Source organism: Magnolia sinica, chromosome 2 (genome assembly GCF_029962835.1).
Source record: "Magnolia sinica isolate HGM2019 chromosome 2, MsV1, whole genome shotgun sequence".
NCBI lineage: Eukaryota > Viridiplantae > Streptophyta > Magnoliopsida > Magnoliales > Magnoliaceae > Magnolia > Magnolia sinica.
Window position 1 is genome coordinate 6891740 of NC_080574.1, and position 72089 is coordinate 6963828.

General features: G+C 41.8%; 2 protein-coding genes across 2 annotated transcripts in view; both read left to right on the plus strand.

Moving 5' to 3' along the window:
- Window positions 1-43149: 43149 nt before the first annotated feature.
- Window positions 43150-50941, plus strand: LOC131233199 (uncharacterized). Its single transcript, XM_058229833.1, has 3 exons — window positions 43150-43510; window positions 45563-46314; window positions 50097-50941. Exons 1-3 carry the CDS (start codon window positions 43223-43225, stop codon window positions 50584-50586), a joined length of 1530 nt encoding a protein of 509 aa, XP_058085816.1. The 5' UTR covers window positions 43150-43222; the 3' UTR covers window positions 50587-50941.
- Window positions 50942-61944: 11003 nt separating this feature from the next.
- Window positions 61945-72089, plus strand: part of LOC131233190 (uncharacterized) — a 13915-nt gene continuing 3770 nt past the window's right edge. The window contains exons 1-2 of the mRNA XM_058229820.1: window positions 61945-62631; window positions 64391-65142. Of these exons, the coding sequence (XP_058085803.1) occupies window positions 62344-62631; window positions 64391-65142 (1040 nt within the window). The 5' untranslated portion in view covers window positions 61945-62343. The remainder of the gene's footprint in view (window positions 62632-64390; window positions 65143-72089) is intronic.

Here is a 72089-nt window from a genome sequence, read left to right on the forward strand (position 1 = left end):
ACTTGCGTTTAGCTTGAGATTTTAGGATGGTTGTACAGGCTTGGTTTAGAACTTTCCTCATGGCTGGGGTCTCGGCTAGCGTGGGCTCCACATGAATGGTTCAGATCGTTCATCCAATCAAGGATGATGGGCCACAGCTGTCCGGAATTTTTGGATTCCTCCGGACTGCGTAAACAGGACGCGTAACGTACCTGCGTTGTTCGGATGGTGGGGCCCCTGATCATAGTTATTTGAGAAATCCAACTCGTCCATTAGCTTAGTCACGAAAAATTGGTCGGACATGACCATTTTTGGATCAGCTTATTCGTGGCCATGAACGATTTCATTCCACCGTCCGTCTGCCGTTTTGACGATCAACAGCCGGTCTCCGATGTTTCTTGAAATTCTGCCATCTAGGCGAGGATGATAGGGGGCAAGGGCTTCTGATGGACGGTCCGGATCAATCCATTGCATCACGGTGGTGGCCCACAAATGCCAGCCGCGAGCTCTGTTTGTGCGCTGGGGAGAATTTGAATTGGAGAGGGAGATGTCGGTCAGCGTGCGCTGACCGACTTTGAGGAATACAGTGCATGGCTGGTGCACTTGTGTACCGTGCACACGTGATGCACATCCGTCCTACGGAGATGTTCGTGAAAATTTCGCTCCGTCCATCCGTATTGTCAGCTCATTTAACACATTGAGACCAATTTTCAAGCACATCTGGATAGCAGGCGGGCCCAAAATCAATGGTTTTATGGGATGATATGTCCGTTGGGCCCCTTCCACAGCGATCCAATGGATGAAAATTTACGTGTACGGTTAATTTAGGACCCTCAGGCCATGTATAAAGTTTTGAGCTGATCGGATGGCGAGAACCCTGTGATCTTGCATTTTGGACGTCTTTTGGGCCACTTAAGCTCCAATTTTTTGATTTTCTTGAATCCCTGGCATGCACATCCGTCAATTTTGGTCTCCTGGGGTCCGTCGCTTGCCTTGGTGATTTTAGATCGCTAAATCCATGCTTTTAGTACCTTTTTCCCAGTCCAGGCTCGTAAACACGCCCTGTAACACAAACACGTTTTAAATCGGGCCGTTAAACAGTATCATGTTTGAAAACTCAGGTAATAATAGGGTCTGATATGCAATATTTGACCCTCAACAGAATACAAGGTCAGAGTAATGCAGAATCATGGTGATGAGTACAAGAATGCGATCAGTCGTACCAAGGCTATGCGGTGCAAGATATGAATGCTATCGGCCATAATACGGCCATGCGATATGAGATGCAACTCAAGCATGCCAATATTCATCATGTATCAGTACAGTTCTCATTCTGGATAATCACCGGGGTTCAATACACTCCAAATGGCACTGTCGCTCTCCTAGCCGCACAGTCCAAGTGAGCGTAAGAAACCTCACTATCCATCTGGCAAATAGTCTGTCAATACCTATCCGGCACGTCGATGGTGGACCCATTCGCGAGCTGGTCAAACTCAGCCTAGTATTGCCCCCTACCCTCGGGCGAGTAAGGCCACACTCCTTTCCAACCAACCACGACATAGTGAGAGACGCGGCCTCCTGGTATTCGACCCTCATGCGCTCATATATCCACTTGGTCTCGATGTTGGAGTCATCCTCTGGTACCATCGGGTTTAGGAATTTTCATCCAGGGACATCTATGGCGCCCGTATGCTAGAACCAAATATTTTCGGTATCCAACCCAGCCACCCACGATGTGTCTGTAGAGGCTATGGCCCTGATGTTACTAGGACATATAATAATTATGATCACACAAATGCAAGTGCATGAATCACCCTACCAAACATGCAACAATTCTGCGGGTACCGAGCGCTCATGTGGGGCGACTCCGCCTATCAGGGAGCCCATAACGATCTGCCCGAAGGCATATGCTATGATCAGTCACTTCTCATATCAGGCATACATATGATGCGTATAATCATGAATCATGGATTTATGTTATACATGTTATGTGGTGATGGGCTCTGATCAACATGAAGATAGGCCTAGACGGCCTATATACTACAGATATGGGCCTTAGGGAGAGTCGTAATGCGGACATTTAACCAACATTAACCTTACAATGTGGACATCAAACCATCATTGCTCCCAAGGCACTGCCGCTATAAGGGTCAACACATAAATCATGGTATGGGCCTCATGTACATCCCATTGGGCCTCCAATACATCAAATGGGCCTCATGCATAGGTCTCGTATACATATATCAAGGTGGGCCTCAATGACGGGCCACAAATGCATCAACATGGGCCTAGTCACATGGGCCTTGCATACATCACAATGGGCCTCATAATATGGGCCTTATACAAATCAAGGTGGGCCTTGTATGTATCAAGGTGGGCCTTAATGGATGACCCACAAACATACCAAGATGGGCCTTATCACATGGCATAAAATATTTTTCAAATGATTGGACGGTTTGGATGAAACACATGCATCATGGTGAGGCCCACCCTAACGGAGGGTGTGGATTACAATACATACTTAAGTGGGTCCCAAGTGGGCCTACCATAATGTTTATTTTTCGTCCATCCCATTAACAAGGTCACTCAGACCTGGGGCCCAACCTGGGCCATTGAAATGTTTATTTTCCACTCAACTTGAGCCACTGTAATGTTTATTTTCCATACAACCTGTTGATAGGGTCACGTGGACCAGGGGGCCCACCATACTATTTATTTTCCATCCAACCTGTTGATAGGGTCGCGTGGACCAGGGGCCCACTGGAATGTTTATTTGCACCCAGCCGGTTCACAGGGCCACGCGGTCAGGGAGGGGCCCACCGTAATGTTTAGTTTCCACCCAACCTGTTGATGAGGTCACGTGGGAGTCACGTGGACCAGGGCCCACGGTAATGTTTATTTGCCATTCAAACTGTTGATGAGGCCACCCAAATCTGGGGCCCACCGTGATGTGGTCCACAGATCCAGCCCGCCCATTATGCGTGTCCCACTTGGTAGACCGTTCAGACCAAGTTTCAACTGCATCCAAATTTCAGGTAGGCCCCACCAACTGATTTTATATGTTTAAGCATGTCTTCACATGATTTTAAATGGTGTGGTCCACCGGAGTTCCGTATACAGTTGATATTTGGGGTGGTCATATGGTCCGAGGGGACCCATCAAATGCATGGTGTTGATGGCAGAAAGGCATCAAGGTGGGGCCCACGACTGGGCCGTGAGGCCTGCCTCGTCCGCCCATCTGCCAGCGCCTGCGCGTTGCCTGCGACGCCTGACAGCAGCAGCGCTGCTGCTGTTGCCTTATTATTTTAAAAAAAAAAACCAGTTTTTCCATGATTTTTCTGGGGTAGGGCCCACATCAGATCGATCCGATCCCGCCACTGGTCCCTGTAGATCGATACAATCCCATAGAGTCCAATATTGGGATGTTTCAGATATACAGGAGCATCAGGGAGTAAATCAAAGGTAGGAACACTGTTTCCTATACCATGGCCCGCCAGGAAACCAGGTCAACCTCATTTTTCGGTTCAACGCCTAAAATGACCTGAGGAAGAGGATGGTCGGCTTGGATTGTGTATATACATCAAGGTAGGGCCTGCATGAATGGCCCACCTCTCCCTTCTCTCTGGCTAGGTTGGTAGTACACTCCCATGCCAGTTAACACTTCACTGTTTGCCAACGTCCAGCGTCCAGGGACACTGGACGACTTCCATAAACACATCATTATGGTGGGTCCCACGTGGACGTGGCCCACCAACATATATACATATACATATAATATATATCTTATATTATATATATATAATACATATTATATTATATATATTATATAAAATATAACATATAGAAGGAAGGAGGTATTGGGCCCATCCAAACGATGGATGGTGTGGATCATCACCTGCAATAGGGTGGGCCACACCGTCTAATGTAGATGGATGGGTAGATATAACACATATTGGTGGGATCCACACCAACACAAAGAGAGAGAGAGAAAATATATATATATATATATATATATATATATATATATATATTATATATACGGTGAGATAGAGGGACCCCGCCACTATGGGTCCCTCTTGATTAAATCACATACATCCAAATGGGTCCCACCAACAAGTGGGCCCTAAAATTGAAAGTAACAGTAAATCACCAACCTTATCTTCCTTTTTCTTAGTTCCTTAGACTCCAATGCTCCCTAGCTTGCCTTTTGATGGAGGTTGATGGGAGATTGATGGTGTGGATGAGAGATGAGAGGGTGTAGATGGAAGATGAGAAGGTGGACCACACTTGTGGTTTGGGAGAGAGGGGTTGGACATGTGAGGCTTGAGTTGCTTGGGAGATTTGAGAAATGAGAGAGAGAGAGAGATGATATGGATGGGTGAGGTGTAATGGGTGATGGGTTGGGTTGAAAATTTGTAAAAGTGGTATGGTGGTGGTTGAAATTTGGAAAAAGAGGAGTGGTGAGGTGGAAAGAGAGTAGACTTTTGAAAAAGTAAGGATGGGTTGTTGTACTTGAGGTATGGTTGTACTTGATATTGATTGATGGGACATATCGTAGAGATTCCCTCGAGATTCGTAACGCGCGGTGTTTCTTCGGAATAAACGCAGGTCCATATCTCCTGGTCTGGGTATCAGTTCGGTGCGCAAGTCACGACGTTGGAACCGCCGCGACGACGCGGTCGCTATGATACAAGTTTCGGATCAAGCCGACGTCGGTGTGCCAGACCTAAATTAGGATCGCGCACAAACGTCGGATACGGTGCAAAGGTTGCCGGAATTCGACCGAAAGGACCGCGGAAGCTAACGAAACGGTACGGACTGGGACACGGATCTTACACGCATCTGGTGCGATCAAGTCTAATATATAGGAAATCATCTTTAAGAAGTTTTTAATGGTGGGCATTCAATCCCCACTGTTTCCTAGGGTGTAGTCCATTTGAACTTTGGAGTTAACTCGTGTTTGAGCTCATGCTCTAAAATGAGCAAGCTGTGGTGTAGTCCATTTGAGCTTTGGATTTCACCCATGTTTGAGCTCATGCCCTAAAATGAGCGAGCAAGACAGATTGAAGTTGATATAACACATCATGGTGGACCCCACACAACTTATTCACATATTACCACATTACACCTAGGTGTAATCCAAAGCTGTGTGGAGTTCACCTCAATGTCTATGTGGACATTCATTCTGTCTATCAGTTTTGCCAGATCATTTAGGCTATCATCCTAAAATTAAGTAAATCCAAAACTGAAGTAATCCACACCACAAAAATAGTGATAATTGAAGGCCCACCATTGAAACTCCATTGCAGCCACAAATGTTTCGCATCAGGATAATATTCATTTTTGATCTAGCTACATTCTTGTGGTGATAACATTATGAGGATTGAATGGCATATAAAGATCAAAGTGGGCCCTAATTAGGTTTTAAGGGTCTCGGTTTCCATCCATTGTTTCATATAATGAGTTTTGAATCTGCTTATTTTAAAATCATATGGCAAAATGATGTGACAAAACTAAAAAATTAACGGAGTGAGTGTAAGGTGAATATCACGGTGGCCCCACAGAGCTTTAGGTTAGATGGTTGTACATGCTCTTCTTGAATGAATTTCGGAGGCCAGAGCCCTCGTTTTGAACAAAAAAACAAAAGGTTAGATGGGCTGGGTGCAACATGGGTTACACACAACTCACATCCGTGAGAAAAGGGAGGTTGTGGAAAGATTAATGCGAGAGCATGCATCTTGACTCAAATGTTAGAGTATTTTGAACGCTATCAATGAATCATATATTTTTGCTGAGCTGTTCAATTAGTGGACACATATTTACTAAATTCAAACCACTTGATTGATATTTTTTATTTGAACCCTTTATTAAATGTACACCAATCAGACCATTAGATACCGAATTCACATGATTTCTGGTCTCTGCTCACCCCTTGAATTTCAAGGGCTCGTATTAAATTACCCGAGTCAAATGTCAAGATCGTCAATGAATAATGATGGTAAGACTATAACTTTTTATATGGTAGTGATGAGAAAATGAATGAGTTGGGTGAATCCAAGATACAGGAAAGGACGTGATGAGGTCCACCGTGTATTTCAGGAATAACTACTCCAAATCCATAAATCTCTCCTTTTTTCTTAAAGAGTTTCTTTGAATCCATGAGTGATAAAATATAAATAAATTCTAATAAATTGATTGATGATTAAGAAAAACAAAAATTTACAATCTTTCAAATAGTGAACTCAAGCTTAGGACACTTTTAGACTCAAAACTTAACTCAAACTCACTAAAAACATGACTTACGATAAATAGTAAACTTACTATTAAACTATAAATAGTAGACTTCATATTTACAGGCAGTCATGATTCATGCTACACTTTATCATTTTCGGCTAAAAACTGTAAGTGTCCAATTTAACCTAACCATGTTATTCTCCTAATTTTTCTAATTCATTTTCATGTTGGGCAGACTAAAACTCAGAGGATCAAAAGTTATAATCGAGTTAAAACTTACTAATAAAAAGGACTTTCGACTGTTGATATGATGGAATCTCATAAATTTGGTGTGTGCAACCCGGCATAGCATGGTTGGTTGGCTTAAGCAGCTTCTCCTAATCCAAAATCATATATGATATGTTGAAAAACTCATTTCAGGTTGTGAGATAGAACTATTTTAAGGTTCTGATAGTCCTCATCACCTCCACCTCCTATTTGGCCTTCTCTGGTCTATCTTGGCCATGAAAGGATTAGTAACCAGCTCTACATCAATCTAAGAATGTAATAATCCAACCGTACAACCCTAACAAAACCCCATTGTATAGAGTAGGGATGTTTACTTGTATATACAACAGGTGTAATACACAAGGAGAGAGGAAGCTGATCCCAACATGGAGGCAACTGATTGAAAACATTGGGCTATTATGTGAAGGTACACCATCATTTTGAAACCACAAGCGGCACTCATAGGAAGTGATTAGAAATCTTAACCACCCAATTCATGGTGAGAAAATGGACTGTTTAAAGTAAAACAGGAAGTTGACGCAGGGATGAACGTGATAAGGTTGATCACCATCTTCCTCAAGGATAACTTCTCCGAATCCACAGCGCTTCTCTGGACTCGTCATAGAGACTTCTTGAATCCACGATGAAAGAAAGCAAGAAAATAGAAATAAATTTTAATAAATTCGAAATGGATTAATTGATAAATGAAATAAATGAGTTCACAACCCTTTAAATAGGGATACCAAGTAATGCGAGAGAAATCAGAAGCAAACTATAACTAAAACTCCCTAAAATTTGTAACTTACTATAAATAGTAAATTTACTTTTTATAGTAAGTTTCCTATATGGCTTAACCACGTTATTCTCCTAATTATTTCAAGCACTTTTCATGTTAGACATAACTACTAAAGCCCAACGGATGAAGATTTATAATCAAACAAAACTTACTATTTATAGTAAAAATGAAATTAAATATGGAATTTGACCGTCGATATGATGGAATTTTGCCAATCCTGCATGTGGGCAAGCCGGCTTATGTCATATTGGTTAGGTAAAGTAGCTCGTTCTACCCCAAAATCATATATTTTACGCCTAATAACACATTTCGGATTATAAGATACACCTGATCTAAGGTCCGACGGTCCAAATCACTTCTGTTGTCGACCGAGCATTTTCTTATCCATCTTGGCCATAAAACTGTCTGTGACCCACTCTACATCGGAAGTTGTCAAAATTCCATGGGAAAAATATATTATTGTTGTTGAGGGCAAATATTGTATATTAGACCTCAATTATCACGTGATTTTACATACATGATAATGCTTAATGGCCTGTTTTAATCGTGTTTGTGTTGCAAAGTGAATTTAGGAGTTTAGACTGACAAAGAGTGTTAAATGCATGGATTTGACGCTCCAGAATCACCAAAGCAAGGGATGGACCCCAAGGGACCGAGTCGATGGATTTATACACCAGGCATCCAAGAAAATTGAGAAACTAAAGCTCAAGTGGCGTGAAAGTCATCCAGAATGTAAGATCACAGGGTTCCCACTATTTGTTCGGCTCAAAACTTTATATATGGCCTGAGGACCATAAATTAACCATAAAAATCAAATTTCAGCCATTGGATCCTTGTGAAAGTATCCCAACGGACAGATTAGCCCCTAAGATCCTGATTTGGGGCACGCCTAATATCTAGATATGCTTCAAATTTTGTGTCAACCCCTTAATTGAGGTGGTAAGACGGATGGTAGGAACGGATTTCTCACAAACATCACAGTGGACCTCACATGTATATCGCACGTAATGGGGTACACATGCGCTGGACCCACACCAGAACACAAGAGGTCGGTCAGCGCCTGCTGACCGACTCTCTGTTTCAAAAATTCAAAAACGGACAGCGTCCTCACGTTGTCTCCGGTTCTTGGTTGTGGGCCCCACCCATCACTTATATATTAGATCCGAACCGTCCATAAGACTCACACGGCCCCTCTCACTCAGTCCTAGGTGGTGGAATTTCAAAAGACAGCATATATCGCATCTCAACCGTCCAAACATAGGACAAACGATAGAAGCACAAGTCCCGTGGGCCATACCTAATTCAATTCAAAACCGTCCATTATCGACTGGTTTTTCGAGGGTATTTTAATGAACGGCGCTAATTCTTCGAACACCATGTTATGTTGGTCTAACAGTTAATGCAGAATCAGAGTTTCCGCATCTGTTACGCACGTAACAGAGTCCGGAAAGAATCGGACGTTCCAATCTGTTGTATGATCTCAGTGTTGATCAAAACGCTAATCCAGACCGTCCATCAGGAATTTCTTTCAAAAACATCCCAGGTGACGTTATCTTTTTTCGACAGAAAGTGAGAAAAACAGGGGCTACAGGTCTGATTTCTCGGTGCGGAATCCTTTCGCCCGCAACTGGAAGTTCCGCACGGCCCTGCTGCATACGTATGGAGTCGGTTCTCCACCGACAACCCTCCACCGACAGTCCCCAGCTATAAAAAGAAAGAGAAGAAAGAGTGAGAAGGAGGCAATCTTAAGCTAGACATGAAGCAAACGAGGGAGAGAGAGTAGGGTTGTTTTTCTTTTTCTTTTTATTTTTCTTTTTGTTTATTTTATTTTTGTTTAAGGGATTTAGCCTAATCATGTTGCTAGGCTAAACCTCTTAGCTAGAGCTAAGAGGTGAAGCTTGTAGCGTGATGGGGAGACTTTTTGCTTGTGCCTTTTGTTTAGACTGAACTGGTCTTGAATTTAGTTTAATTATGGGGAATGTTTTCAGTTTTTAATGGTTTGTTGTGACTGAAATTACAATGGGTCTGTGATAGCTTTGAGCATGTTCCTTCTCTTATATTGATTATAACGTCAGGAAGCCCTGTTGTTCACTATCGTCTCCTGGGCATGGTTGAATGACTGAACCTTTCCTAACCTTCATACATCTTATGATTGGTTGTTAATTAGTTTAATTCTGTTATTTGCTTTGTCTCCTAGGCATGGTTTGGTGATGGAATCAATTCTAATTCATATACCTTTCATCTCTTGAAAACTATATTAAAGAAAGTTCAGTTCGATTTTCATGGTTACACCCTTCAACTGGATGAAGATGAGACTCTAAGTCCAGTTGAGTTCTTGAAGCAGGCAAAAGATCTCCCTGATCTCTACAAGTGGATCCTTAGAATCCCCAGTTTCCTACCTCTGATTTCTCCAAGTTTTAGATTAATATTTCACCTTTATTCCCTCAATTTCATTTGATTTAGATTTCATCTTAGTCTAGTTCTAGTTCTACTTAATTTCAGATTACATACAAGCTTCAGTCCCTTGGGATTCAACCTCGGTCTTACCAAGTTTATTACTACATCACAACCCTATACTTGGGGAGTGATCATTTTCTTAAGGGTTTCAGAGTTTTAAACAATCTGATTGCCTTCAAAGTATGTCATGTTTAAAGTCAAATGATGGTTGTGAAAGTGTGGAGTTTGGGTCGCATCCTACGGTAACCCTGCATCGGAAGATTGGGCTCGAGTCTAGTCCATTTTCAAGTACCATTTAAGCAATTTTAATACACTTCAATGTCTTACATGCTTGAATATCCCCAAATTAAAGAAAATAAAATAGATTTTCCATTGTTTGTGCAATAGCTTGAGATGTTTGGATAACAAAGAAAATAGGATATTCATGAATCAATCATTGTATTATTTGTAGTTATATTCTTTAGCATAAGAAATTTGGTGACCATTGTCTCATAAATATAAAAATTTACCTGTAATTTGATATCCAACAGATTCTAAAAAATCCTATGTAATTTGTGAGTATAAATTCATCTTGACATTATATATATTAGAGATACATCAGTTCAGATCTTTATTGAATTGAACCAAGGTAGATCCAATTATAAAGCATCTTCTTTTCATGGCCCAATTTCACTTGGAAAGATTTATTATTGAACTGAATTTTATTTAATTAGACCAAATTTAATTTGGATTTAGATCAAGATTCAATTCATTTCTAGCACTAAATAAGACTGCTAAAGAGGAACATATTTTAAAAGTACTCATGAAAATTATCATTACCTTTTCTCTTCTTTTCTTTTATTTTGAAATATATGTATCTAAACATGACTAAGGATGTCTAATTCTTGAAGACCCTATATTTTGGATCCAGTTTCAAGTTAAAAGAGAGCATTTACATCTTTGGGGTCATCCAATGAATGAAACCCCCATTAATGAATGGACTATATTGCAAACATATTTACCACTTCTACACATGCATTAATTTGTAAGGCGCTCTCTTACCTGCTTGTGGCAAAGAAAATAAAATTCCTTCACTAAAATTGTCTGTAGGTTTTCTAACTGCCCTATCCTAAACTTTTTTAAATGGCATAGAGGGTGACTTATTATCAATTTATACCATTCATTTTTTAATATAAGTAGAAGCAAGCCATGGTGTAAAAGCAGATTATTCTAATCCTTTGAATGTGGTTAATATGTTACAATTATCATCTTTTACAATCCGCAAATCCCATGGTTAGAATTATTAAATCAAACTATTACTTTCTTATAATCATAAAAAATACAAAGTGGGATCTATCTAATAAATGTTTCAAAACTACCGATCGGACCTATTTGATCTATCCAGTCAATTTTAACTATCCATTTTCATGTTATTGATCAAAATCTTATATACACCCTGTTGGGGGCAGAAAATACAAGTCTGAAGACTCGGACTTAATGCCTCGGGTCACCGAAGGATGTGTCAAATCCGAGGCATGATTCGCTAAACCGAGACAAAGGTTGAGTCGGTTCGGACGACTCATCAGCGTTCCGGGCATGCGTCGGGCGGACCACCTTGCCAGATCGACCGTCGCTAGGTCGGGCCTCATCCCGGATATCTTGGGATAAGATCTCCGACCCCGAAGCTCACGGGATCGGATGAAGGCTCAAGATGGGCACGATCCTATCTCCGTGATACCAGGAGAAGATCCCGCGCTCAATATCAGGAGGAAAATCCTTGTGCGACTAAGGCCCCAGCAGCTATAAAAGAAGGATCCCTGACACCTTGAGAGGTACGAAAAAATTCCTTCCAAAAACCTTTCAATACATTTAGACCCCGAGTCCAGGCCTGACTTTGGCATCGGAGGGTCCCCTCCTCGAGCCAGGGTCTCCTTTGTCCTCTTTCTGTGCAGGCATACAAGGATCTATGAGGACGAACCAGACATTTGCATCAACAGTTTGGCGCCGTCTGTGGGAACCGTACAAAAAGCCATCTCGTATCTCTATACTGATTTCAATGGTGATGACTAGAAGGACGGTCCCAGAAGAAGATTTGAATGAGAATGCGATTACAGGGCCAGCGGGTCCAATCACGGTTCCCGCAGCCCAGAACCCACCTAACAACCGCCGACGAGAGGCGACCGGAACAAGCAACAATCAGCGGGGTCGCGACGAGGGGCGGTTGGACAAGGAGGTTCAAGAAATCCGCTCTGATATGAATACGATGAAGCAGATGCTGGAACGAATGTATCAGCAGCAAATGCAGCCACTCCCGCATCCTCAAGGGGAGACAGCGCACGAACCGACGGCTGCGGTTGATTCCCAATCTTCCGCGCCGCAGTCTTTCCGGCCGAGCCAACCCCAAGGCGGATCAGAACCATCTCCAGCGCAGTCAGCCAACGCTTCCCTCCCCCCGACTGATCTTCGGCACGAGATAGAACGAAGAAGGCGCAATCGCCCATCCATGGAAGGCACGATAGAGAGCAGTGAACCTTGGAAAGCCGATATTCAAAAATTTAAAAGAGAAGTGCGGGAAGAAATGGCGAAAGAGATGGCGGACATAAAGCACGGCCGGAATGCATATCCAACCGGGTCCGAAGCGAAGGCGTCCCCCTTTGTGGACTCAGTACTGAAGGCCCGGTTGCCCGAGAGGTTTCGATTGCCTCAAGTCACTCCTTTCACCGGCAAGACCGACCCAACGGAGCACATCGAATGCTTCAGAACCTATATGGAGCTCCACGATGCCTCGGACGCAGTAATGTGTCGGGCCTTTTCTCTTACATTGACCGATGTAGCTCGACTGTGGTTCAAACAGTTGAAACCAAAGTCCGTCAGTTCATTCGCTGAGCTGAGCGACGCCTTCCTCACCAACTTCATCGGCGGAAAGAAGAAATTGAAGCCCCCTGCACATTTGAACAACGTAGTTCAAAAGCAGGGAGAGCTATTGAAAGATTATATCAAGCGTTTTAATTTCGAATCCCTTCAGGTTCGAAAACATTCGGAAGAAACGGCCCTCAATGCGCTCATGCAAGGAGTTAGGGATAAGCCATTCCTGGCATCTCTAGACAAAACTCCGCCTGATACTCTGGCAGAGTTTATGGCACGATCCGATAAATATGCCAACGCCGAGGAAGCGCGAATCCTGCGTGAAACTAAAACCTCGGCCAAAGAGTCGGCCAAAAAAGAAGCCGACTCGGCCGGAGGAAGGAAACGTAAAGAGGATCAAGCGCGTGACGAGCGAAGGTCAGGAAAACGGCCGGATCGAAAATTTTCCACATATACTCCCCTGAATAAGACTCGGGAAGAGGTACTGATGGAAATAAAAAACGAAGGCTTTGTTAGCTGGCCCAGTAAGCTCAGGAGTAATCCTAATCGGCGGGACAAGGATAAGTACTGCCATTATCACCGCGATCACGGACATAACACAAGTGATTGCCGTCACTTAAAAGAAGAGATCGAACGACTCATAAAAGACGGCCGACTCAGAGAACATATGGTCAAAGCTGGGGCAGCTGAGGCGCGCCCGACCGAGAGTCAGCCTATGGAAGAAATCCGGACGATTATCGGCGGTCCACAATGTGGGGGCGACTCAAACAACGCGCGAAGGAATCACGCACGAAAACTTAGTCAGCCTCAGTCCGAGCTCATGATTATAGATCGGCCATCAAAGGAAAAGAAAAGAGAAAGATATTGCATATCGTTCACTGAGGAAGACGCCCGAGGTATCCATCACCCCCACGATGATGCGTTGATCGTCTCCTTGACGATCGCTAACCGAAAGGTGTTCTGAATACTCGTCGATACGGGATCATCTGCAGACGTGTTGTTCACTCAGACATTCGACAAAATGGGGATCGAACGATCCACGTTACGCCCAGTTCGGACCCCTTTGATCGGTTTTTCCGGAGGACAAGTACTGCCCGAAGGGACTGTCTCATTACCACTCACTGCTGGTAGTGCCCCACATCAGACGACGATGATGGTTGGCTTCCTGGTCATCGATCAACCTTCAGTATACAACGCAATACTTGGCCGACCTTCATTGAGTCTCCTCCAGGCCGTGGTATCCACATACCACCTTTCAATGAAATTCTCGACCGAGGGAGTCGGTATTGTCAAAGGAGACCAGCAAGATGCGAGGCGATGCTACATGATGGCTGTAAAAGGAGCCGCCGACAAAAGTCCGACCAACATATTAACAATCGAATCGTTGGACCCTCGGGGCGAGAATTATGAACGAGGACAGCCGGTCGAGGATCTTGTCTCGGTCCCCTTGGTCGAGACAGATGGATCCAAAACGGTACGAATTGGCTCGTCTCTGCAGTCCCCTTTGAAAGAAAAGCTGATAGCCCTGCTCCGTAGGTACGCCGACGTCTTTGCCTGGGGTCATGAAGATATGCCCGGGATCGACCCCTCTGTGGTGACTCACCGACTCAACATCGATCCGTCGTATCGACCGATCCGACAGCGGCGACCGCTCGGCCCTGAACGATACGCTATCATCGAAGAAGAAGTCAACAAACTCCTCCAGGCTAATTTCATAGAAGAAATATACTATCCAGAGTGGGTCGCGAATGTCGTGCTTGTAAAGAAATCCAACGGGAAGTGGCGAGTCTGTATTGACTATACCGACTTAAATAAAGCCTGCCCCAAGGATAGCTTTCCGCTTCCGAGGATAGACCAGCTAGTAGATAGTACAGCCGGACATGAGCTCCTTAGCTTCATGGATGCATATTCAGGATATAATCAAATTGTAATGCATCAAACAGATAAATCAAAAACGACCTTTGTCACCGACAAAGGCCTTTATTGTTACCGAGTGATGCCATTTGGTCTGAAGAATGCCGGCGCAACTTATCAAAGGTTAGTTAACAAAATCTTTGCTCGGCTTATAGGCCGAACCATGGAAGTATACATCGACGACATGCTCGTCAAAAGCATACACGCGGCAGATCATGTGAATAATTTGGAAGAAATGTTTCTAATCCTACGGAAGTTCCGGATGAAGCTAAATCCAAGTAAATGTGCTTTTGGAGTAGGCTCCGGAAAATTCCTCGGTTTCTTGGTCAGTCAACGAGGGATAGAGGCAAACCCTGAGAAGATAAAGGCTCTGATTGATATGGAATCCCCCAAAACCATTAAGGACGTCCAAAGGTTGACCGGACGAGTCGCAGCACTTAATCGATTCCTGTCCAGAGCAACGGATAAATGTCTCCCTTTCTTCAAACAATTGAAAGGAAGACAAGCGATGGGTTGGACGGAAGAGTGTGAAGCAGCATTTCAGCAATTAAAATCATATCTCGGTTCTGCACCACTCTTATCAAAACCCGAACCGGGGGAGTCGTTGCTCCTCTACCTAGCTGTGTCCGAGGCAGCGGTTAGCTCGGCTTTGATACGAGAATCTGAAGGAAAACAACTGCCGGTGTACTACGTCAGCAAAGCGTTATTGCCAGCAGAAACGAGATACCCAAGCTTGGAAAAAGTGGCCTTGGCTTTAATAACTTCCTCTCGGCGACTTAGGCCGTATTTCCATGCCCACACCATCATTGTAATGACCGACCTTCCGCTTCGCCAGGTACTGCCGAAAAGAAGCTTCCGGCCGACTCACCAAATGGGCTATCGAGCTGAGTGAGTTTGATATTCAATACCGACCAAAGGCAGCAATCAAAGGGCAAGCCGTAGCTGATTTTATCGCCGAGGGAACGTCTTCAACCGAACTTTCAGTAAATGATACTCCGAAGGACGGTGTAGTTCCGACCTCAACCGCTCCCCCTTGCCCTATCCCGTGGAATCTGTATGTCGACGGTTCTTCCAACTCGAAGGCCAGTGGGGCTGGGGTTGTGCTGGAAACCCCCGATCATACCTATATAAAGTATGCCTTACGACTTGGATTCCAAGCGTCGAACAATACGGCGGAATATGAAGCGTTGTTACTCGGCCTCCGACTCGCCGCTAGCATGGAGGTCACGCACCTAAGTGTTTTCAGCGACTCTCAGTTGGTTGTTAACCAAGTTACCGGTGTATACCAGACACGAAAAGACCAGTTAAGGGCATACATGCAGAAAGCGAAGGAACTTATCAACGGATTTCAACTCGGATCCCTCGTACTGAAAACAGCAAAGCCGATTTGTTAGCAAAGCTCGCCTCAACCGATGAAGATGAGATACCCAGGTCCGTCCCTGTCGAATACGTTGACAAGCCAAGCATAGATGAACCAATTAGCGAGGCCGTTAATACAATCGACTCGGAACCTTCCTGGATTGATCCAATCCGCCAATACCTTGACGAAGGAAAGTTGCCCGAGGATCGTGCCGAGGCTCGACGAATTAAGATTCGAGCCTCCCGTTATACCATATTCAACGGAACCCTCTACAAGAAAGGTTACTACGCCCCGTTGCTGCGGTGCCTCAAACCCAGCGAGGCAAACTATGTGTTACAGGAAATTCATGAAGGAATCTGCGGAAACCACTCTGGAGGGCGATCCCTCGCCTACAAGGTCCTACGACAGGGATACTACTGGCCCACTATCCAACACGACGCTCGCGAGCTCGTTCAAAAATGCGACAGATGCCAACGGTTCGCGGCAATTCCGAGGCAAGCACCCGAAGCACTAACGCCGATGACTGGTCCCTGGCCTTTCGCACAGTGGGGCGTCGACATCATAGGACCGCTCCCTATGGGAAAAGGTCAGACCAAGTTTGCTGTGGTAGCGGTTGACTATTTCACGAAGTGGGCCGAGGCAGAACCATTAGCCAAAATAACCGAGCAGAAGATCACCGAATTTGTATGGAAAAACATTATCTGCCGATTCGAGGTACCCCGTACCATCGTTACAGACAATGGAAGGTAATTTGATAATAGAAGCTTTCACGGGATGTGTGATAACCTCGGAATCAGAAACGTTTACTCTTCGCCTCATCATCCTCAAACCAACGGACAAGTTGAAGCGGTTAATAAGATTATCAAGCAACATCTTCAGACCAAGCTTGGCCGGGCCAAAGGAGCATGGGCCGAAGAGCTCCCGAAAATTCTTTGGGCCTACCGAACCACCCCTCGAACAGCCACAGGGGAGACTCCGTTTTCACTAGCTTATAGCTCGAAAGTCGTCACTCCCGTTGAAATCGGATTACCTTCGGCTCGAATCACCACATTCAATGCAGAAGCAAACGAAGAACTCCTTGCACTCGGACTCGACCTTCTGGACGAACAAAGAGAAGTGGCACGGTTGCGCACGGAGGCGCGGCAGCGACAAGTGGCTCGGTTCTACAATACCCGAGTTAGGATTAGAAGATTTCGAATGGGAGATATGGTTCTTCGGAAAGTGTTTTCTAACACCAAGGAATTTGGGTCGGGCACACTGGGACCCAATTGGGAAGGACCCTACATCGTCTCGGGCACCATTAGACCGGGAACGTATCAGCTGGAAGACCTAAACGGACAGCCGTTGCCTCACCCTTGGAACGCTGAACACCTCAAAGTCTACTATCCCTAGTTCTATATTCAACGATTAAAGACTCTGAACTAAGAAAGGATAAAGCCAAGTCAAATAAGTAAAGATAGGCATTTCTCTTTCATTCATCAAAACATATGTAAGTACAAAGCAAGCGAATACATCAAAGCAATATATATATATATATATATGTCCAAGGGCCCCGGTAACGGTCCTCATGCACCGGCCTCGTCCCCAGCAGTATCTTCAGCAGTGGCGTCCGGGTTCTCGGATCCCGAGGCTGCTCCACCCTCGATTTCTGAAAGGTCAAGGTCAGGGAAGGATTTCTTTATGTCCTTGACGCATTCCAGATATCCGCATTGGAACAAGCGGTCCCTTTCATCCTCGAACTCCGCCGACTCGAGGAATGCTTGAACGGCTTGGTCCCTAGCCTTCTCGGCCTCTCGAGTCTTCTCGACGGCCTGCTGAATGTGCTCCGCCGCCTCAAGCTTAGCCCGAGCTAAGTCATCCGCGCACGAAGCATGCACTGCCAGAACTCGCTGATTCTCTTCTTCAGCTTCGGAGAGCAGAGCTCTGAGCGACCTCTGCCTTCGCTTCGTCCAGGGCTCTTCTGGAAGAAGCCGCCTCCGCCCTCGCGTCTTCGGCAGCCTTCCGGGCAAGGGCCGCCCCTGTCAGGACGCCGACCCGGATCTCGGCCTCCTCGCGTCGACCTACGGCCTCAGAGAGCCTGCAGCCGATGAGTTGAGGATAGCTCCTGGGCCTTGATCAAGCAAAGAGCGATCGTTTCAAATTTAGCATCCCGGGGCCTGGGCCCAGGAACCTCCCGCCATGGCGCAGACGACGGCCGTCCGAGTAGTCTCTCACGGAGACTCCTCTCTCTCACACCCGGGGCCGGGCCCAAGGAACCATCCCCCGACACCATCTGGCCGCAGATCGACGGCCCCTCCGGTTCGCCTCCCCTGGGAGGACCGGCGATCCTCGTCTCTTCCCTCTTCCCGTCGGAGAGGAGGCGAGGCCCCGGCTCTTCCTCCTCGACTCAACATCCTTGCCTCAACGCTGCCGTCGGCCGCAGGCTCCGAAGCAAGAATCGCCGACTCTTCCCACTTTCGTCCGTCGGGAATCACGACACGAAGGGGCGTAAGAGCTCGCCGCTCTTTCTCCTTCCGCAGCACCCCTCTTTGGCGGCCGAGGCTCCGAAAAAAAAAAAAAGAAGAATCGTACTGCGAAGAGCGGACTTCGAAACTTCAGTTGATTCGCCATTACCAATTCCGGCGACTGAAGATGAAGCGCCATCCTCGGCCTTCCAGACTGCGAACCAAACTCACTCTTGACGGTCGGGACCGAGCTTCGGCAGATCTTGTAAAAAAAAAAAAAAACGCAGAATAAGTTAATGGCAAAAATAAAAAGGTCGGGGAAATTCGGAAAATCCAAGATTCATTCCCAATTACCCGTAACTCCGAGGTCCGAGCCTGCAAGATGAAGGCGCCTCGTGAAGCACCTTCCCAAGACCTCCTGCCAAATCCAACGACCTCAACTCTTTGATCCGAAGCCGAGGGCGTACGTGCCATTTTTTAAGATTTATTTAATTTCAAATGCTGCAGCACTATTACAAATTACAAAAACTAAAAATAAAAAAAGGAGGGGGCAAGTGTTCGAAGCTCACTAGAGATGGGACAGACGCTCGTACGTCGGTGGATACAATCATTGACTCATCCGTTTCCCGGCCAACATGCCCAAAACCAACGCTCTCTCCAGAGTTGTTGGAAGTGGGAGGGTCGGTTATCAGGGAATCGCCTCCGCCTCGCCAAGCGAAGACGTAGGCCGGATAGTTCGGATTTGACTCGGCACTGTGATACCGATGGAGAAATTGACCCGACTCGGTGTGCTCCAATCCTCCCCAAACCGCAGCATCCGACGTAAAGTTCCTCCACCTCTATTCGGGACTATCCGTCCCCGGCAATCGCTATGCGAGACAAATATCTTCCCCTGACGATGGTCTCAAGGGGCGACGCAAGCCGCATTGCATCGACACTTCCGGGTTAAATCGCGATCCGCCCCAGAGGGTGATCCGGCAAGGTCATTCGACGGAGATAGGTGATGACCGACTCGGGAATATGATACCCGACTCGGATTCCCGCTAAGTCCGCTCGACAAGGACCGAGGGAACCGACCACTTAAATTCCTTCCCCGATCCTATCCTTGGGCTTCGAGAACCCTATGCCGCCATTTCACCAACAGAAGCAGGATCGAGGGAATTCCTTCGGCGATTAAAGATTTCATCTTCTTCCTCCTCATCTTCCTCCATGTCCTTGGAGTTAGGCCTTCCCAGGTTAATAGAGACGACCAGCACAGAAGGAACGACGGAAGGGGCGCTCCAAACGGAAGATAGTGGAATGACATCGAAGATAAAATGCGGTGCATCCACCGCATTATAGCTCCGCGGGATTAAGAGGAAGGCGATTCCCGCAACATTCCAAAACGTGTGCGCTTCGCCTGCATAAGCTCCCCTGGGACTTCGAGAACCCCTATCCGCCATTATTATCTAATAAAGAGGAAGGAGAAACTCACCTGAGGGAGAAAGGAAAACCGAAATGGCTCAAGGAAGCGCTAGACGGTTAAGAGAGATGGAAAGGTAAGAACGATGAAAGACTCGAAAAGGCTCCAAAGGGAATGAAAAGAGTAGGGGTTAATGGGGAACAATAAAGTTCAAAATGCGGACTACCCGCACCAAGATTTATAAGGTTGCCATACATGATGTAATTAATGAGGAAAGTTGAGTTCGGACGCTGCATCGATTCCGGCACTGCGGACCACCGTGGTGCTCGCCGATCGACGGCTAATAATGTCCTTGGCTACGTGTCCAACCCACTCATTGCGGGATGAGGCTGACGGTCAGAGGCGCATGATCGATGTCCATGAACCGGAAACCCGCCTCATGTCGGGAAGGAAACCTGTGCATAAGGCCGCATATAAATGATCACCTGACTCCTTGATGAGGTTATGAACCGACTAAAATCCTTCGCTACTCCTGGTGTCAATATTGAAACACACGAGTCAGGGGGGCTTACTGTTGGCGGAAAAATAGAACGACTTATGACTCGGACTTAATACCTCGTGTCACCGAAGGATGTGTCAAAGTCGCGAGGACATGATTCGCTAAAACCGAGATTCAAAGGTTTGCAGCTCGGTTCAGGACGAACTCATACGGCGTCCCGGCATTAAGCGTCCGGACGGACCACCTTGCAAAACCAGACTTGGAAATGCTAATGGTCGCCTCATCCCGGTATATCTATGGCGAATAAGATCTCGAACCCAAGCTTACACGGGATTGGGTGACAGGCTCAAGATTGGGCACGTCTATCCCTACGAATTCCCGCGCTCAATATCAGGAGGAAAATCCTTGTGCGACTAAGGCCCCAGCAGCTATAAAAGAAGGATCCCTGACACCTTGAGAGGTACGAAAAAATTCCTTCCAAAAACCTTTCAATACATTTAGACCCCGAGTCCAGGCCTGACTTTGGCATCGGAGGGTCCCCTCCTCGAGCCAGGGTCTCCTTTGTCCTCTTTCTGTGCAGGCATACAAGGGTCTAGGAGGACGAACCAGACATTTGCATCAACACACCCAATTTCCATGGTTTTTGCACCATGCCTCACTATCAATGAGTAGTCTGAATTGATAACAGGTCGTCCACAGGTCATTTCAAAGCTTACCAGGAAGATAATAGCAAAACCAATACTTGTGTAAAATACTAATTGAACCCTACCCTATTTTAATGGTCCACAAAAATGAGAAGAACCCATGTCATTAAAATCGGGTTGGGTCGACCATGTACCAAATTTACAGCGCGGTACGTTTCCCAATTCCCGGTTTCATAACGCTAACGTCATTCCACCGACGTAGGATGAAAACGCCGTTTCTCGAAACTTGCATCGAACATGAAAAGGATAGCTAAAGGCATCCAGTCCGTGCGAATCCTCAAACAGCCCATGATGCCATCTCCACATAACATAATGTAGTTGTGTGCCCCGCGTTCAGTTCCACTGCAACGCGTGCCCCAGCTGGGGGGGCCTACGTTTAGTGATCCAAGCCATTGATATTGTGGGCTCCACTGACAATCGTCTGTGAAACTTCATATACCGAGTAGCAGGTGGCAGAAATCTGGATATAAATTCTTACAAGTGGTGGGGCCATGGCTCGGGGATTCCCACCGTTGAGGGAATCATTAGCTTGAAAATATACGGTCACCAGGACACAAAACATCATAATAGCATGGGTGCAAAATAATTGCCTCTTACTGATTCCGAGCCAGATGAGTTGCTTAGGAGACTCGGCCTGACTCAGGCCATATCGCTCGATCGAGTCTGTACTGACTTGTCTAAGGCGGCCTGAGTCAGCCCAAGTACTCCACCCAAGGTCTTAAAATAAATAAATGTTGTGAAATTATTCATCGGCTCCCTAACTCTCAACCTCATGATTTTTGAGTCGACACAGCGAGTTTTAGAACTATTGAGTTACCCGTACAAGAGGACATTTGCATGATGGGTCGAACCATCGAATATGGAATTTTTGGTTTGTACCATGTCGACAGGCTGGATCATTGAGAGGGGCCACATTTCTCTATAATAGATTATCATGCTGTTATCCATGGTCTGTCCACCTTATCTTGAGCCTTCAGAGATAGTCCAACTGTCCTGAATTAAGTGGACTAGACGAGTTGGGTCGGGTCCACTTCGACATGTCAGGCAAGTCACCCCCTCGTCTCTGAATTCTACAAATTTGGAGGTTGAACGCCCATTGTTGAAATCTTCTTTGGGCCCACAAGAGTTTTTAACTAAGGATGGTGTGTGTTTACCTTAATCCTTGTGGGAATGACCTTATGAATGAGTTAGAGGGCATGTAAACATCATGGTGGTTTATGAGAAAGTTTCAATGATGGGTGTTGTTATCTCCACCATTCTTTTCGATATTGTTGTGGAAAAAACATAACTGGTCTATCATGCAGAAAGTATAGTCAAGCATACGAGGAGCGCCATAGTGAGCTTTTCATACTGATAAGGTATAAGGATCAAAGGGATCAATCTTAAACTGAACCGATCGAGCTCAATGATCCTTGAAGACAGAACTCGGTTGCCACAGTCATTTTCAAAGCTAAGCAGATCGACCACTAATAGAGCGGGGCAAGAATCTTGGAGAATATCCTACCCTGGGTCAAGAGATCAGATTCAACATATCTAAAGATCATCAATATGCGAAGATCACGCCAACCAATATGGCTTGATAATAAATCTGGAAGGAGATCCACATCTAGATAAGATTTTCCAGCGTATCCGATGAATATCACAAGATGCGAGATCCCTATAAGTATTTTCGCTGCAAGTAAAGGGAAGTAAGCGACAAAAACCCTAACTTAAGCCTATTTCAACTCAAGATTGTTTGTCTAAGTTAAGCATTGGAAGGTCCATGGCCATTATCAGCACCTTGGTTATCTTATTCATCTTGTCTTTGCAAGTTCATTGGTGAAATTACTCCAATCACATTTGTTCACCCAGATTTTAGCAATAACGGGCATCATTGAGTTTTAGGTTTACTTCATTTTCAAGGTCATATGGTAAAACTAATGGATGGAATCGATTATTGACTCGGACATCATGGTAGGCCCATATAGTTATTGGTTAAACAGGCTCATGTAACAAGGATACAAGTCAAGTGGCCGACTTGACTCTCAAATCTCGAACCAGACTGCTCTCTGATTCTGAGTTTACTCGCCCGAGTCGCAGTCCTGGGCACCGCCAAGATGAACCTTAAAAGTATGCATGAAAATAATGTAACTGAAATTTGTCCAAATTATCAATCCTAGTTTGGATGTATCATGGCCCAAAAATAGGGCTTATTTGGTTATTTGACTGTCAAATTGGTGCACTAATTACATGCTTGAAATTGAAATTTTCCAACAGTCTTATTTGGACAAACAAACGTGCACCATTTATAAGTTAGATTATTAGTCACTATAGCATAAATGAATTTAACAATTTAGACAGTTCACATTAAGTTAATGTATGTAACATTAACGTTAGTAATATGCTGGGCCTAGGCTTAGCAAAGCCAAACTTTTGAATAAGCCTGGCCTGACCAATTCAAAATCTAGGCCCAGTCCCTGGCCCATTGCGAGGTTGATGCATATATATATACAAACATGCACGCACGCACGCACCCACCCCACACACTCACGCTAGTGGAATTTCACCACCTATAGGTACTCGAACCATTGATCGGGAGCTGAAACTCCTTAGGGCCTGTTTGGCCGGGTGGATTGGAAGGAATTGAATGGTATTAGGGTGGATGGCATGGATTTCTAGGTAATGATGGTGTTGTCAGTGGATTGTCTTGAGATCCATGGGATTGCTCTATCCCTGGATTGCTATATCCAGTCTGTTTGGCACGCCCGGCCAATCCCGGGATTAAACCTTCCCATCCCTTCCAATCCCTCAAACCAAACATGTCCCAGGCAAATTTGAACGGATTAGGGTGGATTGAATGGGATTTAAAGGTAATGATGGTGTTGTCAGTGGATTGTCTTAAGATCCATGGGATTGGGATCGGATCACTGACTCTGTTTGGCACGCCCGGCCAATCCCGGGATTTAACTTCCAATCCCTTTCAATACCATCCAATCCCTTCCAATCCGCCCGGCCAAACGGGCCCTTAAAGTCTACCACCTGAGCAAGAGTAAGGACCCGGGTTGATGCATATATAATTTCAAAGTGCTTACCTATAATTAATCATCACACAGCCTCCCTTCCAAGTTGTGTTTTCTTTTCCGTCTATTTCAAGGTCTCCTATGTAAAGGTTCCGATGGATCGATAAGAGAAAAGCTCTAAATCACCCGCCTTCAGTTTCACTAAAGTACAAGATATGATATCTCTATTGGCTTTGAAGTTGTATTCGTTGCTACTTACTTTTTCATATGATGCTAATCCTTTAAGATAAGTTAAGGAAATGAAAGGGAAAGCAAGAATGTGATATAAATGGAGGTAAATTGACAACAAAAGGTGGGAGAAGTAAATCCTTTATACTTATTTATTTTGCTTTAGGTATAGTGCTAGATATTATAATTATTGTCATTTTCATTTGAAATAGTTTGTATTGCAATTCTACATTAGAAAATACTTTCCCCCTTAAAATTAATACGTAATATATTATACCAAAGTTTATTTGAATCACAAATTACATTAACTATGTATCGTATAAGTATTATCATTATGATTTTACACGTTTGTTTAAATTAGTAATTCATAATTTAGTAATTAAATGCAAATATAAAAGAAGATAATTAAATTTATAATTATTATAATTTTACACATGCAATGAAAGTTTTGTTATATTATTTGGTTGAATTAATTAAACTATTAAAATCAAAAATTAAAAAAGAAAATAAAAAAATTAGGATAAAAGACTTAGAGAATAAGTCGAGGCATGGCATGAGTCTTTCAGCATGACTTCCAAAATACAGTGACTATGAATTGATCCCATGAGTGTTCATACACATACATGCGTGAGTACACCCACGTGTATAGTGTACGGTGTATTTGGAGATCAAGCCTAAAAGTTTTTTAAAAAATAAAAATAAAAAAAAACTTATAAATATTAAATGTTTACATTGGGCAAAATTGAATTGGGACCAAACACACAACACAGAAACAAATTAAATTTTAAACCTATGAAGGAAATTTAAAATATTTGAAATTGTTTATATATATATATATATATATATATATATATATATATATATATATATATATATATATATATATATGGAAACAAAATGCAACAAATCTAATGTTAAGGAGGCAGCCTGTTTTATTCTTTTTATGATTTACATTAGTGTATAAGTATTATCATAACAATCTTATTAAGCATATTTAAATACAGAATAACAATTTCGCAATGCAAATAGAGTACTCATTTGCGGTTTGAGAAGTAAATCCTGTTTCTGATGGGAGTGCTCCTTTTTCGTCGATGCAAATTGCTTGCATCCTCCGGATTGCATTCTATCCAAAGACGCAGTAAATGCGAATGAAGGAGATAAATGCCCTCATCAACGACGTCAGTGCCACGTCACGTCCACTAGCTGCGCACGTCGGATCATCCTCTGACGAAGGTGCACGCGCGGATGGACCTACTGGGAGCACCCGTTCATACTTGCTTATGATCCAAGCCACTAATCAGGTGTCTCTCATCATTTATATCCGTTCGTAGGGAATCCGGTACGTCCAATCAAGAAGTTAGACCCAAAAATCATACGAAATTCATCGACGGTTGGTATCAATTATCCAATACGGGAAGAGAGATACTCAACATGCTGGTCTGGCCCACCATGAGGGAGACTGATCTCAAAGAGCACCTTGCAACACTCATACGTTAGCCATCTTGACACGTGTGACCGGCGAGCAGGTTAGGTGCGGCCCGGTCTCACCCAAAACAGTGCATCCCTTATCGCGGGGCCCACCTTAATGCATGTATTCTGCATCCATGCCGCCCATCCTGTTTGAAAGATCATTTTAGAGCATGGATTCAAAAATAAGGCAGATCCAAATCTCAAGTGGATCATACCGTATGAAACAGTGGTGATTGAATACCTGACAATTAAAAACTTTGTAGGGCCCACCGTAATGTTTTGGTAAGGTTTATTTGCCATCCATCCTGTCGATAAGGATGAAAGGGAAAACATGAGCTTGATCCAAAACTTTTGGCCCACAGAAAGTTTGTAATGGTCAAATCAGCAATGCTAGCTATGGTGTGGTCCACTTAAGATCTGTATCCGTTTCATTCTAGAAAAAAGGAAGGAGGGCGTGGATATGGAATACATAAATCAAGGTGGGCCACATGAGTAGCACCTAATCCGGTCCCTACGAGAACGGGCACTTTGGTGGCACTCCATCCGCATTTCTGAAAAGGAATAGCTGAGTGGGCCCGATAAGCCGAGATCTACGGCGAGGAATACCACGGGGGAGGCATTTATGATGATGATGTGTGGGTGCGGAGGCAATGGTTTTCCGTTTCATGACAGTGACTGGATGTTGACATATATACATGTCAGGGCGGTGCAACGCGCGGGCACCTGCACCCTCCGTACGCCGAGTAATGAGTATGCTGACATGGCACCTATGATGGCAACAGGTACCCTTCATCCGCCACGTGTACATTGATGGGACATTTTTTATTCCCCGACCTGCACCGTTTTACCAGAGTCGTTAATTTTGTATGAGCACTGGCATGCTTCCATGATCCAGGCTGTTAGTGTGCTGGGCCACGCCGTTGATCGATTACCGGGCTGTTCGGGCACTCCACTCACAAGACCTAACCAGAGACGGACCGACGGTCCTGTCAATGGCTCTGCGTCGCTTCATTGATGTATGTGTTTTATCTTGCCTGTAATATCTTTTGATAAATCCTCTTAGAACATGAAAAATAGAGACAGATTGAAAGCCCAAGTGGACCACTGTACAAAAAGCACTGCGGATTAAAAATCTAGCGTTGGGAGCTTCTCACCAGGTTAAACAAATATTCATATTTTTCCTTTATGAAGGTCAATATGCCCTTACGAGCAAGTTAACGTATTCAATGGTAGTAGCCCCCAATGCTCTGTCAAATTAGATGGATAGGATAGTTAAAACACATGCATCATGGTGGCCCTGTGGAGCCCTTGAATAGGACTGCCATCTACAGCTAAGTGTTGTTGGGATGTGGATTAGCTACTTACAGGTTGAGCAGCCAGGAGTTGATGTCACCAAGTTTTTCATGTGTTGTATCCCCACCATCCATTCATTTGGAGAGATTATTTTAGAGTGTGAGCGAAAGAACCAATAACATCCAAAGTATGAGTGAACCAACCACAGAAAATAGTGGGAATTGAACACCTGTTATTAAATCCTTCTAGGGCCACATAACTTTTCCATCAGGCTGATATTTGTGTTTTTCATTCTTTCGTATCTATTTTAACTGCATAACTTTTCGATCAGGCTGATATTTGTGTTTTCCATTCTTTCATATCTATTTTAACTCATGAACAAATAGGATGTAAATAAATATTACGGTGGACTGTTGGAAGGCTTCAACAGTAGGTGTCACTCTCCTGCTGTTTTATGTTCATGGATCTATTTTATTCTTGTGCTCATGCCCTAAAATTATCTCTCGAAATGGATAGATGGTGTGGATACAACACACACTATCTTACCGAGGAAACTTGGAGACGTCACTTTAGCAAGAGTTTACTGCTCGATTTGTCGGTCGCTAATCCGCGCCATGCGAGTGGGGGTAGTTCCCATCCGAATGGATAAGTACCGGATGGGTGCGGATTAGGTGTTACCCGTGGGTGGGGAAGCACCGAAGCGGATTGGATGGTGTACCACACACCATCGACTTGCTGGTGTGGGTACGTATCGTGCGAAGACGAGTGGTGATGCTCCTCAAGCTCGGAGCTTCTAAGAACGGTTCAAGAGGAGATCAAAGTTACATCACCCACAATGATGTATTTATTATATCCACACCGTTCATTCATTTAGTGAGATCATTTTAGACCTGATCTCAAAACTTTAGCCCAAGCAGACCACACCACAAATAGCAGTGAGACAATGATTCTCACTGTTAAAACATTTATAGGGCCATCAGAACGTTTATTCTCCATCCAATCTGTTGATAAGGTCATGACACAAAACTGGATGGAGAGGAAAAACAAATATCATGTTGATCCAAAACTTACATGACCCCAAAAGGGTTTTAATGGTAAACGTTGATTCCCCCACTGCTTTTCTGTGTGGCCCACTTGAGGATTTGTTGAGCTGGCCAAATGGACAGACGGTTTGGATATAACACGTACCTCATGATGCATGGGACTCACAGGACCTGGTGACATCAACACAGCCTGCAGCCAGGTCGGTAGTGTGTGGTACTCCAGCCAATCCGCTGGCCCTGGCCCCTGGGTGGCGGTATATCATTGATGAGCATATGCCCATCAAAGAAGGGCGAAATACCCATGCTACCAGTGAAAGTTCATGGTCCCGCTTTCACAGCTTCTGCAGGTCAATGAAACACCAGGTAACACCGAATCCACTCTTGATCCATGGACCGAACGTGGACTGCATATTGACATTGCCAATAGCACCGTTCCTGCAGGACGATGCTATATGGACCCAATATGATGCATGTGTTTTATCCTCATGCTACATCTATTTTGATTTGTATTTTAGGAAACGAGCTCCGAAATGAGGTAACCCCAGATCACAGGTGGACCACATCTTAGAGAAAAACAAGGGTTACTAAATGCCCACAGTTTAAAATTTCTTGGGCCAATTGTAATGCTTATTTTACATTCACATGGTTAAATTTATTTATTTATTTTTTTTACGCACGCACACACACCCCCACACACTCACACCGTAGTAGGCTTTTACCACCTATGGATACTTGAACCCTAGACCGGGTGTTGAAACTCACGAGAGTCTACCACCCGAGCAAGAGCAAGGATCCATTCACATGGTTAATTACATCATACAACATTGATGAAAGGAAAAACTCAAATATCAACTTAATCTGAAAATTCTCTAGCCTAGAAAAAGTTTTTAATGAGGAATTTAGTCACTACTGTTTTCTATCATGTGGTCCAATTGAGATTTGGATCTACTTTAAATTTGGTCGCATGCCCTAAAATATCTAGCAAAATGGATGCATGGTAGTGGCTCAGTAAAACACATACATCATGGTGAGGCCCACAACACACCATCTAGTAGTTACTCCTATTGGCAGCATCAACGTTCAATCTGCATCCAGGTCTTTTGGCTTAGAGCTAGGGTTGTTCATGAGTCGAGCTAGCTCGAAAAGCTCGCTCGACTTGGTTGGATTCAACTCGGATTGACTCGGTTTGAAGGACCGACTCAGGGCCAGTGAAGCTCACTTTTTAAAACTCGAGTTGAAATCGGGCCGATTTCAAGCAGTGTGCAGATCAACTCGAACTTGACTCGACTCTAGGGTTGTGCACAAGTTGAGCTAACTCGAAAAGCTTGCTCGATTCAGTTGGGATTGACTCGGCTTGAAGGGCTGACTTGGGTCAAGTCAATCTCACTTTTTAAAACTCGAGTTGAAATTGAGCCGAGTTCAAGCATAGTGCAGATCAACTCGAGTCAACTCAAACTCAACTCAACTTGACTCGAAGCTCAAGCTCGAGTATTATATATATAAAATAGATGTGTATAATTTCAATTCCAATGATTGTTTTATTTTTAATTCGGATTGGGTCTTGGCCCCTCGGTCGGGTTGGGTGTTGGGTTAGGTCGGGTGTGGGTTTGGGTCAAGGTAGGGGCTGGGTTGGATTGGGTTGGGGGTGAGTTGAGTCGAGTGCGACCAAGCTCAACTCAACTCGGTTCGAAAGCTTTGGCAAACAAGCCAAGCTTCAATGTTGAGCTCGAGGGTGAGCTTGAGCTTAAGGTTGAACTTGAGTATAGCACAGACAAGTCAAGCCGAGCTTGGCCCACCTCGACTCCCGCTGGCTCGATATACAGCCCTACTTGGAGCCGAGTTGAGACTTGCCGAAACAGAGTCGACTTGTCGAGTCATGGCAATACCCAAGTTAGAAAAGAGTTCTCCTCTCCCCTTCCTAGCCGTAGGTTTGCAGGGAAGGAGTATGACTGCTGGTATCCTATGGAGGAAGTTTATCCATTCAGTGTGGGGGCCACCGTAACAATGGTCCAAATAACTGATTCAGAAGCCGTTTTGTGAGTGGAGATAAATCCTCACACCAGAGATAGTAGATCTCATACGTCTATTTAGGGGCAACCATCAGTAGATAATCAACAGTTGAACTTCTTATGCAATGGTCGTTTCCTGTCCTTACAAACGGTGATCTTCAATTCTGGTCAAAATGCAGAAAACATCAACGGACCGGATCACATTTCACATGTGATTTTCAACCAAGCACCATATATGAACTGGATCAGGAAGTCCGTCACCCTATAAAGTAGTTGGACGGCCCACTTGTCAGAACTGAAACCCAAGTATGCTGCCCTATCTCAAGGCATGATGGCGTGTTACAGCAAAGCCACAGGAATCTTCTAAAACTCCTATTTCATGCACATCAAGTGCGAGCCATTATTGTGACCGTACATATAAAAGATAAGTCTGATTACAAATTCACATGGGCCATGCTACTGGCACTATTGTAAAATTTCCACTAAAACTGCTAATTTTACACTGTGTGGCCCACCTGATTTTTGTACCAATTTGCTTTTTTGCAACCTTTTTTGTCCAAATGAGTTTCACTAGGATTAATGGGTTTAATGAAAGATAAGTAATATGGTGGCCTAATATTTAAACTTGTGATTGGCATCCCATCCTCATTATTTATGTGGTGTGGCCCATATGAGTTGACATCCATTCCCATTATTTCATGGGATGTGGCCCATATGAGCTATGGCTCTAATTGATTTTTTGCTTTTGCATCAACAGTCATAAGGGATTGTGGGTTTTAGCACACTGCCTAAAACTAATGCTGCGGAGGATTCCATATCCAGATCAGCATGATATGCAACACCTGCATCTAATATCTGTTAGTAAAGCGAGGAGTTGAGTCTGAATTGGCGAACCCAGGTCACTTTCCGAACCATACTTCCTACGGCTAACACCTCTCCAGTCTAGTGGTATTGCGCAGCACAAATGAATCTGAGCTGCTATACCGAATCCCCGGCACAAATCGAGCTTCTGTGGCAGCTGTTACCACTGAATCAACTACATTTTTCCATGATAGGGAGCTTTACCTACTGAAAATCCACTGTCGATCAAGTGGACAACCATTCAACTTACCATACGTGAATAAAAAATGATTAAAAAAGTCATATGGGTCACACCTATAGGAACAATGTACAATTGTACAAAAACTCTTTAGTTCATGTGGTGATGCCCGCTAGAGTTTTTGGATAAGGCTGATTTTTATATATTATCTTCCATGAGTGGTTTCAAGGAAAGATACACACCATGGAGGCCCCTACCTAATGTGGCCCGCCCAAGTCATAGATCTATACAATTTTTGGGTGCAGGTCCAAAATCAAAGAGCATGCTTAGCAGATATGGTGGATTTGAAATATACGATATGGTGTTTTACACAAGGAGCTTTGGTGTTTTACGCACTAGAGTAAAACAGTTGTTATAGATGTTTTGAATCCTTATTTCCGTGTATGCAATGGGTAGAATCTTAAAATGATTTACCACCGTGGTCCATCCTTTTGATGTGACGTATTCATGTTCTTTTCTATTACATGTAAACTATAGGGTGCCAACGTGGATAGATCATAACTCTTCAATTAAAATTAGTAGAGCAATCTCAACCATTCATTTATTGATATCAAGTGGATGGTTAAAAGTAAGATCGAGTGATCTAAATTCCAATGGAAAATTAAACAGTTTCTTTTATATTTTTTATGTGATTTTTGAGTCATGCTCTGTTGATAGTTGGCTTAACAATTTGAACAGTCTATATTGATGCGAGCCTAAAATCTGAACGGTCGTCCACGGGATGGAGCACCCCGTGAAACCCCCAGGTCTTAAAATTTTCTTTGATCCAAAATTTGGGTGTACCATGGCAAAAGAAAACAGTTTCCTCCCTTGATTTGCATCTCTCTTTACTGCGGCCCTCAAGAGTTTTGGATCGGGGTGAAAATTGATTCCAAAGGATCTCATGAGATGCCGCATCGCATGGACTGTTCGGATTTTAGGCCTATGAAACGTGTGCAAAGGTGTACACGTGCACAGGGGTGTTTTGAAACATTGGGAGCACTTTCTAAAATGCAAGGGGTGTTTTGGAACAAAAATAGTAATAATAATAATAAAGAAGGGGGCAGTTGGCATGGAAAGCTTAAATGAGGGGGGTTTGGTCATAATCCACTCTAAAAGAGTGTATGGGTCCCACTTCCAGGCCCACAGAGCCCCATGCGTCACTCAAATCAAACCTTTCGAGTTGTGGGGAAACTGTCGAAGGGAGATAGCCCAAAGATTAGATTGATTGACTGAACAATCTCATCATCACGATTAATGAACATTTGCTCATTTAGTGTGGAGCGTTACAACTTTTAATCTTAACCGTCTATTTGTCGGTAGGTATCATGCAGAACAGTAAGAAATGTTTCCATTTTTGTCCCCATTCCAGCAAGAATATCTTCAATCCTTCAGGGTGGTGTTTAGAGCATGGGTTTAAATGGGATTAGGTGGGAGTGGGTTTTAAGATAATGGATGGTTGGGATGTCCTGTCTGGGACTCACATAAGGTATGGGTTGTGCAGCCCATCTTGGCGCAAGGGTTTCTGCAATCCTAATCTGGTTTGGTGTGGCTATTGGTCAGTGCTATGTGGATCCCACCATGATGTATGTGTTTTATCCATGCCGTCCATCCATTTTGAAATATAATTTTAGTGCTTAATCCAAAAAATGAGGTAGATATAAATCTCAGGTGAACCACACCATGGGAAAATAGTAGTGATCGCATTACACCATTAAAAACTTCCTAGGGCCAACTGTGCGGTCCACTTGAGATTTGGAACAAACTCATTTTTGGGCTCATAGCATAAAATGATATCGAAGAATGGGTGGACGGCATGGATGAAACACATACATCATGGTGGGGCCTACAGAGCACCGACAATCCGTTTCCCAAACATGAAGTGGGATGGCCTCCAAGCCATGGGATTAGAGAAGAATCCCTGACAGTGTAATCATTACATTTTGGTAATTCTATCCCACCTAAACTCATCTAATCCCATGCTCCAAACACCCCCTCAGATTCTCAGTTTGAAGTGGAAGGGCGCATGGTTTAGGTATAGAAACCGCTGATATAATGGACCCAGCATGGATTTCGCTTGCACTGAACATCTCCAGATGCTGTGTGGGGCGTTGCAAGGAGGGTTAAAAAGGTGAAAATTACAAGCAGTTGCTGATTATTAGGGTTGCCAATGGGCCAGATGGTTCCTAAGTCATCTGGGCTAGCCCACTTAGCTCCGGTTCCGGCATGGTGATGACCCACATGCCTGAACAGGGCCTTTTTTAAGGCCTGCAAAGTAATAGACCTATCTTGCCTGTGAATTTCAAAGGTTGCATTTACTGAACAGGCTAACCATTCTGGCCGGACGTGACCCACTAAAGGTTCATCAAGCCCAAGCACTGGACCCATTTCGCCAATTTGCCCAGCCCACTGATAAGCTATATGAGCAGGTTGGGTCAAGTAGGGTTCGATACGAGCCCAACCCATTTACCTGAACATGTTACATTTTTGCACCTTTGCCTCACATAAATTTCGGGCCCACCAAATTAACGGCTAGGCTCTGACCTATTAACTTGAAACTAGGTTGTGTTACCCTAAACGAATTAGTGGGCCCACCAAAACCAGTTAGCCCAACCTACTAAATAAGCGAGCCGGGATATCCGTGCAGACAATTCCTGAAAACCTAATTTTTATTCATCATGCTATTATTGAGGGTGTTTCGAATATGATTAAATGGTCTGGAAATGGGGTTTACTAATCTATTAGCCTGGCCAGTATTGGCTGCTACCCTTCAGGTAGGGGTGGAAACGGGCTACTTGGACCCACCAGGCCACCTTTGGATAGGGCTTGGACATATTCATTTGGTCAATGGACCATGCTTGGGCCTGGTTTGGACTACCATTGTGAGCAGTTTGCACTAATGTCATTGTAGTCAGACCTGGTCCGGCCTGACTTCATGTGTCCATGAGATCTATTATTATACGCATTTGCCATTTCAACACATGCATCTTGCATGTGGACCTTGAATTTCATTTTTCTAAATTTCGATTTCTGTCAGGTATGTGAGGACCACCTGTTCAAGGGATGGATTAAGAACATTCACTGAGGTTAATAGGAGTTTAATCAATTTTATGGTGGGGCCGAATGGGCCAGGCCCAGGCCCAAAAAGGGCTTGGGCCTACTGTGCTAGCCCCATTTTCACCGAATGATTATGTAGACATAATACGTCATATCCAAACATTGATTAGTATAACGTATTGTATACTATACTAAACAATACCTCCTATCCAAACATTGATTAGTATCTGATTGATTTGAATGTATTCTGAAAACTGTCCAATATATACATGAACGGTACCCGAATACAATACAATATATCCTAATACGCGAATCCAAACATGCTTGGCAATGAGCCTCCGTGGCATTCCAGTGGGAGTTATTTCATACTCTGGAATACTATAATGGATCATACACAGGTACGGGCATGTGATCTGGTGGAATATATGGATTATGCAACTCAAATCAAACTCTTCTAATCTTGGAATTCATCGTAGATATGTTAGAAATTTAAAAGGAGTCAGATTTTTCTATTCCTTTCGAATAGTGGGGGCCATTGTTGCTCTATCCAAGCCATTGATCTGATGGCCCCAATCATGGAAGGACCATTCCCCCCCAAATCTCCCAAACTGGAAGATCCTAGCCATCAAATCTTAACTCTTTCCTTCACTGAATGTGGCTTGTTTGTGCATTTCTGTTTAACCATGCATTTACATGCCCATAGCGGGAAGGCTAGAGAGATGATATTCTGAAAATGGGACACGGATCAGGTGGTGTCGATGTGTTGAGGGCGTCAGGCCCAACATAATGTATGTGTTTTATATCCATGCCGTTCATCCATTTTTCCTCTTCATTTCAAGGCATGAACCCAAAAAATGAAACAAATCCAGAACTTGGGTGGACGACACCAAAGGAAACAATGGTGATTGAACGCCCACCATTAAAAACTTCTTGGAAACATATGTAAGCCCTGATAAATCGTACACCTGACAAATAGGTAAGTGAAGTCGAACTAACCAATTCTTGGTCACAACTATATGGTGACTGAATTGGTGGACATTTACTAGGCATTGGGAATGAAAAATGTCCAACAATTCTATCTCGACTATCAAAGTCCAAAGACTCGGAGATTAGGATTATTTCAACTGATCTAATCTATAAGCCATTTGATAAATTTTATTTTCAACACTAATCACTTATTTTTTGTACTTACATAATTCAGACCGTTAGGCAAATTCAGATCATACGTGACAATTATTGTCATTGCGCTAGTCAGAAACCCATGACGGATGATGTGTTTCTGAGCTCATGTTTGTTGCCGCCATAGTATAACTCCTCACAAGGGAAGATGACATAGGCATGCAGAATCATTGCTACTCATCAGCTATAGGCCACCGTGATCATGCACTGGCCTAAAAATCAATTATTTTCGAGCATCAGGTACGCCACACGTATATATGGAATGTGGTCATTATCAATTGACTTTCTCAGTCCTCTTCATGGCTCTGTTGCCTCACCTGCATTTCTTTGTAATTGTGTTGATTTGTTGGAGTCTTTACCCTAGAAAATCATTTATACCTTATCCACTAGTTACGTGGATGTGATTGAGTGGATCTCAATCACTGATTGTGGTGACTATGGGTTTTAGATTCAACATTTGTTGATTGTGGTGACTATGGGTTTTAGATTCAACATTTGTAGTATGCTTTACGCAAATTTAGTGTTGCTTTCATTTATGATTATTAGGTTTGTTGATGAGTGATTTCTCTAACAAATAAAAAAAAAAAAAAATGCCTAGTTTAAGGACGGATATAGTCTGTCGCTAAAGGAAAATGTCTAATCTTTCACATGGTACCACCCAAAAAACCCAACAAACTTTTAGCGACGGATTTTGATTTTGCGACGGACTATGGTCCGTCGTAAATTGGATTTTTCCCTTCGTGCATTTTTTATTTTTTTATATATATATTTTTTTGAATACGGTGAAAATTTTGTGTTTTATTGTAGTCTAATAAGTGTTTTTTAATAGAATTTCAGTGTTTTAATTGTATTTAAAATTATTTTTGTATCAATTGATTGAATGCAATAATTTTTTGTTTTGTTTTTATATCAATTGATTGGAAGTTACAAGTATTTTTTTCTTTAAAACTAATATTTAAATGCTTTGCAATATCACATTAAAAACCTCACTCTACATCCTCTGTATTTTATTAAAAATCAAGATTTTAAAAAATTTGAGATTTTAATATATGACATTTTGAAAAAGAAAATTGAGAATGTTACAATTTTTTATGATTTTGAAAAAAAAAATCATTGAGAAAATTTTAAAAAATAATTAACAATGTTTGAGAAAAATTGATATTTTTAAAAAAATCGTGATTTAATAAAAATCTAGATTTTGAAAAAAAATAAGAAAATTGAATATAAGTTGACAACTTAGAAAAAAAAAATATTTTGAAAAAGAAAATTGAAAAGATTAAAAAATTTTGTAAAAATTTTGACAAATTTGAAAAAATATATATTTAGAAAAAGAAATTGAGATTTTGTATTAAAAAAAAAATTTGAGAAATTCGATAAGATCTAACAAGTTTGAAAAAAAAATTAAATTAAATAGTGAAGTTTGAAAGAATAGAAATTTTGAAAATAAAATGAGATTAAAAAATCAAGATTTTGACAAAAAAAACTGAGTTGAAAAGGAAAATTGAGAAAAAAAATAAAAAATGTTAGAGAAAATTGAGATTTTGAAGGGAAAAAAGAGATTTAAAAAAGCACCAAAATTTTGACAGAAAATAATCATTTTGGAAAAAATAAAATAAAAGTTGATAACAAAATGGTGCTTTTGAAAAGAAAATTTGACATCTTGAAATTTTGGAGACTTTTGAATAAATTGATAAGTTTGGAAAAAAAATTAGATTTTGGGAAAAATTTGAGATTTTGAAAAAAACACTTAAGAATCTAAAAACTGAAAATTTTGATAACAAATATAAGATTTTGTTAAAAGTTTTGAAAAAAAAAATTAAGATTAAAAAATGGAAATTTTGAATAACCACACTGTCCATCTACATTGTGGACGCGGATTGCGTCCTCTACAGTAGCTTTGAGTGGCCACCGTGATGTGTGGGTCTTATCCACACCATCCATCCATTTTTTCCTATCACTTTAGAATATAATCACAAAATTAAGGTATATTCAAAACATATGCGGCCTACACAATGGGGATTAAACTCTTACGGTTGAAAACTTCTTGGGGGCCACGGAAGTTTTGGATGGAGCTGATATTTGTGTTTTTTCTTCATCCATGTCTTTGTAATTTTATGAATAGGTTGGAGGGAAAATAAATATCACGGTGGACCTTAGAAAAGTTTCAACGGTGAGAATCATTATCACCGCTGTTTCCTTTGATGTGGTCGACTTGATCCTTGAATCTGCCTCATGTTTGGGATTATATCCTTTAAAAAAAAAATAGATGAACGATGTGGATAAGACCCCATGCATCACGGTGACCACTCAAAGCTGGGCTGGGGCAGGACGCCATCCGCATCCCCACATTCCTGGTTCCGGGTCGCTGCTAAGTCTTGGAAGCGGATTGCTTCTTTCCCGACCGCGACGGAAATCGGTCCAAGCGTGCATTCATCACGTTTCTCTGTCGTGATTGGCCAGAAGCCCACCGCAAGATCCCAAAATCCAGGCATAACGAGATGTTTTCTGGTGCAGCCGATCGAAGTGTATATCTCTCTCTATCTATCTACCGTACAAATACCCGGAATATGCATCAATCTCGATCATATATCCAAGGGACCTATTATGCATCACGATACATGATTCAAATATCAAAAGACATCATCAGGAAATCCCATTTATTACTTTTCTAAACTTTCATCCTCCCAATCTCTACCGTCAAACATCTCAGTTTACAACCATCATTTACATAGATGGTGGTAGGATGAAAATCAATATAATACCAAAAAAATATACTTTATACATTGGTTAAAAGTTGATGAACAGTTCTAAATGATAGTATAACCTGCCACGTGTACGGTAAGAAGAAAGCGAGCTATTATACTCCGTTCTATCGCTTCTACCACATTGTTATTGTTTCCCTCCGAGAATTTTCCAACTGTACGACCCATTTATGGGCCACCAGCCTTTTTCGGCATACTTGCTTTTTACCTCCTAAGAATGCTCCCCGGACGCGTGGACAGCTTTTCACATTACGAAAATGGTCCTGCCTTTTAAAAAAGCAATTTCTGAAAGCTGGGACTACCTATGGCTACGGATTATAACCGTAGTGATAACCGCAGCCATTGAGCAACCAGTAAGCAATGAGACGGCGAGTTGGGGTTGACCAGGTTAGGACCCGGTCGACCGGGTCAGGCTATTTTATGGATGCACTTCTTTTTTTTATTACATGAGAACTTTATTCTACCTACATTCTTCTCTAATACATATTTATATAAATATGTATATATAAGCATATAAAAAAAATTTCTCTCTTTTTTTCATTTCTTTCTTTATTTATTTAACAAGAATATCTTCTAAACCAAAATTAGTTACTTGACATACCTTGTATGATTTTGGGGTAGGAGAAGCTACTTTAGCCAACCAACCTGGTTATTTTCCAAGATTCCATCAGGTCAATGGTTGAAAATCCATTTCGTTCATTTCGCGATCAATTTCATTTAGTTCGGGGTCAATTTCATTCATTTCATTTACTTTGCAATCAATTCCATGCATTTCACGGTCAATCCTGGCGATTCCCCTTCACTTCACGGTCAATTCCATGCAATTCACGGTAAATTCTCTTCACTTCACGGTCAATTACATGCATTTCACGGTCAATTCCCTTCATTTAACGGTCAATTTCATGCATTTCACGGTCAATTCCGACGATTTCCCTTCACTTAATGGTCAATTCCCTTTACTTCACGGTCAATTCCGTGCATTTCATGGTCAATTCCATGCATTTCACGGTCAATTCCGGTGATTCCCCTTCACTTCACGGTCAATTCAATTCATTTCATGGTCAATTCCCTTCACTTCACAGTCAATTCCGTGCATTTCCCGGTCAATTCCCTTCACTTAACTGTTAATTCCATGCATATCACGGTCAATTCCCTTCACTTCACGGTCAATTCAATGCATTTCACGGTCAATTCGCTTCACTTCACGGTCATTTTCATTCATTTCACGGTCATTTCCGGTGATTCCATTTGGATTCACGATCATTTCCATGCATTTCACAGTCAATTCCGGTGATTCCATTTGGATTCACAGTCATTTTCATGCATTTCACGGTCAATTCCCTTCACTTCATGGTCATTTACACGCATTTCACGGCCAATTCGCTTCACTTCACGGTCATTTCCATGCATTTCACGGTCCATTCCGGCGATTCCGTTTGGATTCACGGTCATTTCCACGCATTTCACGGTCAATTCGCTTCACTTCACGGTCATTTTTGACAATTCCGTTTGCATTCACGGTCATTTCCATGCATTTCACGATTAATTCCCTTCATTTCACGATCATTTCCACGCATTTGACGGTCAATTCGCTTCACTTCACGGTCATTTCCATGCATTTCATGGTCAATTCCCTTCACTTCATGGTCGTTTTCACGCATTTCACGGTCAATTCGCTTCACTTCACGGTCATTTTCGGCAATTCTGTTTGCATTCACGGTCATTTCTATGCATTTCACGGTCATTTTCGACAATTCCGTTTGCATTCACGGTCATTTCCAAGCATTTCACGGTCAATTCCCTTTATTTCACGGTCGTCTCCAAGCATTTCACGGTCAATTCGCTTCACTTCACGGTCATTTCCATGCATTTCACGGTCATTTTTGGCAATTTCGTTTGCATTCACGGTCATTTCCATGCATTTCACGGTCAATTCTCTTCACTTTATGGTCGTTTCCACGCATTTCACGGTCAATTTGCTTCACTTCACGGTCATTTCCATGCATTTCACGGTTAATTTTGACGATTCCGTTTGGATTCACGGTAAATTTTCTTCACTTCATAGTCATTTCCACGCATTTGACAGTCAATTCACTTCACTTCACAGTCATTTCCATGCATTTCACAGTCAATTCCCTTCACTTCACAGTCGTTTCCACGCATTTCACGGTCAATTTGCTTCACTTCACGATCATTTCCATGCATTTCACAGTCAATTCCGGTGATTCCGTTTGGATTCACGGTCATTTCCATGTATTTCACGGTCAATTCCATTCACTTCATGGTCATTTTCACGCATTTCATGGTCAATTCGCGTCACTTCACAGTCATTTCCATGCATTTCACGGTCATTTTCGACAATTCTGTTTGCATTCACGGTCATTTCCCTTCACTTCATGGTCGTTTCCACGCATTTCACGATCAATTCGCTTCACTTTACGGTCATTTTCATGCATTTCATGGTCAATTCCCTTCACTTCACGGTCATTTCCATGCATTTCACGGTCAATTCGCTTCACTTCACGGTCATTTCCATGCATTTTACGGTCATTTTCGACAATTCTGTTTGCATTCATGGTCATTTCCATGCATTTTACGGTCATTTTCGACAATTCCGTTTGCATTCATGATCATTTCCATACATTTCACAGTCAATTCCCTTCACTTCACGGTCGTTTCCACACACTTCATGGTCAATTTGCTTCACTTCATAGTCATTTTCATGCATTTCACAATCAATTTCGGTGATTCCGTTTGGATTCATGGTCATTTCCATGAATTTCACGGTCAATTCCCTTCACTTCACGGTCATTTCCACGCATTTCATGGTCAATTCGCTTCACTTCACAGTCATTTCCATGCATTTCACGGTCATTTCTGGCATTTTCGTCTGCATTCACAGTCATTTTCATGCATTTCACGGCCAATTCTCTTCACTTCACGGTCATTTCCATGCATTTCACAGTCAATTCGCTTCACTTCACGGTCATTTCCATGCATTTCATGGTCATTTCCAGCAATTCCGTTTGGATTCATGGTTGTTTCCATGCATTTCACGGTCAATTCCCTTCATTTCATGGTTATTTTCATGCATTTCACGTTCAATTCGCTTCACTTCACAGTCATTTCCATGCATTTCACGATCATTTTGGGCAATTCTGTTTGGATTCAAAGTCATTTTCATGCATTTCATGGTCAATTCCCTTCATTTCACGGTCATTTCCATTCATTTCACAATCAATTCCGTCGATTCCCCATCACTTCACGGTCAATTCCATGCATTTCACGGTCAATACCTTCACTTCACGGTCATTTCTATTCATTTTATGGTCAATTTTAGCGATTCCCCATCACTTCACGGTCAATTCCATGCATTTCATAGTCAATCTCGACGATTCCCCTTCACTTCACAGTCATTTTTATGCATTTCACAGTCAATCCTCTTCATTTCATGGTCACCATAACATTTATTTTCCATCCAATCTATTCATAAGGTCACGAAGACCTGGATGAAGAGGAAAAAAATAAATTTCATAATGATCCAAAACTTCTGTGATCCCTAAAAGTGTTTCAATGGTAGACGTTCGATCATGCACTGCCTTTTATTGTGTGGTCCACTTGATAGCTAGATCTATCTTATTTTTGGTCTCAAGCTTTAATACGAGTTCGCCAAATAGATGAACGGTTTGGATATAACACATACTTCATAATGGGACCCACAAAAAGTTGTGGGGATTACAATAGGGAAAAAAAAAGAAGCTAGCGAGACAAGTTGATGCGGTCTCCGATCAATGGCTACGGATTATAACCGTAGCTAAAACGTAGCAATTCCTAACGCAATGATCAATGCTACGGTTATAATCCGTAGCTACTGACCCGGTCGACCTTCACTAGCTGAAATGCGCAGCTGTTACACCGCCGCAGCACTACGGTTATGGCTACAGTTATAATCCGTAGCTACTTTCCCGGTCGACGCACTTACCTTTTTTTTCCTTGTGATCCCCACCGCTTTTGTGGGTCCCATTATGAGATATATGTTATATCCAAACCGTCCATCTATTTGGTGAACTCGAGTTAAGGCTTGATACAAAAAATTAAATAGATATAGCTATCAAGTGGACCACACTGTACAAAAGCAGTGGATGATTAAACTTCTACCATTGAAATCCTTTTAGGGGTCACAGAAGTTTTGGATCATTATGAAATTTGTTTTTCCTCTTCATCCAGGTCTTTGTGACCTTCTGAATAGATTGGGTGGAAAATAAATGTTATGGTGGGCCCTAAAAATTTTTAACGGTGAAAATCAATTTTTCGGCGGCTATGTGGTGTGGTCCGGTTGATCTTTGGATATGTTTTTTTTTTTTTTTTGATAATGCTCCAAAATGATCTCGAAATATGGATGAATGTTGTGGATATAATAAATACATAACTGTGGGGCCCATGTGACTTTGATATCTTTTGAACCGTTCGTACAACTCGGAGTTCGAGGCGCATCAGCGCACGTCTTCGAGCACAAGGTGATCCGCGGCATTTTCGACCTGAGAAATGGGGCCGTACAGCTGGGGCTTATTCTTGGCAGGTAAAAAGCAAGTGGGTTTAAAAAGGTTGGTGGCCCATATATGGGTCGTACAATTGGAAATTACCCTTTTCCTCCCTTTGACCTTGCCGTTCGTTTTACGTGCGTCGCGACATAGAATACAGCATGTTTCGTCACCCACTAGGGCCCACACGATGAGATATTCAAATGATTCAACCGTCCATTTTCTCTTTACTACCTCGAGTAATCTATTACACGACAATCACCCTTCAGTTATGAAAGTATCGTTCGATTTCTAGAGTTGAATGCGAGCCATTACAAATTTTGATTTCATAGATTTAAACCTCATCTACATATAGTAATGCTGTGATGGTACAACCATCCATCAAGCTTAGCTTTTCAGCAGTAGTCCTTATAGATGTGTTCCACAACATGGACGGCTCCGATCATTTGAACAGTCAGCATATGGGCCCCAGTTAGGGGCGACAGAGGCGAGATTCTGAGTCATGACACTTTCGTTTCAGTCAACCCCACGCAAAACCCGAAAAAGCTTGAGAAGAGAGGTAGAGAGGTAGAGAAGTAGAGAGCCTCTCTCTCTCTCTCTCTCTCTCTCTCTCTCTCTTCCAAAATCTATCAAAGCAAAAGGCGGAAGAGCGTAAGAGAGGAGATGAAAGAAGAAACGATTACGTTGATATTGGTGAATTTGGCGGGAATCATGGAGAGAGCTGACGAGGCCCTCCTTCCTGGCGTCTACAAAGAGGTGGGGGCCGCTCTACACACCGATCCAACGGGCCTCGGCTCTCTCACCCTCTTCCGATCCATCGTCCAATCGTCTTGCTACCCCCTCGCTGCCTACCTCTCCATCCACCAGAACCGTGCCCACGTCATTGCCCTCGGCGCCTTCTTATGGGCCGCTGCGACGTTCCTCGTCGGTGTCTCCTCCACTTACTTCCAGGTCTCTCTCCCTCTCCATTCCCCAGTAGTTAATTCCACTCCATTCCGATTCAGTTCGCTCAAATCAGCAGTCCAATGATTCCGATCCAATGCTCAATGCTATGAGATCGGATCTCCTTTCTTGATGAATGGTGCTATCTGTTTTCTTTAAAAAAAAAAAAAAAATTAATTAATTATTTTTATTATTTTTTATTTTTAAATGAATTTGTAGATTAGGTATTTGATCTAAGTCTTCTGTGGAATGGCTCAAATTTTCCTAGGGTAGTGAGCTCAAAATTTTCCAAAATGTTGAGTAGATTGTCCTAGTTGTTTGAGAAATGTAACTATGACAGGTGAGACCCACGATAAAAATGGCAAAGGTGTGTCTTCCAATTGGGACCCTCAATATGATGGGTCATGAGCCATGTCTATTGCTGTCTGGTCCTCCGCTAATTTTGCGAGCTGAATTTTGCATCAGCTGTCCATTTCCAGTCCAACGGTTGGATGCCTTTTCTGGAAAGGCCTCCATTTATTAGTTTTGCAATGGAATTGAATTTCTTCATAGGTTGGCTGCTTTGTGAAAATAAGCGGTATTTTTATCTCCTTCTAGATTTTTGACTCCATGATATTACCTTCCTTCTAAGAATTTCTTCATATTCATTTGCGAGCTGTGATACCTTCCAGAACTGAAGAGTGCATACCCAAATTTCAAATTCTTCTATGCTGCAACTTCTTATAGAAAGAATAACCTGCCACCCAGGTACCTCACATTCTCGATATAGGTGGTGGATGCTTCAATGAGATAGCTTTTTTTAGAATATGCTTCCCTGTTTTAACTGTTAATCTTAAGACGAGTTCAAAATTCAGTACATTGTGTTATCTCTCTTTTTCTTTCTTATAGCTTTAAGCATAATCAGCTCATGCTAACAATCAAGTGGCATGACACACACAATACTGTCAAATTTAAAAAGCTCTTGTGGTTATATGTTAGGCTGCTCGTTGATACAATATTGAATTGAATTGCATGAACTAGTTCAATAAGGATCTGTTTGGGTTAGAGAATTTCTTGGTAAAAGAAATCACAACTGAAATGATTACAATTCTACTATGATTGGATTGCAATGAATCCAAAGATTGGATATGGAAATTGCAATGATTATGTGTGATTATTTCCATTCTTACTACAGAAAGTAGGATTCCAAAATTAGTAGTCCTATTTGGATGGCGTGTTGAATCCTGGATTACAATGTTCACCTTGTTTCTTGTGCCAAAGAATTGTAAATGTGGGTGAGCCTTATGATTGCTTTTAGGAACCCATCTATCCAAACAGCATGCTGTCTTACAAGGGAATTGTGGTAAAGGGATTTCGAGACATTTCCAACATTGTGGAAAAGGATTCCCTAATCATCGTAGACTTGATTTCTTTTACCATAGAATTCTCTTATCCAAACTGGCCCTAGAGTGGAAATGACCAAGCTCCGGTACTTGTCTTTGTATCCACGTTGAGGGACTAGGCTCCAAACCACAATTATATGACTTCCAAATTGGATTGAAATCAATATAACTACAATTTGAGGGGCTATTTCTTCCGTATGAGTACTAAGGAGGTAATTACAAATTACGATTATGATTTTTTCTCCTGTTGAACTAGTTATTGCAGTTCAATTCATTAGTGCATTCTGATGCAACCTTATGCATTTGAATTTATTGAAACGTAAGAATTAAAATGTGGGAACAATGGAGCTTAATGCAGGGGTATTTTCACACCGGGCTTAAGTGGGGTGCCCTGTGGGATGCAGGGGCACACTTGGGATGGGCGGCCCGTATGAGGCGGGCCCCACCCATGTGAAGCGGAACCCATGTGAAGTGGGGCCCATGAGGGGGGTTCGGCCGATGTCCTAACCCATGGGATGTGGGGCCTGGGCTATGAGATAAAGGGATTGATTCGCCATGCTCTATTGGTTCAAGCTTTTAGAGCAAGTGGTTAATTGTCCTGCATCTGAGCTCCTATGTCCTTTGCTTTGGACACTATGTACTTTTATCCTCAATCAAGTTGTCTTGTGTCATTATACAGATAGCGTTATCAAGATCCCTGAATGGAATTGGGCTTGCCATAGTCACACCTGCTATTCAATCACTTGTTGCAGACTCAACCGATGACGGCAACCGTGGTATTGCATTTGGATGGCTACAGCTAACAGCAAACTTTGGTTCTATCATCGGTGGCCTCTTCTCTGTTCTATTAGCTTCAACAACATTCATGGGGATCCCTGGATGGAGAATTTCTTTCCATCTAGTTGCATTGGTCAGAATTATAGTTGGGATTTTGGTCCGCCTCTTTGCCAATGACCCACGCTTTTCCGATGGCTCTAGTAAAAGTACTGATCCCATTCCAAGAAAATCCTTCTGGTTGGAAGTGAAGGACCTGGCACAAGAAGCGAAGTCTGTTATCAAAATCCCATCTTTCCAGATCATCATAGCGCAGGGTGTATCTGGGTCATTCCCGTGGTCAGCTTTGTCATTTGCACCAATGTGGTTAGAGCTCATTGGCTTCTCTCACAAAGAAACGGCATTCCTGATGAGCTTATTTGTCATTGCCGGTTCACTTGGAGGATTGTTTGGAGGTAAGATGGGAGATATCCTTTCCAAGCGTTACCCGAACTCTGGCAGGATAGTTCTGTCACAAATAAGCTCAGGTTCAGCTATCCCATTGGCAGCACTACTGTTGCTAGTGTTACCAGATGATCCCTCGACAGGATTTATGCATGGTTTAGTCTTGTTCATCATGGGATTGTGCATATCATGGAACGCTCCTGCTACAAACAAGTATGCTTCTATACCAATCCCTACTTTTAGTTCCTTTTCCCATGAAATGCAGATCATATAAACAACTCTGCTAATGGGAGTCCTCTTAGTCCCATTTCAAGGAGTGTGGGCCACATGTACCACATGGAACAATTTGTGAGATCCAAGCTGCTCGTTAGTGGGCCCCATCAAACAGATTTCCTGACTGAAAAGATATGAATCTTTTTACTCTATGGTCCACATGTACAAAATAAATGAACAATTAAGAGATACTGCCAATGATCCACATTCAACGTACATTTGTGACCCACCAGATGAGTGAACCGGCCTTATTTTTGGGCAATTGGCATCTAACCATACACAGTGGGGCACCTCTGATGATCAGCTTTAATCTTGCATGTTATGCCACATGGAGCTACTGGTCGCTTGAAATGAACTAGCATGAATCCCATTCTCATTTCTCTATGGGAAATTGCCAAAGCACCAATGGATTTTTCATGAAAGAATGGGGATAACCTTACTATGTCAGTCCATATACTGTACGTGGCATGATTGTTGTACTAGCACGCTGGTTGTGGAATCAGATCTTGAGTAGCAAGCAGCATGTTTTTGGTTTGCTATTTATTTTTATTTTTTGTGTAGAGTGACAATCAAATCCCCATTTGAAAACGGACAAGTATATGCCCATTGTTACTGGTGAATTTTGCTAGAGGTTTAGGGGTGAAACTTACCAACTTACCATTCTCATTAACCAAACTGAACAACTGAATACACGTTTGTAACTTGGGAGAATATGAAGTGATAGGTTACCTATTTTGAAGATGCTCATGATAATTTCACAGATCCATCATACCTTCATTTCAACTGAATACTTATTTCTTGGAAGTTGGAACTTATTACTCTCATAACCAAACTGAACAACAGGTGTACCACCATATTGATAGTTACCTATTTTGAAGTGTCTAGGTATAATAGAAAATAACTCCATAACAAACCCTTGACCCTGCATCTAATACTAAGGGAAGAGCATCACAACCTATTCTACAATTTTCATAGGTTGATCTTGCTGGTGCAACTCCACTGGAGAGTTTGTGGTGAATATGGATTACTTGGGTTGTTTACTTCCATTTTTGTTATCTTTGTGTTTGTTGCAATTTGAAGGGCTTGTGCCATACATTTCAGATGCCATGGCTTCTCTTCTAGTTGATCTTGACACTGGATATTGTATTTCACTCCTCCGTGACTAAATTGTCTCTGATGAATTCCTATTATTGGTTTCCTGTCACCACTAGATCCACCCCATTCCGTATATTTGTAACTCTTTTAGTAAACTGCTCTTGGCTGAGAAGAAGATACCCTTAACGGGATATGACTTGATGTAGAGAAGAATACTATACACAGCAGGCAGACGGGGGTGTCTGAGGTTTTTGCTCGAACCAACTAAACTGGTCCTATCTGATGTGCCAACTGAACTTGTTATGCACTCACATGTACTAATATGATCACTTGTCTCTAACTTGCCCTGGCTTAACTTGTCACTGTTGAACAGTCATTAGTACCATGGCAACCTTGATGCGTGCCCAAGTATGTCAACAGCTTCCTACTCATTTCTGATGTCAAGGAGCTGCAAGGCCAAGTTTCTTAGTGTCATTGACCGAACCAGTGCAATGGATTTGCTATTATGTTACCAGGGACTCATTGAAGTTAATCAACGTATGTGTTGATCATGTAACCCCTAAGATTGAGATTTATTGGAATAAGAGCAATTAAACTTAATTGTGATCACTAACAAACATACGCCTTGTAGTTTTATAGGCTGTCAGCGACCTGATTGGCTTTCAAGGGCACACAAATGACAAAACTACAACTCCCATTTTCCTAAAAGCAAACCCATGTTTTCAACATGCTTTTAGTTAGTCCCTTAGACATAGGGTCCATCAAGTTATTAGCCGATTCAACCTTAGTGATTCTCCATGCTTCATCAAGTTATTAGCCGATTCAACCTTAGTGATTCTCCATGCTTCATAATATCATGCACTAGAGGTTAGTTACTTGCATTGAATGTGTGTCGCCCATCTGTGATTGTGTGGATCCTTGTCTTGAGCAACTGCGGCATCATTGTCACAAAACAATGTGATAGGCACACTAGTGGTCGCACCACCTACAGCTTTCTTAGGAATTTCCTTAACTATGCAACTTTTTAGCTTTGCTAGCTGCAACATACTCTGTTGCCATGGTTCAGTCAATACAGTTTTGCTCGAGATTCCTCCAATTCTTAAGTCCTCCACCAAGCATAAAGATGTATCCAGAAGTAGACTTCAAGCAGGTATCATTTTGGAAGGTTGCATTGGTGTAGTTGACGGCATTCAATTCGTTGAACCTATAGATGAAATGGTGCACTAACAAGATGAGCTCCACCACATCTGAGCACCAATCTTTTTCTTTAGATGAACAAACTATCCTTACCACACGTGCAATGTGGATCTGTTGGAAATTGTCATGATCACATAACCCTTAGGATGCAGGTTCAATAGAATGAGAGCAACTAATCATTATGCATAAGATAATCAATGTGGTGTGATAGATTATGAGTAACCTAATTGGCTTTCAAGAGCACACAAGCGAACAATGTATTGACCATAGTGTCAACTCCCTTTTGTGCATCCTACTACAACCTAAATTGAGCTCTGCTATGAGCACAGGCAGGTGCAATAAAGCTTATGTACATCCCCCACATGTGCCGGCATGGTGGGATAGCTCTAAGATCCCTTCCATCCACCAGAAAGGAAACCACTATATTGATGCCCTAGCCCAAGAATCAGGTTGTCTATTGGTCAGGTGGGACACAGTTTCCAAAACAAAGTACAGCACTGAAAAACTTGGCTTAAGTTTTCTAACCAATCCACCTGTTTCCAATATTGAGCCCACATGCTGATTGTTCAGATTTGTTTTTGGTTAACATATAAAAGATAGGACCAACCTGATGGATGGATTAGATCTCGCACCTATGTGCCATGCTGGCACGTGTGTCGCATGTACATGACTTTATTACACACGCATGTGCGCCGAGCAAATTTCACCTAAATTACAAGAGTATTCTCTATTATGTTCAGCAAACTGCCCATTAATCTAATAGGATCAACAGGGAGTGATATTGTAAGACCCGTCCAATGCATAGGTGTGTGGGCCCCATTAAGAAGCACAAATCATGAATGACTCTGTCACTTCCCTAGGGAGTGAGCAGGGCTTTGTGGCTGATGACACTGAAATCATTAGATATCTTCACTCTTCACCACATTTATAAGGCACTGTAACATTGTGTTGTTGTCTTTTTCATGTGCAACAACTTGTAACTGAGTTATCAAGTGTGCATGTGGCACAAATGTAGGGTGTCCCATCTTCTAGGCCAATTGGCCATATGGAGGATTTTTATCATTACTGATGGAAGTTCAAATAACAATGCCTACCAACATTTGACATTTGAAGGTCAAAGTAATCTTCTGGTTGGTGGCTAAGATCATCCAACCATTGTGGTTTTCAGGATATGGCCCATCCACAACAGGGCCCAAAAGTTGAGCAGTCCAAATGTTGTATGTTTGTGCCATGTATACTGAGATTGAGTTAGCTATTATGATAGGTTTATCGCTAGATCGCTCCCATTATTTAAATAGATTGACGAAGATGAAGTAGCTTTTGTCATGATCTCCTAATGCATTTTCTAAAACTGGTACCCCATAAATCATGGTTACATCTTGTTATCCTTATTCTTCGAAAAGAAAACTGACGTCTGATGGTGTATGCAGTCCAATATTCGCAGAGATAGTCCCTGAGAAATCAAGGACAAGCATCTATGCACTGGATCGATCTTTTGAGTCCATACTGGCGTCGTTTGCTCCCCCTGTCGTTGGCCTTCTGACTCAGCGTGTTTATGGTTATAAACCAGTTCCTAAGGGATCAAGTGAGGGTGTTGAAGTTGAGATTGATAGAGAGAATGCTGTGTCATTGGCCAAGGCTCTCTACACTGCGATAGGACTTCCAATGGCACTATGTTGTTTCATCTACTCCTTCCTCTACTGCACCTACCCAAGAGATAGGGAGCGAGCCCGGATGGACTCATTAATAGAATCAGAGATGCAGCAGGTCACATCGGACAATGCTCCTGTAGGGGGAGTGTATGCTCAAGTGCAGTTATCTGAATCAAATGAATTATACGTAAAGGAGAGAAGTGTGATTGAAATGGAATATGGAGAAGACAGTGTTAAGAACAATGAGGAGGATACATTACTTTCTTGACAGATGACATTTTCAAATATAGCAGATTAGTGAGTGGAACACTCGAAGTGAGCAGAAACCATGTTTTTGCCAAGTGGGTTACCTTCATTCAATCCCAAATGCAAGGAAGCTTCTTTGGCCCATTTTGATGCTGCTGGAGGTCATCAGGCTTCAGAAGATGTAACTTGGGATGCGGTGATCTGAGGAAGCTGATGGTTTTGTACAATTTTCCAACTAATATTGATATCAAGCAGGCAATTCTGCTGCGCGATTGCTGGAAAGATGTGTTGTAATTCAGATACAATTCTTGTTGTAATGCTAATCATGTGACTGATTTTGAGATTATTAATTCGATATAGAGCAGCTATTAGGTTCACCAGACAGTTCCACAAAGATGGGATCTCAACCTTCTTGGTGCTCAAATTGGTGCCAAAATAACTACTTTTGAGCCATAGCACCCAAATGGTCACAAGGCATCTTGTTGTTGGAGGGTTAACATGTGTAACATTAATATTTGACCATACAGTAACAGAGGCCAGATTTTGGTTTGCCCCATTACAGAAGGATGTCGATGAATGGCTTGGTTTTCCAGTATGTATGAGATTGTTGGGGGATCACAATGAGAGGCAATTCATTTTGCCATAAAGAGATGGCCTAGTTACTCTTTCACATGTTAATCATGTTAAGCAACTGCATTTTCAACCCAGCAAATGAAGTTGCTGCCGCCAATTTATAAGAACGGTTGAATGATGCTTCAAGGAATAGTCTAAGTAGCTTACGCTGTGATAAGAAACTTTCATTTATGCTAGGGTGGACCTCATTTTTTCCACTCTCTCTCCCCTTTTGTTTGTTGATTTTTCCTTCTTTTTTTTAAAAAAATAAAATTATTATTTATTCTTGGCTTGATTGAGAGCCAAGTCATGATGAGTTTTATCAATGGAGAAGCTATAGCACTGCTTGAGATGAGAGTCGCCCCGGATGGTTTGTCAACCGCTGGTCAAGAGATCATCAACCAAGAGTTGTTGGCTTAGAGACGCTCAGACAAATTGCTACAGGGGCGGATCACATGCACCCACAATGAATACACCCTTAGCATCGTCATTGGATTGGACACTGTTGTATTTTGTTTCAAAATAACTATTAAAAATTTGAATTTTCAAATTTTCGTTTTCCCTCCACATTTGAAAATTTTGGTGTTTTTAGTTTATGAGTTTTGTTATACATCGGACTTAACAAAGTAAATATTCTTGTATATAAGATAGGCTTTTTGCCTTGGGCTTGACCCCCATTCACGGGGCATGTAGGGGGGCTATGTCAACAGCTCGAATCTATGTCATTGACGACACACGCGCGCCGAGCCGAGCCGTGCCGTGTGCGTGTGCACAACGGGACGGGCTGGGCTGGGCGTGGGAGCGGGTGTGGGTGTGGGTGCGGTGCGAGTGTACTCGTGTGGGTGTGTGTATGGATACTTGCAGGACTTTATTTGCGAGAGTGTACTCGCACTTGCGCCTTTTCGTCTTAAACCAGAGAGGTATGTCCGTTCCGATTGATCGCATCTGTTGGGTATAAACCCAACGGACCTAACCCTTTGTAAAGGGTGCTTATGCACCACTTCGGAGTCTATATAAAGACTTCCAATTTATGTTTGCAAATACGAAAATTCTTCTCCCTTATAAAATACTCTCTGATATTCTATTTTAAGCATTTTGATTGTTGAGTTCGTCGCTGAGTCAACTCAGCACTTTCGGGTTAAACTGCAAGTGGTTCGAGCCCATGTGCAGTGAGTGCACCGCTGTGACCGGGTCATAGTCATTGTATCCTGGAGGTCGATTGCTCTGGAAACCTGTTGCACTTGGGACGCTGTCCAAGGGGAGCAAATTTGATTTCAAGCCGAGTGATTCATTCACGCCTTAACTCAATTCTATAAGTCCTCTTTCTCAAATCTTATTTTCTTTTTTGATTCTCGATTTTAATAGTCTATTTAATTCAACCGAATATTCCAACAATCTTGAAATCGAAATTGTTGAATTACATAGACTATGGCTACAGTAACAGTAAATGCTTCTGCTGAGTTAGCCAAAATCGAACTGTTCGTTGGACAATGCTTTAAACAGTGGAAACAGAAACTGATGTTCGCATTGACCACCCTTAAAGTTTCATACATACTATCTTAATCATTTACTATAGATCCAGCAAATCAAACCGAAGTAGCAGATGAAAATAATTGTAAAAACTATATTCTAAACTCTTTGTCCAACGAACTATATGACGCGTATGCTTCTTATGAATCTACTAAAAACATATGAACTGCTTTGGAAAAGAAGTATATATTGGAAGATGCAAGTGCTAAGAAACATGCAATTGCTAATTTCTTTCATTATGAAATGACAGACGATAAACCTGTCATAAATCAGATTCATGATTTTCAAAATCTAATTCACGAACTATCAATTGAAGGAATTAAGTTGGATGAAGTGTTTATGTCAGGAGCAATAATAGAAAAGTTACCACCCTCTTGGAAAGAATATAAGAATAGAATGAAACATAAAAATAACGATATTTCTTTGGAAACTACTATCGTACACATACGAATAGAGGAGACCAATAGAATCAGGGACCAAAAAGAAAATGGAAATGAAATAGATTCAAAGGCGAATCTTTTAGAATGAAGTCAGAAAAATAATAAGAGAAAATGACAAATATCATAACTGTGGCAAACCTGAATATTACGCAAATGAATACAGGCTTAAAAAGAAGAATACAAACAATCAATTCAAGAAAAAGGAAAATTGCTACAACTGTGGAAAGTCTGGGTATCACATTAAAACATACAGGGTTAAGAAAAACAAAGATAAGTCACAAGCTAATTTTACAGAAACAGGCAATGAGTCTGACATGGTAGTAGTTGTGGTATCTGAAGTCTTTCTTATAAACAACTTGAAGTGGGTATTAGACACTGGTGCAACTAGGCACGTGTGCAAAGATCGTAGCATGTTTACCTCCTACCAAGTATCAGGAGATAATGAACATATGTTCATGGGTAATGCTAGAACATCTCCAGTTGTAGAGAAAGAGAAAGTACTTCTGAAACTCACTTCTGGGAAGACTATTATTGAATGATGTCCTACATGTGTCCGACATTAGAAGAAACTTAGTCTCTGGTTCGCTCCTCAATAAGGCTGATTCAAGTTAGTATTTGATTCAGATAAGCTTGTAATTACTAAGAATAGAACTTTTATTGGTAAGGGATACTGTAGCGATGGTTTATTCATTGTAAATGTATCCAATTATAATAATAAGAAGACATCTAGTTTTGTTTATATCGTTAAACCTTTTTATCTATGGCATAGTAAATTAGGTCATGTGAATGTAGTATCTTCGAAGAAAATGAAAAGATTAAGTTTATTACCTAATATATCTAATGAAGAATTCGATAAATGTGAAACATGTGTAGAATCAAAATTCATTAGAAAATCCTTTAAATGAATAGAAAGATCATCTGTTCTATTAGAATTGATACACAGTGACTTAGGTGATTTTAGAAATCACATGTCTAGAGGTGAAAAAATATATTACATAACTTTTGTAGATAACTACTCTAAGTTCATTAAAATCTATCTGTTAGGGGACAAAGATAAAGCTTTAGATGCTTTTTCTAAATATAAAATTGAAGTTGAAAATCAATTAAATATAAAAATTAAAAGACTTAGAACGGATAGAGAAGGTGAATATGAATCTTCTCAATTTAGAGAATTATGTGAAAAGAGTGGAATAGTTCATGAAACTACAGCTCCTCATACAGCAGAACAAAACGGAATAGCAAAACGTAAAAATAGAATTCTTAAGGAGATGATGAATGCTATGTTAAATAGTTCAGGCTTACCCTCAAATATGTAGGGAGAAGCGATTCTATCTGCGTGTTATATCCTAAATAGAATTCCTTCTAAATCTTCTGAACAAACACCTCATGAACTTTAGAAGAATCATGTTCCTACTTATAAATATATTAAAATGTGGGGGTGTCTTGCTAAAGTAGAATTACCTGAAATTAAGAAAAGAAAATTAGATCCTAAAGCGACTGACTGTGTATTTATAGGTTACGCACAAAATAGTGTAGCCTACAGGTTTTTAGTTTTAAAATCTAATGATAATATTCTAGATCCTAATACAATTATAGAAGCCAGGGATGCAGAGTTCTTTGAGAACGTATTCACTATAAAATCTAAATCTATAGGAATAGAGGAAGTTAATGAATCAGATATCGCATCTATTGCGAGCAAGTAGCAGAAGAGATACAACCAAGAAAAAGTACTAGAGTTAGAAAAAAAACTAACCTAGGAGATGACTTTTTCACCTTTTTAGTAGAAGATGATCCTACGGCCTATACAGAAGCAATTAACTCTCCAGATACAACCTTTTAGAAGGAAGCAATACATGATAAGTTGAGATCTATTATATATAATAACACTTGGAAACTTGTAGACCTACCACCTGAAAACAAACCAATAGGCTGTAAATGGATCTTTAGAAAGAAACTAAAACCAGATGGAACTATTGATAAGTTTAAGGCTAGGTTGGTAGCGAAAGGCTTTAAACAAAAGTAAGGAATAGATTACTTTGATATATATTCCCCTGTAACTGGAATTACAACTATCAAGGTCTTAATAGCGATAGCCTCCATATATAAACTGGTAGTACACCAGATGTACATTAAGACGACTTTCCTAAATGGAGACTATAGACACCCCACCCAGGTTAATATCTTAAGAAAGCTAGGACAATCCGAGGACTGTGATCCAAACCTCAACCAAATCTGAGCCATCACAAGCTATCATTCAAGCCAAAGCATACTCAAACCTTCACCCATAATCAACCCATTTCACGGGCCATTTTCAGGTCACAATCGAGCTAATTTTGAGTGATTTTCAAGTCAAATATCTAAAATGGATTTTGTTCCGCTCTCAGGACCCCAAAAAAGGATCCACCGACCAAATTTCGAGAGAAACTGTACCCGAGTGGTAGTTTGACTACCTTCGGCGGTAGTCAAACTACCGCTTCCTCTCAAAAAACGTGCGCGGAGCCAGCCACACAAGTTTCGGACCAAACCCAGCTTGGGCGGTAGTCGGACTACCGCCGATGGTAGTCGGACTACCGTCGGCGGTAATCCGATTACCTCCGCTCGCCGGACACGTGTCCTTCGAGCAACAGCTGTCTCTGTGCCCGAAAGTCAACTTTCATGTGGAATTACTCATCCTGCCTTCACTATTTACCACTTTACCAACCTCAAGAGCTAATGAGAGTGCGCCACATGGCGTTCCTCTCTCCTCAACCACTCACAAGCTGCCACATCAGCTTTTAACCCTCTCAAACCCAATAATTATAGTAATGCCATTGGAGAAGGCTATAAATAGCCCTCTCCCCTTCACATTTCAGGACACCAAACCAAGGGAGAGAGAGAGAGAGAAAGAGAGAAAGAGAGTGAGGGTGAGAAGGAGCTCCCAAGCCCCAAAGTCCTGATTTTTCAGCCACTTCTTAGCCTCACCTCAACCATCTCAACCCTTTAGTCTAGCCCAGATTAGCCATGGTGTACTCCATGTTCTAGTCATCTCAAGAGCAAGCCAAAGATCATTTCATTTTACATACAAAGCATTCATCATGACATTTATTCCCTTCTCAACCCCCCTGCTCTTCTAGATGTCTAGTGAATGTATGCCTGTGACTTGTCGTACATCGGATCCTGTCACATCAGAAATTCTTAGTAATCTAGTTCACTTTTCTTCATTTTGGTATAAGCATCATCACATCTGCTTTCTAGACACATTGCTGGACATATGTTCTATGGTTTGCCGAAATCTCAGATCTTTCCACGTGTGCCTAGTTCTAATCCGACCATATCATTCATCCCTTGAGATTTGTTCACCACATTAAGTAGAGGCTGTACAAGTTGTACGGGCAGAGAGGGTGCCTAACACCTTCTCTCTTTGTAACCGAGGTCCCTTACTCAGAATCCCGGATCGCAGACCAGGAGTCAATCTAAGGTAGGAGAGTCCTCGGATTTCATCAACCTTGTATATTCCGCGGGTTCTAGCCAATTGCAGGATTATGAGATTAAGCAGCTAGTGGCGGCTCCAACACAACGTCATCAATCCAAATCAGCCCAATCACCCTCACAACGATAACCATAACAATTTCGCCAAGAGAGCGTGGGCGCCGATTTTCGCTGTTCACAGAGACTTAGAAGAAGAAATATATATAGAGCAACCTGAGAGTTATAAGATATTAGGTAAAGAAAATAAAGTATGTAAACTAATTAAATCACTATATGATTTAAAACAGACTCCTAAATAATGGCATGAAAAATTTGATGGTGCTTTAAAATCAAATGGTTATCATATAAATGATGTAGATAGATATGTATATAGTAAAATTTTTGAAAATGATTATGTTATTATATGCCTTTATGTTGATGACATGCTTATTTGTTAAACTAATATTAAATTAGTTATTGTAACTAATAAATTCTTGTCATCTAAATTTGACATGAAAGATTTAGGAGAGGCTAGTGTAATCTTAAGTATTGAAGTAATTAGGAAAGATGGCATTATTATATTATCTCAATCTCATTACGTTGAGAAGTTATTGAGAAAGTTTAACTATTTTAACTGTTTACCTATCAGTACTCCTTATAATTACAGTGTGATTCTCATGAAAAATACAGGAAATAATATGTCTCAATTAGAGTATTCCAGAATAATTGGTAGCCTCATGTATCTAACAAACTGCACTAGACCAGATATAGCTTTTGCAGTAGGAAGGCTAAGTAGATATACACATAACCCTGGAAAAGAGCATTGGAATGTCTTGTCTAGGATTTTGAGATACCTAAAAGGCAGTATGGCCTATGGTTTATATTATAGTGGTTTTCCTGTTGTATTAGAAGGATACAATGATGCTAAGTAGATTAGTGATTCAGATGAGACAAAATTCACTAGTGGATATGTCTTCACTTTGGGTGGAGGAGCAATCTTTTGGAAGTCTACCAAGCAAACATGTATCGCTCAGTCAACTATGAAATTCGAGTTTATTGCCTTAGAAAAGGCTATATCAGAAGCTAAGTGGCTTAGAAATCTCTTAGCTGATATACCATTGTGGCCAAAGCCTGCATCGGTCGTGTCTATTCATTGTGACTGTTAAGCAGCTATAGCAAAAGCAAAGAGTAAAATACATAATGGAAAGAATATACATATTAAACTCAGACACAACATAGTGAAACACATGTTACGTGATGGAGTCATATCTATTGACTTTATGAGGTCAGAAAAGAATCTGGTAGATCCTCTGACCAAAGGACTATTTAAAAGGTTAATCAATGATACATCGAAGGGAATGAGGTTGAGCCTAATATATAAGTTGCCAGTGTCGACAACCCAACCTATACAAATGGAGATCTCATGAGATAGGTTCAATAAGTAAACAACAAGATATGAGGTAGACGATTGCATTGAGTTATATGAGCCCCTTCTATGTGTGCAGTGTGAGCAGCAATGCTGAATGATGAGTTTTTAGAACTTTTAATGGATCCATAGTCATATATTTGGTGGTGTATACAGTTGTTGCATACACTTGATGAAATTCACCTATATGGGTGTGGAGGTGGAGGCCGCTTCTTATGAGAATATAGGTGAATTCTTTAGAGCACTCATGAAATTCAGGTAATGGTGTATGACCGAAACACACCAAATCGTAAAATTACTTGCAGAGGAAGAGTTGTATGAGTGACATGTACTTGCGATTTACATTAAAAGGATTAAGGTTCAAGACTATGGTGTCACCTGATTCCTATAGACTTATCTTGCTTACTCTAATGTCGGTTCAAGTCTATGGTGACATCGATATCATTGCACAACTATTACGCTTTAACCCGAAAGAGTTTTTATTTTGAAACATGTCGGGGATTGTTGTATCTTGTTTCAAAATAACTATTAAAAATTTTATTTTCGAATTTTCAATTTCCCTCCACATTTGAAAATTTTGGTGTTTTTAGTTTGTGGGTTTTGTCCCATATCGGATTTGACAAAGTAAACCTCTTGTATATAAGATAGGATTTTTGCCTTGGGCTTGAGCCCCATTTAGGGGGCTATGTTAATAACTCTAATTTATGCCATTGACCACACGCCTGCCCGCGCCCAGCTGAGCCATGTCGTGCCGTGTTGTGCTGAGTCTGAGTCCGTGTCCATGTGCGCGTACGCGACCCGACGCAACACGACGGGACGGGCTGGGCTAGGCGTGGGAGCGGGTGCGGGTTCGAGTGTACTCGCATGGGGGTGTGTGTATGGGTACTCGTGAGACTTTATTTGCGAGAGTGTACTCGCACATGCGCCTTTTCGTTTTAAACTAGAGAGGTATGTCCGTTCCGGTTGGTCGCATCTGTTGGATTTAAACCCAACGGACCTAACCCTTTGTAAAGGATGCTTATGCACCACTTCAAAATCTATATAAAGACTTCCGATTTATGTTTGCAAATACGAAAATCCTTCTCTCTTATAAAACACTCTCTGATATTCTGTTTTAAGCATTTTGATTGCTGAGTTCATTGCTAAGTCAACTCAGCACTTTTGGATTAAACTGCAAGTGGTTTGAGCCCGTGTACAATGAGTGTACCGCTGGGACCGGGTTATAGTCATTGTATCTTGGAGGTCAATTGCTCTGGAAACCTGTTGGACTTGGGACGTTGTCTAAGGAGAGCAAATTTGATTTCAAGCCGAGTGATTCATTCACGCCTCAATCAATTCTATAAGTCCTCTTTCTCAAATCTTATTTTCTTTTTTGGTTCTCGATTTTAATAGTCTATTTAATTCAACCAAATATTCCAACAGACACTGTGAAGGACGTATGGATGACACTTAATGATGCCTTTGCTTGGGACTCACAAGAACGAGAGTTCTATTTGGAACAAAGATTGCAACTCGTACCAATGGGTATGTCAACTCTTATTTGATTATATTAAAGAACTAAAAGGCATATGTGATGATTTAGCCATCATCGGAAATCTACGATGATAAGAAAAGTCATCTACTTATTGATTATCAACCACTTGATTAACACTACGGATTACACTATGGAACGTAAGCAACAGACAAAAAGTAAATGATTACACTAAGAAATGTAACGGACTTAAGGAGATGGTAAAATGATCACACTAAGGAGAGTAAATGACGGGTAATTGAATGATAATATTGAATTTGATTGGGTTGGTATGAAACAAAATCTTACCGTTAAATTTCCTTGCTTTTTTTTTTTTGTTAGCTTGTTAGTATGTCTCACTGTCAGTTCACACTTCATTATTAGCCATCCCCACTATTAGCTTGTTGGTGAATTTCCTTGCTATTTATAGCCTTACCTTGGCTATCTAGATGCTTCCCATGTTCCTAATCGTTCTTCTAATTGTTTAATATTACATGGACTTTTTTGCTTCGATTCCTTCACCTGTCGTATAACTACTTCTAAACGACTGTTCTTCAATCGACCATTTAATGGATGTCGTGGCATTGCTGGTTATTCTCCAGCTCTACCATCGTAGAATACTCTATGTATATTCCCACAAATCTCCAAATACATCATGTTAGATCACACTTAGCTCATTTTGATCGACTTTCATAGGAATTGGCGACAATAGGATGAACAGTAACGGTTTGGATGTCATATAAACATCATAGTCAGTTCTAGAAAGGTTTCAACGATGATGAATGTTATTGTTCTTGCTATTTTGTTGGTGTGGCTCACTTGAGTTTGGATCTGCCTGATTTTTGGAATCCTGTCTTATTGTAGTCTTTCAAAGCATATGGACAGAGTGGATTTGTCACGGACATATCTGTGAACCCCACACAATCGCTGACGGAGCAGATTGCACACACAGATACAGTATTCTAAAAACAAGCAGATCCAAAACTCAGGTACGCAACAACATCATCCACCGTTGAAACCAAACCTTCCTGGAGCTGACTAGGATGTTTATATGCCATCCAAACCGTTCATAGAATTATTACCACTCAGTTAAACCCTAGGAACAAATTTCACCGGAGTATAAAACTTTTGTCACCTCCAGGCGTTCAATCCTGTAGTATAGCTCACATGAGTTTGGATCTACTTGATTTTTAGAATCTCGGCCTACTGTGGTCTTTCAAAACAGATGGACGGAGTAGATTTATCATGGACATCTCTGTGGGCCCACACAGTCCCGGCCACCGCTCTCCCATCGCTGGTTTAGTGGGACATCTCTGTGGGCCCACTCTGTGGGGTCCACCATGATTTATATATTTTATCCACTCATTCCATCCATTTTAGCGAATAAATTTAGGGCCTGAGCTCAAAAATAAAGCATATATAACTCACAAACGAACCACACCATTGGAAACAGTGTGAATTGAACATCTACCGTTGACAAAATCTTGAGGGCTACAGAAGTTTTGGATTAAGTTTATATTTGTGTTTTACTTTTCATCCATATTTTTTGATATTATGAACAGGTTGGATGACAAATAAACATCACTGTGGGGCCCAGCAAAGTTTCAACGGTGGAAATCATTATTACAACTGTTTCCTGTGGTATGGTTACCTTCAGCTTTGGATATGTTTCAATTTTGGTCTCAACTCCTTAAATGAGCTGGGAAAACGGATGGACGGCGTGGATAAACCACATACATTCACTGTGGGCCCAACGGAGTTTACTCAGTACGATAAGAGCGTACTGAGTAATTCAGTACGCAATCCTATTTGAGCGTCATGCATCACGTTTCTTTGTCCTGATTGGCCAAGAGCCCACGCCAAGATCCAGAAATATTCAAAAATATTCAGGCACAAAGTGATGCTGTCTGGTGCAGCCGATCGAAGCAGAATCCAGTGTATCTCTCTCTATCTACCGTATACATGCCCATCAATCTGGATCATATATCCAAGGAGTCCATTAAGCATCACAGATTCACAATACATGATTCAAATTTCAAAAGACATCACCTCTCAATCTCTACTGTCAAACAACTCAGGATACAACCATCATTTTGATAGTAGTGGTAAGATGTAATCAATGTAATATTAAAAAAAAAATCTCCATTATACATTGGTTAAAAGAAGATGAACGGCTCTAAATAATAGTATAGCATGCCGCGTGTACGGCAGGAAGAAAGCGAGCAGTTGTACTCTATTCTACCGCTTCTACCATATTGTTTCCCTCCCTCCGTTGGACCTTGTTTCCAGTTCGTTTTTCGTCCGTCGCGACATAGGAACCAGCATGTATCCTCACCCAGTAGGGCCCACATGATGAGATAGTCAAAAGATTTAACCGTCCATTTTATCTTTACTACAACGAGTAATCTATTACAAGACAATCACCCTTCAGATATCAAACTATCCTTCGATTGCTAGAGCTGAATGCGAACCATTATAATTTTTGTTTTCAAAGATTTAAACCTCATCTACATATAGTAATGCTGTGATTGTAATGATAATCCATCCAGCTTAGTTTTATAACAGTAGCTCTTATAGATATGTTCCACAGCATGGACGGTTCCGATCATTGAAATACTCAGTATGTAGGCCCCAGTTAGGGGCGACGGAGACGAGATTCTGAGTCGCGACAGAGGCAATTCGAACTCTTTCGTTTCAGTCGACCCCACGCAAAACCCAGCAAAACAGCTTGAGAAGAGAAGCAGAGTCTCTCTCTCTCTCTCTCTCTCTCTCTTCCAAAATCCATCAAGGCAGAAGAGCAGAAGAACAGAAGAGATGAGAGAAGAAACAATTACCTTGATATTGGTGAATTTGGCGGGAATCATGGAGAGAGCTGACGAGGCCCTCCTTCCTGGCGTCTACAAAGAGGTGGGGGCCGCTCTACACACCGATCCAACAGGCCTCGGCTCTCTCACCCTCTTCCGATCCATCGTCCAATCGTCTTGCTATCCCCTCGCCGCCTACCTCTCTATCTACCAGAACCGTGCCCACGTCATTGCCCTCGGCGCCTTCTTATGGGCCGCTGCGACATTCCTCGTCGGCGTCTCCTCCACTCACTTCCAGGTCTCTCTCCCTCTCCATTCCCCAGTAATTAATTCTACTCCATTCCGATTCAGTTCTCTCAAATCAGCAGTCCAATGACTCCGATCCAATCCTCAATGCTATGAGATGGGATCTCCTTTCTTGATGAATGGTGCGATCTTTTTTTATTTTTTTATTTTTTAATGAATTTGTAGATTAGGTGTTTGATCTAATTCTTCATTGGAATGGCTCAAATTTTCCTAGGGCAGTGAGCTCAAAATTTCGCAAAACGTTGAGTAGATTGTCCTAGTTGTTTGAGAAATGTTACTATGACAGGTGGGACCCACGATAAAAATGGCAAAGGTGTGTGTTCCAATTGGGACCTCAATCTGATGGGTCATGAGCCATGTCTACTACAGTCTGGTCGGCTGCTAATTTTTTGTGCTGAATTTTGCATCAGCTGTCCATTTCCAGTCCAACGGTTGGATGCCTTTTCTGGAAAGGCTTCCATTAATTAGTTTTGTAATGGAATTGAATTTCTTCATAGGTTGGCTGCTTTGTGAAAATAAGCAGTATTTTTATCACCCTCTAGATTTCTGACTCCATGATATTACCTTCCTTCTAAGAATTTCTTCATATTCATTTTCAAGCTCTGATACCTTCCAGAACTGAAGAGTGTATACCCAAAATTTCAAATTCTTCTATGCTGCAACTTCTTACAGAAAGAATAACCTGCCACCCAGGTACCTCTCCCATTCTTAAAAAAGGTAGTGGATGCTTCAACAAGATAGCTTTATTTAGAATATGCTTCTCTTTTTTAATAGCTTTATTTAGAATATGCTTCTCTTTTTTAATTCTTAGTCTTCAGATGAGTTCAAAATTCAGTACATTATGTTCTCTCTCTTATTCTTTCTTGTAGCCTTAAGCATAATCAGCTTGTGCTAATAATCATGCTGCATGACACACCTTACGGTCAAATTGAAAAACTCTTGTGGTTATATGTTAGGCTGCTTGTTGATACAATATTGAATTGAATTGCATGAACTAGTTTGGATTAGAGAATTCCTTGGTAAAAGAAATCGCAACTGAAATTATTACAATTCCGCTATGTTTGGATTGCACTGTATCCAAAGCGTGGATATGGAAATTGTAATGATTATGCATGATTATTTCCATTCTTACTATAGAAATTAGCATTCCAATTTTAGTATTCCTATTTGGATGGCGAGCGGAATCCTGGATCACAATGTTCACCTCATTTCTTGTGCCAGAGAATTGTGAATGTGGTAAGCCCTATGATTACTTTTAGGAACCCATCTATCCAAACAGCATGCTGTCTTACAAGGGAATCGTGGTAAAGGGATTTCGAGACATTTCCAACATAATGGAAAAGGATTCCCTAATCAAGAATTTATTTCTTTTGCCATAGAATTCTCTTATCCAAACTGGCCCTAGAGTGGAAATGACCAAGTTCCAGTACCTTTCTTTGCATCCACATTGAGGGACAAGGCTCCAAACCACAATTATATGACTTCCAAATTAGACTGAAAGCAATCTAACTGCGATTTGAGGGCTTTTTTTTAGTAAGAATAATAAGGAAGGTAATTACAATATTGATATTTCCTCCTGTTGAACTCGTTATTGCAGTTCAACTTGTTAGTGCATTCTGATGCAGCCTTATGCATTCAAATTCATTGAAACGTAAGAATTAAAATGTGGGAACAAGGGAACTCCTATGTCCTTTGCTTTGGACACTATCTACTTTTATCCTAAATCAAGTTGTCTTGTGTTTGTTATATAGGTAGCGGTATCAAGAGCCCTGAATGGAATTGGGCTTGCCATAGTCACACCTGCCATTCAATCCCTTGTTGCAGACTCAACCGATGACAGCAACCGTGGTATTGCATTCGGATGGCTACAGCTAGCAGGCAACTTCGGTTCTCTCATCGGTGGCCTCTTTTCTGTTCTATTAGCTTCAACAACATTCATGGGGATTCCTGGATGGAGAATTTCTTTCCATCTAGTTGCATTGGTGAGTATTATAGTTGGGATTTTGGTCCGCCTCTTCGCCAATGACCCACGCTTTTCCGATGGCTCCAGTAAAAGTACTGATCCCATTGCTAGAAAATCCTTCTGGTTGGAATTGAAGGACCTGGCACGAGAAGCGAAGTCTGTTATCAAAATCCCATCTTTCCAGATCATCATAGCACAGGGTGTAACTGGGTCATTCGCGGGGTCAGGTTTTTCATTTGCACCAATGTGGTTAGAGCTCATTGGCTTCTCTCACAAAGAAACGGCATTCTTGATGAGCATGTTTGTCATTGCTTTTTCACTTGGAGGATTGTTTGGAGGTAAGATGGGAGATATACTTTCCAAGCGTTACCCGAACTCTGGTAGGATAGTTCTGTCACAGATAAGCTCAGGTTCGGCAATCCCACTGGCAGCACTGCTGTTGCTAGTGTTACCAGATGATCCCTCTACAAGATTTATGCATGGTTTAGTCTTGTTCATGATGGGATTGTGGATATCATGGAACGCTCCTGCTACAAACAAGTATGCCTCTATCTCAATCCCCTCTTTTAATTCCTTTTCTCATGAAATGCAGATCATATAAACAACTCTGCTAATGGGAGTCCTCTTAGTCCCATTTCAAGGTGCATGGGCCACATGTACCACATGGCACAATTTGTGTGTGATCCAAGCTGCTCATTAGTGGGCCCCATCAAGTAGATTTCCTGGGTGAAAAGATATGAATCTTTTTGCTCTCCGGTCCACATGTACAAAAGAAATGAACAATTAAGAGATTTTGCCAGTGATCCACATTCAACATACATTTGTGGCCCACTAGTTGAGTGAACCGGCCTTATTTTTGGGCAATTGGCATCTAGCCATACACAGAAAAACACCTCTGATGATCAGCTTTAATCTTGCATGTTATCCCACGTGGAGCAACTGGTCCCTTGAAATGAACTAGCACGAGTTCCATTCATGAAAGAATGGGATAACCTAACTATGTCAGTCCGTATACTGTATGTGGCATGATTGTTGTGCTAGCATGCCACTCATGGAATGAGATCTTGAGTTGCAAGCATCATGTTTTTCGTTTACTATAGGGAAAAAAAAAAGCTTTATTTTTTCTGTTGAGTGACAATCAAGTCCCCATTTGAAAATGTACAAGTATATACTTACCATTCTCGTTAACCAAACTGAACAACTGAGTACACATTTATAACTTGGGAGAGTATGAAGTAATAGGCTACAAACCCGCTAGCTTGCTCAGCTTCCATATCCTTTTTCTGTCTTCCCAAACCCCCTCCATTCCAAGCTGAGAGAAAATTTTCTATTGAACCCGAGAGCACCCAGAGCACTCCAAAAAGCTGAAAAAAAATACCCTCACACCTCCCTTGCAAAAGAGCAGTGGAGGAAGAGATGGTTCACTGATTCTGCATCCTTATAACAGAGAATGCACATATTTGGAATAATCATGTTCTTCTTGCTAAGATTATCGATTGTTAGCACCTTATTCCTCCAACCACCCACCCAAAAATTGCCGCCTTCAACAGGGCGTCATATCGCCATAAGTAGGATGTAGGAGCAATCCCTCCATCGGCCTCCACTTTGCTTAGAGCCCGATAGAGAGATTTGATAGAAAAATTGCTAGATTTATCTTTTAACGATCTTAACAAGTTCGTTCTCAAAACTAATGGGGATACCTTCGCCAACACCTAGAGGAGGGCTTGACAATTCTTGAATTTCTTCTTTTACTAGATTTCTCTACACGGAGGATTCCAAATGACTTTGTCGCCCCTCCAAGAAAAACAACTAGATACCTTCATATCTGAATAACCCTACTAGCCTTGGGAAATTGTCTTTCAACTTAGTATCCCCAATCCACCTATCCTCCTAAAATCAAATATTTTTCGAATCCCCCATATTGAAACCTATTCCTTCCCACACCCTCTGTTTTATGGACGTCTTCCAAAGTATGAGGCTCGATACAAGGAAAGAAGATTTGATCTACCACTCGCCATCATCTACCCATTATCTCCCTCCGTCTAGCTCCCCCTTCTACCCCAAACTGCCAAACCCATTTCCTATAACTTCCTCAACCTTGCTCCACCTTGATCACGTGGAGTGTACACCTCTTCCCACTTTACAAGATGGAAATTGTGTTTCTCTTCCAATTGTTTCCACAAAAAAATCTCTCCTACGCTTTTCCAAAACATTTGGAACTAACTTTGGCCATTTGAACACTGACATGAAGTAAACTGGAAGATTTGATATTGAAGCATCAATCAAGATCATCCTCTCGCCTAATGGATAGATATTTCGATTTCCATTTGGACATCTTCCTCTCACAACATTCAATGAGTTTGTCCCCAGATATCTTGCCGGTTTAACAATACAAATGGAAGCCAAGGTAAGTAGTTGGAAATGAACCCTCCCTGCAACCAAATATCGCCGCAAAATTTTGAATTTCTTCTTTTGAAAGACCAACTCCAAGAAGCTCACTTTTAGTGATATTCACCTTCAGGCCGGAAACCGCTTCAAAACTAACAATAATTGCCGGAAGGTTTTTCACTTTAGAAGCGTCCACCTTACAAAATAGAAGCGTATCATGCACATGTTGAAGATGCAAAATCTGAAAATTTGATCTATCCACCCCAAATCCTTTGACCAAGCCGATTTCTTCACCTTTCTCAATCATTTTACTAAGGGCCTCCATAACCAATACTAAAAGATATGAAGAGAGAGGGTTGCCTTGCCGCAACCCCCTCAAAGCTGAGAAGAAGTCATTTGGTGAGCCAGGCAACCCCCTCAAAGCTGAGAAGAAGTCATTTGGTGAGCCATTAACCAGAATCTAGAATTTAGCCGACTTAACATACATTTGAATCCAATCACGCCATTTGTTCTTGCATCCGAGCCTACCCAACATATGTCTAGGAAAGCCCAATCCACATGATCATATGCCTTTTCGATATCTAGCTTGCAAACAACACCTTGGGCCCCTCTTCTCTTGCAAAAATCGATACATTCATTAGCCAACAAGGAACCATTTATAATCTGCCTACCATCCATGAAAGCTCCTTGGGAAGCCGAGATGATATCTCCCAACACTGCTCAGAATCTAGAAGCCAACACCTTCGCCAAGATCTTATAAGCGCTACCCAACATATTGATGGGGCAAAAGTCTTTTAGAGATTTGGCGCCTTCCTTTTTGGGAACCAATGCTATAAATGTGGCCTTTAATTTTGCTGCAATAAAATCTTTTTTGTGGACTTCATTCATGAATTAAAGCACATCTCCCCTCACCATCTCTTAGAATTTTTGAAAGAACGGTAACGGAAAACCATATGGACCCGGAGCTTTATCACCGTCCAATTTTGACACTGCTTTCTTGATTTCTTCCTTTGAGAAAGACTATTCTAGAGACCTTGCCATTTCAGTTGAAATGGACTCAAAATGAAGTATCTAGGTATAATAGAAAATAACTCCATAACAAAACCTTGACCCTGCATCAATGCATCTAATACTAAGGGAAGTGCATCACAACCTGTTCTACAATTTTCGTAGGTTGATCTTGCTGGTGCAACTCGTCTGGAGAGTTTGTGGTGAATATGGGTTATTTGGATTGTTTACTTCCAATCTGTTACCTTTGTGTTTGTTGCAATTTGAAGGATTTGTATCATACATTTCAGTAGCCATAGCTTCTCTTCCACTTGATCTTGAGTCCTTGACACTGGATATTGTATTTCACTCCTCCATGACTAAATAGTCTCTGATGAATTCCTGTTATTGGTTTCCCAGCACCACTAGATCCACCCTCGTCTGCATCTTCGTAACTCTTTTAGTAAACTGTTCTAGGCCAAGAAGAAGATACCCTTCACGAGATATGACTTGATGTAGGAAGAATACTATACACAACAGGGAGACGGGGGTTCTGAGGTTTTTTCACAAACCAACTAAACTGGTCCTATCCAATGTGCCAACTGAACTTGTTATGCACTCAAATGTACTAATATGAGCACCCATCTCTAACTAGGCCTGACTTAACTGGTCATTATTGAACATTCATTTAGTACCATGGCAACCTTGATGTGTGCCCAAGTACGTCATCAGCTTCGAACTTGTTTCTGATGTTGAGGAACTGCAAGACCAAGTTTCTTAGTATCAATGACTGAACCAGTGCAATGGGTTTGCTATTATGTCACCAGGAAACTCATTGAAATTAATCAACCTACGTGCTGATCATGGAACCCCTAAGATGCAGATTTATTGGAATAAGAGCAATTAAACTTAATCATGATCACTACCAAACACACTCCTTGTAGTCTTATAGGCTGTAAGCGACCTGATTGGCTTTCAAGGGCACACAAATGACAAAACAACGACTCCCATTTTCCTAAAAGCAAACCCGTGTTTTCGACATGCTTTGAGTTAGTCCCTTAGACATAGGGTCCGTCAAGTTATAAGCCGATTCAACCTTAGTTACCAACTTACCATAAGCTCTCCATGGTTCATAACATCATGTGCTAGAGTTTACTTGCATTGAATGTGCTTCACCCATCTGTGATTGTGTGGATCCTTGGCTTGAGCAACCGCAGCATCCTTGTCACAAAACAATGTGATAGGCACAATAGTGGTAGGCACTACCTGCAGTTTTCTTTGGAATTTCCTCAACCTTGCAAGTTTTTAGCTTTGCTAGCTGCAACATACTCTGTTGCCATGTTCGAGTCAATATGGTTTTGCTTGAGATTCCTCCAACTCTCAAGTCCTCCACCAAGTGTAAAGATATATCCGGAAGTAGACTTCAAGCAGGTATCATTTTGGAAGGCTGCATTGGTGTAGTTGATGGTATTCGACTCGTTGACCCTATAGTTGAAATGGAGCACTGACAAGATGAGCTTCACCTTGTCTGAGCACCAATCTTTTCCTTTAGATGAACCAGCACTACATAGCTTCATGATTTCCTTATATGAAGTGCATAGAAACCTTTATGATTTCCTTGTATGAAGTGCATAGAAACAATCGTATAGAGCTATGGTTCTTATGCCATCTACCTTCAACAGATACGTGCCGATTCCTTTGACTCTCACCCCTTCATCCATCCCAACTCCCAAGGTGCAACCAAACATCTTCACATGGCTTCGGAATATTCTTGAATCCCCACATGGAATTTGATGTATCCATTGTAACACAAAAGTCCATACACGCATGAGGATGGACTCAACGAGGGCGAAGGTTTCGAGCATCGCTTTGTCCTAGGTTGCTTCTGAGGCTTTGCAAGCCATTCCCAAGTGGCCGATTTTTCCCCATAATTGAAGCACTTGCCTCTTCCTTTGATGATGAGATCTCTCAACATTTTGGGCTGCTTCATAGGAGTGAGACTCTTAGAAGTTATCAGATTGGTGCTTGCAGTTGGGTGTGCATTACCTTTTCCTCCTCTCTTCTTGTTTCTCAACCTCTTTGGTCCACTTCTAGGAGTGATTTCTACAAGATTCACAAATTGAACTCCTTTCTCAAAAGGATAGTCTCAGCCACTTGAAGTCGCATGAGCAACTGGTTCAGTGACTAAGAGGGTTCTGCATCGTATAGTTTAACATAAACATTTTGTGGCCTTTCACTAGTGAGTTCACGATAATGTTAATCTGTCTTTCCGCATCATTCTTGTCCCCATGGATCTCTAGCTCATATCCATGAGATATCATCCTTAACATATGCTCCTTGGCAGAGGACCCTATTGCCACATATGCTCCTTTGCAGAGGACCCTATTGCAATCTTGGTACGATGTAATTGCTTCAATAGAAGCTGTCTCTGGGCCCCCAGATTGTTCACCAAGCATCTCTTTGAGGTGGAAGTGAAGTTCATGTCATTAACATTCTGCACATTTTTATGATCGTGTGGCAGAACATTGGATTTAGACTATTTGGGAATTTTGCAATCTACACAGGCAGGATTCCAAGGTGATCACAAAATCCCTAAATGACCAATCAAACGGTATCAAATTGCTCCCAAAGTTTGCATGGTTGTAGTCCACTCACAGAGCTAACCGAGGGGTAAAAAAGGTTTGCAAAACTCTTCCCTAATCAAAAGTTATGACAGGTGAAAGTTGGGCCTGGAAACTGTCGAGCATCGGCAATTTCTCAAATTTATAGAAACGTAAAACATCAAGATCCACCAATCTGTCACTCGCTTGTGGTTCATGTCTGGACCATAGATGCAACATGATGGCCACAAAATTAAATTGAGGGCTATCTAGTAATGAAAGCCGAACCGTATGCCAACAATTGTATTCTAGGTAAATGTAGGAATCTTGCTTGAAGAGGATCTCGTTACATTGTTTGTAACAGATCTAGAATCTTGTTTTGGAAGGATATGTGGATTGGAGATTCTCAGTTGGCTACATCTTTCTATTCTCTGTAGCACTAAATAAGGAGGCTAAGGTGGCCGATTGTTACAACCCCCAAGGGGATTCAATTGTTTGGAATGTCTCTCTTGATAGAAATCTAAATGATGAGGAGCTAAGGGACTTTGCTACTCTCATGGGTATGCTCCATGAGTTCAACACTGAGATCTCGAAAGGGGATGAGTGGAAGGCTAACAGTCGAGTTTCCTCCAAATCATTGTCTGAGCTATGTGATTCCTGTGTCATACTTAACTATGTGCTAAGGTTTAGAGAGCTCCCATCCCCCCATGGTTCAAGCTTTTGCATGGACTGCCTCTGCTAACAAGATCTTAACTGTTGACAACCTTAAAAAGAGGAATGTGGCTTTTGTCAATAGGTGTGATATGTGCAGGAGAGATGAGGAATCACCAGACCACTCATTATTGCATTGCCAGGCTGCGAGGGTCATTTGGGATTATTTCTTTGAGCTTTTTCAGGCCAAATGGGCGATGGAGGACCCCATTAGATGTTATTGCAGGATAGCCTGTTGATCTTTTCTCAGAGCGAGGTAGACGTATTTGGGCGACCGTCCCCTATGCAATCTTGCTGGGCATTTGGAGGGGAGAGGAATGCAAGAATATTTCACAAATAAGTCATCCTCTCTGGCCTCTGTTAAGTTCTGTGTGGTATCACTGATGTTGGGGTGGGTTATTGGCAATGTTTTAAATATCAACGATATTGGCCAATATATCCCACAATATATCTTGTATCCCACCTATGCAATACGAAATGCGTAATTAGTGTTGATATATCCCACCTATTCGATTTGGTGAGCATTTTCGATTTTCGATCCATTTTTTGTTGTAAATCATGTTAAATTAGTATCAAATAGTTACAAATTTATGATTCCTCATGTTTTCCATGAAAAATCATGAATTTGGAGCTTCAATTTCGAGATTTGGGAGAGATGAGGCAAGTTGCGGAAAATTGGAAAAAAAAAAATCAAAATCAAAATTTTTCAATTTCTCACAAATTAGTTGCAATCTTTGTATCCAAATGCAAAATCAAACTTGTAACCTGATCAGTGATTCTTTTTTTGCTTTTGAATGTATT

What these genes read in the sequence shown, in the direction of transcription:
- LOC131233199 (XM_058229833.1), top strand. Translation starts at nt 43,223, where the DNA reads ATGAAAGAAGAAACGATTACGTTGATATTGGTGAATTTGGCGGGAATC. An exon ending in TCTCCTCCACTTACTTCCAG is followed by an intron (nt 43,511 to 45,562) that starts GTCTCTCTCCCT and finishes GTCATTATACAG; the next exon opens with ATAGCGTTATCAAGATCCCT. An exon ending in AACGCTCCTGCTACAAACAA is followed by an intron (nt 46,315 to 50,096) that starts GTATGCTTCTAT and finishes TGGTGTATGCAG; the next exon opens with TCCAATATTCGCAGAGATAG.